Source organism: Protopterus annectens, chromosome 10.part0 (genome assembly GCF_019279795.1).
Source record: "Protopterus annectens isolate FY-2018-M chromosome 10.part0, PAN1.0, whole genome shotgun sequence".
NCBI lineage: Eukaryota > Metazoa > Chordata > Ceratodontiformes > Protopteridae > Protopterus > Protopterus annectens.
This window is the reverse complement of record NC_056744.1, coordinates 1,475,508,709-1,475,580,797: the sequence shown is the minus strand read 5'-3', so window position 1 is coordinate 1,475,580,797 and position 72,089 is coordinate 1,475,508,709. Positions and strand designations below refer to the sequence as shown.

At 38.7% G+C, this 72,089-nt stretch overlaps 1 protein-coding gene across 1 annotated transcript; it reads right to left on the bottom strand.

Annotated features, from left to right (window-relative positions):
• Positions 1-11,902: 11,902 nt before the first annotated feature.
• On the bottom strand, positions 11,903-65,075 carry LOC122814308 (eukaryotic translation initiation factor 3 subunit E-like). The gene is made up of 9 exons (XM_044086895.1): positions 64,986-65,075; positions 46,254-46,371; positions 34,288-34,405; positions 28,070-28,112; positions 26,319-26,423; positions 20,512-20,637; positions 19,877-20,001; positions 12,818-12,944; positions 11,903-11,935 (listed from the first exon to the last, which is right to left on the bottom strand). Exons 1-9 carry the CDS (start codon positions 65,073-65,075, stop codon positions 11,903-11,905), a joined length of 885 nt encoding a protein of 294 aa, XP_043942830.1.
• Between the last annotated feature and the right edge of the window lie 7,014 nt (positions 65,076-72,089).

The window sequence follows — 72,089 nt, the reverse complement described above, 5'->3', positions numbered from 1 at the left end:
CACACACACACACACACACACACACACGTTTGCCCCTTGCTTGCACTCACACACACACACACACACACACACACACACACACACACACACTTGCCCTTGCTTGCATTCACACACACACACACACACACACACACACACACACACACACACACTTGCTTGCATTCACACACACACACACACACACACACACACACACACTTGCCCCTTGCTTGCATTCACACACACACACACACACTTGCTCCTTGCTTGCATTCACACACACACACACACACACACACACACACACACACACACACACACACACACACACACACACACACACACACAATTGCTCCTTGCTTGCATTCACACACAAACACTTGCCCCTTGCTTGCATTCATATACACATACACAGACACACACACACACACACACACACACTTGCCCCTTGCTTGCATTCACACACACACACACACACACACACACACACACACACACACACACACACACACTTGCCCCTTGCTTACACTCACACACACACACACACACACACACACACACACACACACACACACACACACACACACGCACTTGCTTGCATTCATACACACACACACACACACACACACACACACACACTTGCCCCTTGCTTGCATTCACACACACACACACACACACACTTACCCCTTGCTTGCATTCACACACACACACACACACACACACACACACACACACACACACACACACACACACACACACACACACACACACACTTGCCCCTTGCTTGCATTCTCTCACACACACTTGCCCCTTGCTTGCATTCACACACACACACACACACACACACACACACACACACACACACACACACACACACTTGCCTTTTGCTTGCATTCACACACACACACACACTTGCCCTTGCTTGCATTCACACACACAGACACACACACTTGCCCCTTGCTTGCATTCACACACACACACACACACACACACACACACACACACACACACACACACACACACACACACACACCTGCCCTTGCTTGCATTCACACACACACACACACACACACACACACACACACACACACACACACACACACACACACACACACACACACACACACACTTGCCCCTTGCTTGCATTCACACATGGACACACACCACACACACACACACACACACACACACACACACACACACACACACACACTTGCCCCTTGCTTGCATTCTGAAACACACACACACACACACACACACACACACACACACACTTGCCCCTTGCTTGCATTCACACATGGACACACACACACACACACACACACACACACACACACACACACACACACACACACACACACACACACACACACACGCACATGCCCCTTGCTTGCATTCTGAAACACACACTCTCTCACACACACACACACACACTTGCCCCTTGCTTGCATTCACACACACACACACACACACACACACACACACACACACACACACACACACACACTTGCCCCTTGCTTGCATTCACATACACACACACGCACTTGTGGCTTTAAAACACAAGAACAAGTATGACGGTCATAGTCCATGATACCTCACTGGACTATATGAAGAGGGACATAGAGCTCTTTGAATACATGTGTCCCAGGTGGGTATGAATCTAGCCTTGAGTCGCATCCTGCCTTCAGCAATGATTATACGACAGGCCCAGCAAAAATTACCTACTTCAACAAATGGCTTAGTTTCTGGTGTCACAACAAGGGGATTCAATCTCTGACAGCTTGGGTAGACATAACCAACAAGTCACTATGCTTTTCAAGAGATGGTTTGCACTTATCACCACTTGGCTTCTGAATATTGACAAAAACTTTGTCAACATAGTGCCTTTTTTAGGATATGCCAAGTTAAGCCCACCAACATAATAAAAATCAGTCAGAAATACCTAAAGGTGCTGCTTCTCAATGCTAGTAGTTTAAATATAAAAAAAATATTACCTGGAAGCACTCCTTACCCTAGAAAATTCACACACATATATGCAGTCACAGAAACATAGTTCAGAACCATAGTAATCACTCTGGCTATTAAAGTCTACAGTGTCTTTTATACATTTTGATCCCCCTCAGCTCTGAATAAAACATATGGAGGAGATATTTCATTGTTTTTAAAGCACTAATACAATGCTATACTGGTCCAAAAACATGACTGAATTGAGCTGCTGCTTGCCCAACTAACCACAGGTGTGAACCCCCATCATATCCTTGCATAACAGTGGTACTAAAAATAGACACAGGAATGTTTAGAGGAGATGCATTAAACACGTTATAAAGCTAAACAAGGAGCAAGATTAAACCATATAGCCCTGAAATCAAGTTAGAATCTAATCATACTGCCTATGCTGATAAAGCAATTTCAATGTCCATAACTGAAAAATCTGGCACGGTACAATTAACACCACTAAAGCTACTGATGTGTTACAGTAAGACAATCTAGCAGACCTGAGCGAATGGTCAGTTCGTACAAGACCAGTGTTATTGCAAAATATCAATGCTAATAATACATATAAGTGGAAACAAATGCGTGCCGCTGATGAAATTATATAGTATTCTCCATTCATAAAGAATGCTCCTGCTACGCTGACTCAGCAGAAAGTACAGTTGTGTACCTACCATAAATGTAGATGTTAGAGTGTATTCACTGCAGCAGTCATTACTCTTGGGTTATCCTGTTGGCAGGCTACCCGCAGTCATCCTGAATTGCAAAGTCTTGGTCCAGCATCAGTTGCTGTCACCTCTTCCCTGACGTCAGTGCACCAGGGGTATAAAGGATGCAGCCAACGCCATTTTCTTCAGTTTTTCTTGCCCCAGATGTCAGGTGCCCCTTATGCCAATAAACATGCATGCACTAAGGTAATCATTTCCTTCATCTACAAGCAAATACACCACATAGGTTGTATAGAATAGAGAAGTACAGATAAGACCCAGCAAAACAAAGGGGGATGGTGGGAGGGAAACCTGGACTGCAACAGTGAATACACTCGAACATCTACATTTATGGTAGATACACAACTGTACGATGTTCATCGTGTTTCACTGTTGCAGTCATTACTCTTGGGTTGAATCCCAAAGCTGAGGATGAGTGGCTGGGGCTAAATAGGATTAGGAGAGGCTATGAGGCCCTGCAGAACTGCAGTGACAAAGCCTGCTCTGGATTTAGAGGAGAGAGGTAAGTGGTAGTGCTTTGTAAAAGTGTGCACCGAACTCCAAGTTGCAGCCTCTAAGATGTCTTTGGTTGGTACTCCTCTGAGGAAGGCTGCTGCTCTGGTTGAATGTGGCCTAATGTCCTTAGGCACTGATTTGCCATGTTGTGAATAGCAGAAATGAATGCAATGGCCTATCCATTTTGAAATGGTCTGTTTTGAGATAGCCTTTCCTTGTGATCCTGCAGCATATGCCACTAAAAGTTGCTCAGTCTTTCTGAAAGCTTTAGCTCTGTCCAAGTGGAAGCATAGCTGTCTGTGTATGTCCAAAGAATGCAGAAGTCTCTCCCCCTTGTTCTGTGGGTTTGGATAAAAGGTAGGCAAGTGAATGGTTTGGTTAAGGGCCACACTGGACACCACCTTAGGTATAAATCTCGGGTTTGTCCTCAGAGAAACCCTGTCTGGATGGAAAATAATAAGAGGTTCCACAGCCATAAGTGCCTGTAACTCCAAGACTCATCATGCAGAGGTTATTGCTAGGGGCAGAGCTGTTTTCCAGGATAAGAATTTTATATCAGCTGTTGAGGCTGGCTCAAAAGGAGGCAGTGTGAGTTTTTCCAAGACATAATTGAGGTCCCATGCAGGTATCGGTGCTCTCCTTGGAGGTCTTATGTTTTTGGCCCCTCTGAGGTACTGCCTTATTAAAGAATGAGAAAAGATAGGTGGTTATATATTGTAATGGGCTGAAATGGCAGAGGCATGGATCTTAATTGATGAAAAGGATAGGCCTCTGTCCAGCATCTCAGTTAAGTATTGTAAAATCTGAGGAATGTTTGGAACAAACGTGTCAATTCCTTGTGCCTGGTTCCAAGCACAGAATCTCTTCCATTTTTCTGCATAAGATTTTCTGGTACTGGGCCTCCTGGCCTCCAAAATAACATCCATCACAGCTTTGGAGAGAGGAGTGTTCTGAATGGCTACATTATCCGCCATGCTGCCAGATTTAAGGTCCTGAGTTGGCTGTGCAGGATCTGATTGTTTTGTTGGGTCAGTAAGTGAGAAATCTGAGGCAATGTCCAGGCTGGACCTTGAGACAAGTTCGTTAGGATGGGTACCAGTGCTGAAGTGGCCAGTCTGGGGCAATCAGTATAATTTTTGGCTTCTCTTGTCTGACCTCTAGGAGTACCTTGGGGAGGAGAGGCAGTGGAGGAAAGGCATATACGGTTAGGTTTTTCCAGCTGAAGGGTAAGGCATCCACTTTCCATGTTTGCTTGTGATAAGTCCTTGTGCAGAATCTCTGTAGTTGGCAGTTGTGAGGGGGGGCAAATAGATCTATGTCTGGGCATCCCCATTTCCTTGTTATCATGCTGAAGACTTGTGGATCCAGTTTCCACTCGTGGGGATCCATGAAGTTTCTGCTTAGTTCGTCTGCCAGAGTATTTATCTTTCCTGGCAAGAATTGTGCTTTCAGGTGAACTTGATAAGTCAATGCTGTGTCCCACAAAGTCATGGCTTGTCTGCAGAGGGGGTAGGAATGTGTGCCTCCCTGCTTTTATGTACCTCATGACTGTAGTATTGTCCATCTTTATCAGTAGTTGTCCTGGATGAAGTAGATCTTTGAAAGCTGTCGGGGCATTTTGAACAGCTAGCATCTGTTTTTGATTGATATGAAGATGCATCTGGCTTGCGGGCCATGTGCCCTGAATACATTTTTCTGCCATGTGGGGCCCCCAGGCATAATTTGATGCATCCGTTGTTAGTGTCTGCCTGGCTGTGGGTAAAGTGAATGGCTGTCCCTTGTTGTGGTGACAGGCCTGTGCCCACCATCAAAACTCCTGTTGCAGGCAGGGAATGAGGGTAATTAATGTTTCCAGGCTTTGGCAATGTTGAGTCCAAACACTTTTTAGATACCATTGTAGTTTCCTCATATGCAGTCTGGCATATGGAATTAGCAGAATGCAGGATGCCATGAAGCCCAAAGGCTGCAGAATTTTTCTTGCAGATAACTGGGTCTTTGTTGCCAACATTTTGAAGAAGTCAGTTGCCTTTGTTTGTCTGGCGTGAGATAAGCCATCTGGGCAGTTGTATTTAAGCTTGCACCCAGGAATATTATCTCTTGAGAGGGTACTAGTTTTGATTTCTTTTCGTTTACTGTGTACCCTAGGCAAATTAGTAATCTTTTTACAAATGCCAGATGCTTTAGTAGAATGTCCTTGTTCTCTGCTTGAATAAGGCAGTCATCCAAGTAAGGATATATTTGAATTCCTCTTTGTCTGCAAAATGCAATTAATGGTGCCAGGCATTTTGTGAAGACCCTGGGCACAGTAGATAAGCCAAAGGGCAGTGCAGAGAATTGGTAGTGCACTGAGCCAGCTATGAATCTGAGGTATCTTCTGCAAGATTGTCTGATTGGGACATGCAGGTATGCCTCTTTTAGGTCCAAAGTTACAAGCCAAGCCTTCTTGCCCAGCATGGGCAGAAGCTGCTGCAGAGTCAACATTTTGAATTTTGGAATGTCCAGAAATGTGTTTAGAATAGACAGGTCCAGTATTGGTCTTCAGGCTTTGTCCTTTCTGGGTACCAAGAGAAGTCTCGAATAAAATCCTTGTCCCTGCTCTTGCTGTGGTACTCGCTGAATGGTCCTCATGTCCATGAGGGATGAAACTTGCTTTTGTGCCTCTGCCCATTTGTGTGGCAGGTCTGGCATACCTTTTGCCCTTGGCAGGCTGTGAAAGTGGAACCTGTAGCCCTGAGACACTATATTCAAGACCCATTTGTCCTGGGTGATTATGTGCCAATTTTGTGAAAAAAGTGCTAGTTTTCCCCCCTAAGGGGGCTGCCAAAAGATAAGTGCTTGGTGCTGGCAGAGGAAAGTCATTGGGACTGTTTCCTGTATGGCTGTGATTAGTCTTCTCCGCTTTTGGAGGTAGAAGCACCCCATTGTTTAGGCCTGTATGAACCTTGAGGCTGGGGTCCGCCTCTGGGGCATCTGTATCTGCCTCTTTGTGGCCTGTCTGACACCGGAAAGGACCAGTTATTTGTGGGCCAGTTCCTGCTAAATCTAGGTGGCTGCACCTGTAAGAAATCCTTAACTGTCTGCATAGATTTTGCTTTGTCCTCCTTTTCTTCAACACCTCATCTGCTTTAACACCAAACAAAGTATCATGCTGTAATGGAGCATCTAATAATTTTGCTTTAACATGATCAGGCAGATTCTGTTCCTTTAACCAAGCATGCCTCCTAATGACAGAACCCGTAACAGCAGCCCTGCAAGAGGCCTCCAGAGAATCAAAACCACATTGCAAATTATGCCTTCCCACTTGTTCAGTAGCATGCAATCAATCCTGCATTTCCTTGTTTTCTGCACATTCAGAATTTGTTAATATTTTCTGTTTAAGCAGTGGCATTAAGTATTGCTGATATTTAAGCATATGAAATTGACAATTTAAAGCCTTCAAAGCCAAGGTAGCAGAAGTGTAAACCTTTTTCCCCCATCTGTCCAGTGCCCTTGAATCCCTATCAGAGGGGATAGGGTTTTTTGCAGTGGAAGCCTTGACCCCTTTGGGACCCTGAGAAATAGTTTCTGGGTCAGCAGCAGGGTTTTTATTTATGTGAATCTTGAACCCTGTAGTATCTGTCTGGCTTAACAGGTGCAGGGGGTAAAGAGTCAGGAGGGGTAAAGAGTCAGGAGACAGGCTGGACTCTGAAAATACATCATCTACAATGTCTAAAACAGGGGGGATAGCAAGAGGCCTGTGCTGAGGAAGTAAAAGAAAGTGTCTGAGCCTTTTCTTAGATTCTGAGTAGTCTTGGCTCTCCCAGTGGAAGTGCTCCCTCATGGTATGCAGGGTTTCCCCAAAAGAATAATCCTCAAGAGGAGAGGCTGAAGGGATAAATTCTTCAGCAGCAGAGTCCTCATAGGGAGGAAGAGAGTATTCCTGTTCAGAAGAGGGGTAAGAGGAAATGGAAACCTGATCTGAAGATTCATATTCTGTCTCTTGCCTAGGCCTCTTATCAGGAGGGGGATGGGAACCCCTGATCAAAGTAATTAGGTCTTCTGCCATTTTGAGCATCTGTTTTTTAGGCATGGAGGCCTGTCCATGGGCTTGCTGCACTTGTTTCTTTGTCTTTAGTGGTGCTTTAGTCTTTGCCTTTGAAGCTGTAGTCGGTTTTACATATAACTGTGTAGGCCTGAAAACACCCTCAGAAGCCGATGCCTGCTCAGCGGCTCCAGACCCATCTGAGGGAATATTTTCCAAGTGTCCAATACCTTGAGTTTCCAGCGGCCTAGTCTGCTCCATGTGGAAGTCGGAAGCGGCCTGCGGCTCTGAGGTAGCGTGTGTCAGGGGCTGCGAAAGCGCCTCACTGAGAACCGGTGACTGGCTTAGAAGAAGCCTTGTCGTCAGTTTTGGACCTCAGATGCCTGTCCTTTTCCTTGCTTTTCTTGTGAATTGTGGTAGTCTGATGGCTATCCGACGACATTGTGTAATTAAATCTTCGGCCAAAGTAATGAATTGCAAAATCGTACCGACACTTAATAGTGCGTTGGTTAAATCTAGCATAAAACCTGCAATTAGCAACGTCGTGATCAGGGCCTAGGCAAGGAATACAATAAGAATGAAAGTCCTTATGAGGTATTTGCTTCCCACAAGAAATACAATTATTAACTTTTTCTGACATCGGTCTGGAGCAAGAAAAAAGTTTCCCCAATGGGGTACTTAGCTTTAAATGAAGACTTCGGATCTGAAATTCGAACACGAAAATCTCAGGAGTCGGCCAACTGGCACTTGCAAACTGCTTCTGCTTCAGGCACTGCGCGGCAAGGAATAATGGAGAAAATGGCGTCAGCCGCATCTTTTATACCCCTGGCGCACTGACGTCAGGGAAGAGGCGATAGCAACCAACGCCGGACCAAGACTTTGGAATTCAGGCCGACTGCGGGTAGCCTGCCAGCAGGATAACCCAAGAGTAATGACTGCAACAGTGAAACACAATGAACATCCCCTTCCGGACCTCGGAGGTTTCAGTTAGAACAGTTTCAGACCTACACCATTTATTTATTTATTTATTTATTTATTTATTTATTTTATTTTACATTTGTTAACCGGGAGAGTCCGACTGGATACATGTCCATTTTCAGCGGAGGCCCGGGGAGAAAAGCTTCAAGTACATAACAGACATATGAACATTGTTAATGCAAAAAAAAGGAAGATAGTTGAGTAAAAAAAAAAAAAAAAACAACAGCAGCATATAAAAAAAAACATAGGTCAGTTACAAAGGCAAGGCGCCTTGTTAAAAAGCGGTTAAGGATAGTGAGGTAAGAGAAGGGTAAATGATCGTGGTTAATCAGGTTTGGAACAGGGACATTGCCAGAGAGTATTGAGATGGGGTTTAAGCTTTTTTTTGAATTGTAGGAGTGAGGGTTCTGAGGTGAGCATGGTCGGTAGGGAGTTCCACATTTTACCTACAAAGTTTGAGAATAGAGAATCCCCAGCAGAATTATTGGCTTTGGTAGTTTGAGCTAAGATCTTATTGGAGGAGCGTAAAGATTGCAGGTTAATATAGGGGTGAATGATGTTTTTCAGAGCTGGTGTTTTCTCTGGGTGATACAGTATCTGTTGAGCCATTTTGAGTTGGTTGAAATGGAGTTGGCTGGAAAACTCTAACCACCCTAGTTGCTTCAAGTTAGTGCAGTGGTGCGTTCTAAATGTGGAATTTGTGGCAAATCTAGCTATGTGATTGTAACAAGAAGCAAGTTTGTTAAGGGTTATCTTGTTTAGGTTTGTAAAGAGGGGGGAGGCATAGAAAAGAGTTGATAGTAGGTGTGTGCTGGCAATTGTAATTTTAGCATGAAGAGTGAGAAAGTGTTTTACTTTATAGAGAGAGCCAAGCTTTTTATTGACGGTTTTGATGGTAAGATTGAAATGGGTGTCAAATTTAAGGGAGTTATCAATGGTAACACCTAATAGCTTTGTGTAAGCTTCTGGTGATATAGTGATTCCATTGGAGGATGTAATAGAGAAGGTGGGGGGAAGAGTCTTGTTAGTGGGTGAGAAAGTAAGTAGTTTTGTTTTGTTGGGGTTGAGAACTAGTTGTCGACTTGAGAACCATTTTTCTATTAGGTTGAAGGTGTCTTGGGTTGAAGCAGTGAGGTCTGCCAGGTTGGAGGCAGTGCTGATGATAGTCGAATCATCTGCATATTGAATGCATGTGGCATGGGGGGTGATTGTGGGCAGGTCATTAACAAAGATGGTGAAGAGAAGAGGGCCAAGAATAGATCCTTGGGGAACTTCAAGTGTAACAGGTAGGCATGTAGATAATTTGTCCTGTCATAGAACAGCCTGTTGCCTATTGGACAGGTAGGATTGGAACCATTTCAGCGTGGAATTGCTGAGTGATAGTTTTTTTAATGTATGGAGGAGTTGAATGTGGTTCACCATATCAAAGGCCTTGGAGAGGTCTAAGAAAAGAGCAGATGATAGTTTATTATTGTTTCTGAAGTTATTGATGGTATTAGAAAAGGATAGTAGGGCTGATGTGGTACTGTGATTTGGCCTGAAGCCATGTTGGGAGTTAGCTAGAATTTTATTTTTGGTGAGGTGTTCCATCAGTTGTTTGTGGACACACTTTTCCATAATTTTGGTCAGGGGTGAGAGTATAGCTATAGGTCTGTAGTTGGTTAGCTCTAGTGAGCTACCACCTTTATGGAGAGGAATAATGTGGGACATTTTCCATATGGAGGGATGAAGGCTTCTGACAAGGTATGGTTTATGATTATGGAGACGGATAGGAAATGGCCTCAGCTGCTTTTTGCAGAAACTCAGCTGGGAGAAGGTCAGCTGCTAGCTTAGTGGGTTTTAGTTTTTAAGAAGAGATGTTATAAAGGATATGGGTACTGGATCGAAGGTAAATAGATGATCTGATGTAGTTGTAGTATTCTGCTGGCATGGGTAGTGGAGTGGGCTGGTTGTTTGTTTGAATTGTGTGGCCAGGGATTGTATAGTTTCTGTGAAGAAACTATTGAATGTGTTAGCAATGTTTACAGGGCACTGTTGTTTGCAAGTTGTTGGAGTGGGGGTGGTTGTCTGGCCTGGGTGCAGGAGCTTGTTTAAGCCTGCCCAGAATTTTTGTGGATTATTAAGGTGTTTGTGTTGGAGGTGGAGGAAGAAGTTTTTTTTATCATTTAAGATCATTCTTTTAGTTTCATTTCTAAGTTGCCGGAAGGTTGCCGGTACACCAACATTACACCTCATCGGATTTTTTAAATAGAAGTGTTATGTGTTACAATACCAAGAACAGCTCACAGAGCTAAAATATCTACAGCAGTACCTAACTTGGTTCAGAATATACCATGAAAGAGAAACTTTCTTTGGGGTGAGGGGTCTCTTCAAAAATGTAGAGGATATCGGCACAAACAAACATGGCCCACAGCATACACAGCAAAACAAGGGCATGTAAACATGATACTTGCCGACGAGAGAACGTCGCAATTGCAGTCCAACTCCCTCTAACCTTTAAAACGGCTGCATGAAACACTAACGTGCAGCAGAAAAATATATATATATAAACGAGCACGGCACACACAGATGCCGAAATGAGCATTAATAACATGCTAAAATTAGAAAAAACAAACGAGCAGCAGTAGTGATAAATATACAAGCTATCAATATAAACCAACACTTGCATAAAAAAAAAAGAAAAGACGGCTCATTCTGAGTATCAGTAACGAAGATAAATGCAGATAATACCAAGCCGAATTCAGCATGCAGCATGGGACCTGACTAAAACAGAAGGCAGCATTCACACATGGGAACACAATGACTAGACAATTAACCGAGAACCAGCAGTAACAAATAAAATGTATAACCATAATACAATAATAATATACAAAATACATATAATTATATATAAGCAGCAAGCAAATACAACAGAAGGGTAATCTAGATAGTTGGCAGCAGCATACACTACTGAACCATGTGGCAAACAGAAGCATAAACTATATCAGGCAGCACAAAATAGGGCTAGAAGTGCATTCAAACAGGGGCTGTGTGTAGAATTACATTTTGAATTCACTAGGAAGACTTATCTTACCAATGAAGACAATCCAAACTTTTCAGCAGTCCCTCAAACAAATGCAGTCGACAGGATACGCGTACAATGAAAAGGAGTTCCACACACCACATGGGTTTTATTAGGCTGAGTGGGCTGGGTAAGGCAGGTCTGACATCACAATGTGGGAGGAACACTGGCTCTTCTATACAGCATGCAAATCAGGCGGGGATTACATCACTTTGGGGGAGGAAACATCCCGATAGCTAGAGCAAGAGCAGATGGCAGATGTGACATCATAATTTCAGAGCCAGCTACAGGTTTTTCAAGTTGGTTTGCAAAGTGAAACAAAAACAGTATAGAAAGCTAGGAAGCAGAACAGGGAAAACAGTTGAGTGGGTTATTTTTTAAAGCTGCAAGGGTGATTTTTTTTAAGCTTTATCAAAGAACAGGGACTGGAAGAGTCATCAGGTTGGGGAATCTGCTTTAATATCCTGTTGTTTTCCTTTAAAGGTCTAACAACAAGTTTTGGAATTCACTGACTTTTGCTGGAGTCAAAGTTTAGCTTTGAAAGTGACTTTCAGAGTTGTCTGTGTCATTTTTGATAGAAAGACACCAAGATGCCAGCCTTCACCAATTACCCAATTATTAAATACCTGCAGAACAATACCTTTTCACTCAAAATATAAAGCTACTTTTAACATTTATTTCCTGAAAACAGAAGCATAACAATTTATAAAATTAAATTGCTTCAAGCAGCTCAGACACTTAGTTTCTTAAGTAAAACACTGATAAGCTGCAAAAATATTATAGGTACATATTACTAAACTACTAGAAAGGAAAGTAAATCAAAAAGGCAGAGACAGAAAACCATTACAGTCAATGAAAACAGGAGTTTGATTTTTATAATTAAGTATTGTTCCAAGCTGGGAGGCCTTCTGTGTGGCATATGCATGTCTGCCTTGTATCTGCATTGGGGATCACTGGATCTGCATTGGGGATCACTGGATCTTTTACTTCTTTCCAGTGTCAGATGCTACACAGGATCTCACCTTTCATCCCACATCCCACAGATATGTGAGTAGGGGAACTGGCAATGTTCCAAACTGCCCATATGTGCATTCCTGTCCTATAATAGATTGGCACCCCATCCAGCATTGTTTCCTGCTTAGCTGTGAATGAGTGACCCAGGGATATTAAAAATGAATGTAAGGATTTAATTAATATATAAGCAGGCCAATACAGGCATCATAGGATATAATGACACATGCATGTACAGTATCACTTAACCGTCTGTAACTATAATTACAAAATATATACGTATCCATCAACCAAAAAGGAACAACAACAATAATTAAAAAATGGTCCTACAAAATAAACCAACTTCATAACCTGCCAAAAGTAAGAAAAGTATAACATACCTCCAGTATATTTCATAGTGTATAATGAGGGCTATTTCAGTTGGAATGGTACAATGAGGTTACTTACACATATGTGCGCACACACACACACACACACACACACACACACACACACACACACACACACACACACACACACACACACACACGCACACACACACCTGTTTTTTACCTGTTTGATAACCTTGATTAAATCTTTAAGGACTCGTCCACATTTTCTTGCATCTTTGATGAAGATGACAGCTGCGGTCAGGTATCTAAGGATGTGTGGGCATGTAGTTTGGATAATATTAAGATACCTGTAGAAAATAATACATGAGCTGACCATTAATATATTGTACATATGTTCACCACAAGACTTCAGTGTGTACAAACGTGTTACCACTCCCACAAGAGGGGAAAACATACTGGACCTGATCATCACCAACATGGGGACTCTATGCTCCAGACCAGAAGTGTATCCCTCACTGGTAAGATCAGACCATAACCTAATCTCACTGGATATTCACATCCCGACTCCACCCCCTGCCCAGAAAACTACAGTGAAAAACTTCTCTAAAGCAAATTTCACACTCCTCAAAACCGAGGTGGAATCCTTCAAAGCCCCCGGGCCTGTGGAAAATACGGCCCAGACTGCAGAATCCTTTATAAACGCATTCTATGAACACCTTCAGGTATGCATGGATCATGCAATCCCAAATAAAACCAAGACCCAATACTCCAAAGGCAGATGTCCTGTCTGGTGGACCCCAGCCATAAACAAACTATACAACAGAAGGAGGAAGCTACTACATGATAGAGCAAAATCCCAAAAATGGAAGGCATCTCTGATCAGTGTTAGCAAAAAACTATGGGCACTCATAAAATCGTCTGAGGCCAGCTTTGAGAGAAAAATTGCACAGGACACTAAGGATAATCACAAGGCTTTCTTTAGTTATGTTAGGAACCTGGGTGGGAATTCCCAGATATGCTCAGAATTAGTCCAAAACGACAAAAAATACACCGAACCTACAGACATTGCCAACATCCTAGCTGTCAGGTTCAGCGCAAACTTCTCCCCCCCCCAAAAGGGCAAATATCTATTCCAGTAGAGTGCTGCCCCCTCCTGACATCTCAGATGCTCAGGTAAGAGCTAACCTCTCCAAAGAAAAAAACACAGCATCAATGGGACCAGACGGTGTCCTGGGCTGCATCCTACATGAACTCCAATAAGAGCTAAACCCAAACATAAAACTACTGTTCACTCTCAGCCTTACCACAGGATATGTACCCAAAGAGTGGCGCACAGCAACAGTGGTCACTCTCCACAAAGGTGGTGCCTCAATGCATCCTGGAAACTATCACCCCATAAGCCTGACTAGCTTGGTCTGCAAAGCTATGGAAAGGATCATCATGGACCTCATAAATAAAGATATTGGGGACCTACAGACACTGGATCCTACCCAGTTCAGCTTTGTTAAGGGCAGATCCTGCCTCTTAAACCTGGTTGATTTCTTTGAAACAGTCACCAAGGCCATTGACGAGGGGAAGGTGGTCCACACAGCCTACCTGGACCTCGCAAAAGCCTTTGATACAATACCCCACTCGGGCATTATAGATAAGCTCACCAGCTTAAATATAAACCCCTATGTCACTAGATGGGTTGCAAACTGGCTCAAGGACAGAACCCACATGGTTAGAATTGCTGGAGCCATGTCAGACTCCAAACCAGTTACAAGTGGCATCCCACAAGGCTCAGTCCTGGGACCTCTCTTGTTCGGTATATATTTCTCGGAGGTACAGGCCAACATGAAAGGACTGTGGCTGACCAAGTTCGTAGATGACTGCAAACTGGGCACCATAATCGACTCTCCAGCCAACACAATCATCCTTCAAAAGGGCCTCATAGAAACAGACAACTGGTGCCAGAGCCATGGCCTCAAGCTAAACGCCAAAAAGTGTATAGTCATCCACTTTGGCAAAAACAAAGTGCCCACAAATTACCACATAGGTGGTAATCCATTAAGTACGGAAGAAGTAATTAGGGACCTGGGGACCCAAGTTGATAGCAATCTCTCATTTGACAACCACGTGGCCAAAGTGGTTAGAAAAACATTTTATATAGCCCACCTAATCATGAAGGGATTCACATCAAGATCAGGGGAGGTCATCGTGCCTCTTTACTCATCCCTCATCAGGCCCATAATTGAGTACGATGCCCCTTTTGGGATGTACCTTACCAGACACCTGCAGCAACTGGAAAGACCCCAAAAGTACCTCACCAAGAGGATCAAAGGCTCAAACAGATGCCATATGCTGCTCGGTTAAAGAAACTCCAGCTCTACTCAGTGGCATACCGCCTGCTCAGAGGCAATCTGTGCCTGATGTATAAAGCCATGTCCAACCCGGAATTAATGGACATGCTGCACCTCAGAAAATCCAAATCCCATCGAGCTACGGGCTCAAGAGAATTGAACCTCAGCACTGAAATAAATAGGACATGCTGGAGGGACAGATTCATAACCCAGAGTCTCCCTTCACTCTGGAATAAAATCCCAGTCCAGGTTAGGCAGAGTCCCTCATTGACTCTCTTCAAGAGGAATCTTGATGAGTGGATGGAGGATCTTAGGTTTACCCCGGGTATCACTTCTGTGTCACTGTTAGACAGAGGCACAGTATACTAACCTCGAAAAAGGGCATAGCAAAATTAATTTAAAATGGGTGGCGAAAGCCAAACACACTCTGGCTAGACTTATAAATGCCCTAGGGCAGATAGCCTAGTATGAACCTATGAACCTATCAGTAATGAAAACAAAATACGAGCTTTGGAAAGCTAACATCAGTGTTACACAGTCTGAAGTTCTTAACCTGTTTAAATCTGAAAATAAAATTCCAGTTATTAACCAATCTATCCTGCTCTTTCCAAACTATGTTCCATTAGGGAAGTTTATAAAGGAATCTTTAAGTAGTCAGATTTCAAGACAGTCTATTACCCCTAATAAATTCAGGAGTAACACAGTCCTTCTGAAGACCCACTAGCTGCAACACATACAAGCTTCTTATCTGTTTCTTAAACTAATTTTCCTACGAATCCCTAAACAGCTTGCCTTCCCTCTCATACTAACTGGAACCAGTCCATTCATGTTTTGCTTCACTTTGATTCCCAATGTTAACATCTCAGCTATCATTAAAGTATTTGGTAAATGGCCCCAATCATATTCAATCACTGCATAATTCAAATCAAGAAATTATCCATCTACAGACTTGCTGCAGATTTAAAATATGTGGCTTCCCATTTACTGCATCCCATATCTTCTTTACCTAAGCTCAAAAAATCTCATTAGTTGACAAAATGGCTTCTTCCTTTTTATTCTCCCATTATTCCCTTGTTTCTATCTCCACGTAGGTCATTTACAAACCCAGTACACGTAAACCTTCTACTAATAAAAACACATACTTGTAATTGGTAACTTCTTAGCAAGAGGCACAGACTTTGCTCTCAGAAAGCTGGGCATAAATAGGATAATGGTGAGTTATCTTTCAAGTACAAAGGTCTGTGACATTGCAGGGGACCTCAACACCATTAAGATGAACAAGTATGGCTAAAACATGGTGGTGGTTTATGTAGGTGTAAATGACCTAGCATGCAAAATCCATGGGATATGTAGAAAGACACTACTGAGCACTCCATGCTTTTCCCAAATGCAGGGAAGACTCTGATAATGAGTAGAATCTTTTCTTCTCCAAGAATGATACCGAGCTACAAAGAAAAGATGACAGGTTTCAATAACTGGCTTAATAACTAGTGTCATTTGAGGGGGGACCAGTATGTTTCATTGTGGAATGAGCTGCTGTATAACCCTACTCGCTTTGAAAAGGATGGCTTGTGCATCTCATTCCATTGCTTCCTTATACTGGCTCAAACCTTTACTGCTCTCACAGTGCCTTTTAGGCAGAGTCCAGCTAATGGATCTCCCAGTCGAAAAAACAAATCAAATCAAGCATCAGACACTATCAAGGTGGCATTGCTCAATGCTAGGAGTCTAAATAACAAGTTGCATGATGACCTTGAAGCCCTCCTGCATTTGGAACACATCCATGGATGTATTATTATGGGTCCCATGCATAAGATTAACGTTTCAAAACATCGAGTGTCAAAAGATTGAGACCCTATAATTAACAGTCTGAAACATCAAATGCTTTAGATCACTGTACAGTGATTATGAGGGAATATGTCCTTTACCTCACTGAAGTGTGATCTTGGAGTTGGTATATATAATTAGCAGGGGGTCCAGGTAGGCTTGTCCCTCCTGGATAAACAAAGTGTTTTATGGATGTTTTATTTTTGACCATATGTTCTTGATCTTTTGACACTTGTCATTCTGAAACCTTGATGTTATGAACTAGATCAGCATTATATCTGGAACTTGATCTAAAATGTACAGAAAGCAGCCCCTTTATACCAGGATTTTCTCTTACCATGCTTTTAGAACCAATTAGAACTGTAATGGTATGTTCATATTTGTTAAAGACCACCTTACCTTGAGACAGATTCCTAGAGACCCACAAACCAAACTTAGTGAGATTAATCTCATTCTAAATAAAGCAAACTATCAAATCATAGCATGACTCCTGTAAAACACGTCCATTTCCTAAATATATTGGATGAACGTCAAATACACAAAACTCCATCATCCTGGATGACTTGACTTGTTGCTAAACTGTGAGAACTGTATCTCAATTGTAGGCTATGCCCAACAATTCCTTGATTTTATAAACAAGAATTTCCTGGATCTAACAGTCAAAGAGCCCAACAGAGAACAAAATATTCTTGACCTGGGCATTTAAATAATGTACAATGATTATAAGAATCAATCAGAAGAGGTTAGAAAAATGAGAAAAGAAAGGCAATATATAAAGAAACAATGGTAGCATATATGTATGGCCCGAAGTATGCAACTAAATCTAAAATGTTTAGGATATTTGCATGGAAGTGTTTACATTGAGATTTTTATACCCTAACTAGATTCCAGAGATTGTTTTCCACAGGCAAATTGCAATTGCTGAAGGCATACCTCTCAACATCTTAAAGCAAGAAATCTGGACAAAGCCATAAATAATGGGGGGGGGACAAAGGCCCCAATCCCAGTCAGCCTACAGTATGGAAAACACTCCGCTCCAGAATGAAGATATTGTTAGAGACTAGGACCATGAGTAGATAATTCCCTCTCCTTTGATCATCATGTCATAACAGTGGTTAGGAAATCCTTCTGTCTGGCACAGCTGATCACAAATGATATCATCTCTAGATCCAAAGAAGTTTTTACCCCTATATATTCTGCACTGATCAAGACCATCATCAAATTCAATGCCCCCTTTGGGATATATCTTACTAGACATATCAAGGAGTTAGACAGACCCTAAAGGTTCCTGACAAAAATAGACCTGAACTACCAAGAGAGACTGGAGGCTTTGTCTCTGTATTTGGTTTTGCATAGACTTCTTAGGGATGATCTGAGTCTTGCCTTCTGGGTCATTAGAGATTCTGCAGTCCAAGATGTCTTATATCTCCACAAATCAAACAGTCTAGCAAACACCAGGACAAGAGATCTGGACCTGCTTAATCAAATAATCAAATCATGGTGGAAGGACAGATTTGTCATGCAATGACTACTCTTTCTCTATAACAAACCTTAATTCCAGTTCAAGCAATTTGTTACACTATCTTACTTTAAAAGGATTTAGACAAATGGATAGATATTTTGGCAGATAGCATTGAGGATTAAGGTTTTGATCTGTTAATGAACTACTTTGTGAGGTACAGGGCTTGATTCTCTTGGCCTTCATTTGTCTACAGTGTGACCTTAAGCAAGTTGATGATTTTGAACAATTGGGAATTTGTGCTAGACTCTTTAGTGGTCTACTGGACTGCATGCCTAGAAACTGCCTATGAACCTATTAATAATTTCACCCTGGGAAGACTGACCTATAGCTCCTTGAAAAGGAGGCAAGTTCTAAGGGTGGGTACTAGCAAATGGCCGCATGGCTCAGTTGCATTGCATTTTCTAGGATTCTGTGATATCCCATTTTTACAAAATAGTTGATAGCCTTTCATTTCTTGTTCTTCTCCTCTGATCTAACCTTACCACTGCTATCCTACAACACATTACAACTGCATTGGTAAATAACAGTCCTGGAATTCTAGTAAGCTTAAACCTCATTTTCTGCTTAGTTCAGTCATTTCAGCGATATCTTAAATTACCTGTCTCATCATTACAGAACATAAATGTGTAAATATGTTCCTCGTACATCATTACAGCCTAACCCCCTGAGATCAGAATGCATTTTCTACATGATGTTCAACTTTTGAAAAACGTTATTATACACACATTATCTAAAATGGCGATGTCATCTTGCTTTTATGGAATCTTTAAGGGATGAAGTAAAGTTCCTACCATTGTTTTCCCTTTTAGTTCAAACTGTAAATGGAGTTACCTGGATAAGATTTATTTAAAGAGCTACTAACATTGCACAGCCAAAACTTTGATACATAACAATAGCTCAGATGATCTTTACATGAATTACAAATTCTAATCCCCAGTATATAATATTGCTCATATCTAAATAAATCCATGCATTTTCCAGAAGAATTCTCTCTGATTTCACATACATTTATGTTTTATTTCCTAAAGAAAGTTACCACTCCTGTCTTATGACATCTCACCCTGGTGGCCCAAAACAACTATATCTTAACAATGAATTATTTTTTATTTCTGGAAAATAAATTATATCTAAAATACAGGTGACCTTAATGTAATTCACTTCAGGTATAAATAATCAGAGCTGTAGTAAGTCATTAGCACCCCACCGGGGCAATCTTCAGAGTAACATCCCCCTCATCCTGAAGCTAAACACCAAAAAAATTGTCCTGTAAAGTAGAAGATGAGAACTAGAACAAAAAGCCACTTGAAGGCCAAAAGGTTCCATTTGCAAACACGCACTTACAACTAAACTGCTTAAATGACTACCATTACTGCAGTCATCCCCAGTCAACAGCTCATATGAGTTGTCGATCATGCCCCGTGGCAGTTTGTGCCTGTGGCATCTGTATCCTTTCCCTGTCTAGCTACAGTACTGCAAATAATGCACACACACTTCCTCTATGACTGTCACTGGATCCTTTGTACAACAAATAAACAATGAGTGACAATGTGAAAATATTGTTGAAACATGGAAACTTTAAATCACTTACTCTGGTTGGTAGAGAAAGGTATTGATGATGTTATCTCTGCCTTCTGGATGGTTAAAAAACACAAACAGAGACCAGTGAATCAGTCGTGCCTTCAGCCTAATAGAATGTTGTGTCATGTTGATGTACTGTGAGTAGAGCACAAGACATCCAGTTGTTAGAAATTATAAGCATTACACCAAAATAAATGAATGCAAATATGATAGCCTGAAAAATTACATCCATTCCTTGGGGGTTAGTTAAGATAAAACCCATATTTGGAGACTATAGGTAACATCCAGCAGTATGCTGTTTATTCTGGAGCTAGCCTTAGTTTGCTTAAGCAGAACAGAAAAAAATTCATAGCAAAGGATTGATTTAGCATTTACTGTCTAACTATGATCCATCATTTTTTTGTAAAGCGTCCTGGACCCAGTGTTAGTGAGACATAGCAGTAAAGTGGTGGTGGTGTAGATAAGCATTTATAGTATGTCATAGCAACTGCTACGTTGTGACAGGATCCAGAACTTGTTAGTTTCATCCTATGTGTCTCTATATAAACCTTTGAAATGCTGAATGAACCAAAACAAAAAGAAAAAAGGAAAAATGAAACACTCCTTTGCTCAGCAGTGGAGTAACATACTTTAACATTATCTTACTTTATTATCAATAGCCTTCTTCAGGCTTCTCAGATCTTCCATAGCAAATTCCCAATTCTTTGTTAGGATTTCTGCTGCAAGTTTTCCCCATAGAGAACTCAAATCATCCTTGCTAGTAAGTGGATTCTGTTTGGAAATAAAACAAAAATGCATTAAAGCACTTGAGCAGAAAACAAAACTGAATAAATGCAAAGAGGAGTCCTTCAAATCTCATGCTTAATTTGAATTTACAAATAAAAATAAGCTGAAACTTTACCCTACAAGAATTCATCTGGCTTCCTAGAACAAAACTTAGCAGTGACGAAGGTGAAATGATACAAGACACATTATTTATTTTGTGTTTGTTTACTGACATAGTCCAATTGGGTATTGCGGCTTTTCAGTGGAAGACCAGTGGTAGAGCTCCACAGCATAGACATTTCCCACATCAACACAAACAATCAGACAATCAAAGTGCACATAATGAACACAGCATGAGACAGATTAACACCACAGTATATAGCATGAAACATAATAGATTCCACAGTATATACATACCTCACATCATGCAAAAAACAGAGGAACTGTAAAAGCATGGCATACTCGTCAATAGTACAAGATGTACATATGTGCATATGACTGAGAAAAGCATGCGTGATATTTCTATAAAGAATATTTTCAGTAGACGAGAATGTGTTAGAGTATGGTAGCATTTATATAATATTGTAAAACAGAGCAAAGTAGTTTCTACAGATAAGGGATGCCGTGTTGGACTCTGTATATAAATAAGAGTGAGTTGTTTAGGGGGGATTCAATGCAAAAATATGTGGTGCAGTTAGCTAAGTCATGAACTGTCCTGTATTTGAACACTAGCAAATGTGAACTGCATTTGTACTGTAAATAAGGTCTGTTTTTTGATAAAGTACTTTACATAGAATTGGAAAACAATGTAGGAGCTGGAAGTTAAGTACTAAAATTGTAGAAATGAGGAATGAGGTATGGAAGGAAGTCTGAAAGGAAGTGGATAGAGATGTATGAGAAAAGGAAGACTTGAATGTGCAAGGAAGTCTCAAAGGAAATATGTTTACACAGAAGTGAAAGTGATCCAGGAGGGAAGTAAAGAAGTACTGAGTTTTAAAATGAATAATCAGGCATGGCAGGAAGTCGAAAGGAAATTTGGATGGAAAGTAGCTAGACAAGACTTTGCTAATTTTGTTTTAGTTGTAACATTTTGGTTAATTCTTGTCTGCTGTTACGTAGAATCAAAAGGAGCTTTAAGATGTTTAGAAAGGTATCATATGTTTGCATTGCTGGTTTAGTGGTAGAATTCTTGCTTCCCATGTGGGAGTCTTGGGTTCAGTTCCTAGCCAATGTATTGTGTCCTTTTGCAGGACAACGCAGTGGTGCAGCAGATTGCATTGTTGCCTCACAGCAAGAGGTTCTCTGGTTCGATTCTAAGCTAGGGTGCCTTCTGTGTGGAGTCTGCATTTCCTCCCTGTGTTTGTGTGGGTCTCCTCCCACATTACAAAGACATGCATCTGGAGTGTTTCTTCCTGGGCCTCTGCTAAAAATTAACTCATTTCAAGTCAGACTTTTCCGGTAAACACATGTTAAATAAAGAGGGTCTGTTTTACTTATCTATTTGGTTATTCAGCACAGATGATTCCAAATGATACCTGTGTAATTCTTTAGATCTAGGAGAAGTTTAAGGTTAAACGCATCCTTGACTTTATGGTGACACATTGTTTTTGGCTTATGCAGGGTGTTGTGAGCTACTATACTATGGTGTTGTGATGCTCTTCTCCAGTTTGTTGGGCCCTAAACAGTGCCTAACAGTGAAATACGTGCAAAGAGGACTAGTTTAGTTGAGCCACTTTTGCATGGTAGTAGAGAATGTTTGTGTCACAGTCTGCAGTTGTAATATTGAAGGTTCAGTGCATATTAATGTAGAAATATCTGCATATTGGACTACATGTAACATAATCGTGACTATATGCATTGATTTATGAATACATTGAATAAAAAGGGGCCTAGTATGGATCTGTGAAGCCATCCTCCAGTAATGAATTGGTAAGAAGAACATGTGTCTTGCCAATGGATCATACCTCTCAACCTCTTACTGCAAAAAATCTAGACAAAGCCCAACAAAATGGGGGAACAAAGGCCCAAAAATAGGGACATAGTTTATCTATTGCTCTTATAAACTTAGAAAGTTGCTAGAGTAACAGGGTGTGTGTTAACATGCATTTTCTGAAAGATTGCAAGTCTGAAGCTCATATGTATGTCATTATGTAGTAACTACAGTCCTCAGATCATCCCAGTGATTTGCCAGAAAACCACAACTTTTATGAGGAACAGACCAAAAATCTGGACATTCTGCAAAAATCTGGACAGTTGAGAGGTATGAGGAATGGATGCTTTGGGTTCTTTGATTAAGGGAACTGTTGAACCAGTTTACTGGGTAATAGTGTAAGCCTAGATCAGCGAGTCTATCTAGGAGTAATTGGTGTGATACAGTTATGAATGTTTTAGAACCAGTTTGTTGTGTTACACTGTAAGCCTAGGTCAAAGAGTCTATCTGGGAGTAATTGGTGTGCTACAGTAGTAAATGCTTTGAAACCAGTTCATTGTGTTACATGTAAGCCTAGGTCAGAGAGTCTATCTAAGAGTAATTGGTCTGATATGGTACTGAATGTTTTGGACAAGTCCAAGTGTACTGATGCTCCAGTTTCTCCCTTATTATGTTTGGTATTAGTTATACTTAAGAATGATAACAAGGCTGACTGTGCTGTAGCCAGACTAAAATCTCTACTGAATTTTGGAGAGCAAATTCTTATTAGAGTTTTGGATAGAAGTTGTTTATAGATGCCCTTTTATAGGTGATGTACAAAAATATCTGCAAAGAAAACAAAGACCCCCAGACCACAATTATCTGAACCTTAGTTGCACTCTAGCTTTAAAAAAATCCCACCCGTAGTCCTTCTGCTCACCCAGTTACAGTATTGCTCAGTGTGTGTTCAAGATGAAAAGAAAAAACTAACTTTTCTTATCAGTGTCATGTGACTTATTCTAAACAAGCCCAGTTTGTCCTGATGATATCACTTGTCAAAGCAGCCAGTTCCTGTGGTGAAGTATGACATCAGAGTTTCTTCTAAGCTACAGATGTTCCTGTGTTTACTCTGTGGTTACACAGTTGTACTGCTCAACTTATTACTTTGTAGTTCGTTCAGAATACATGTGATAAAACCTGGATTGGCAGATTTATTTTATTATCTTCTACATATCATTTAGATGTTTCTGGGGGAATGTAAATGTGCCACAAGCCATTCTACATTGGACTTTATCAATCTAATTTTTTTTCCAAAGGATGAGTTATCCAGGGAGAAGATGAAGACAATGAAGGACTCAATGTGCTCATTTTTCCAAGAAATAAGTCTGTTTGTCCTCCAAGTCATTTTTCCAGAAAACAGAGGGTGCTAGATGCCCTTCCTTACTTTTAACTCTGAGCTGCAAGGGCTTTTTTTGTTGAACATGTTCACAACTGAAGGAGTAATAGAGGGCATGTGATGGGATACTGGCATCTAAACAATGCACCCACTGAAGGCAGCATGCTGAACGGAAATGCCTGCATGGAGCCTGGTAAAATAAGCAGCCTAAGCTAAGGATGTGCTTCTGCACCAGCAGCGACAAGTCCCACCAGAACAATATTTGGACATTTAATTCTTATCATGTATGGTAAATCATGTTTGCACAGGAGGCCCTGGTGGATCCTTTTCAGTCTCAGCCATTTAAATTTGCTGCATCTAGGGGAGACCTGGGAGAGAAGTGATATCTGTCATCAGTGTTAAAATTAAACACACCATTGAGAACTGTAAGGACCACTTCCTAGTTGCAGGCTGGTCATAACTGTACTCAGATCAGTCAATTAAATAAATAATGTTGATACCCCAAGATACGTCTTCTAGATAATAACCAGGATGCACCTTTTTATGGACTTCTTGTCATTAACCAAAGCAATAAATGGACAAAAGCCCGACTCTTGCTATCTGAAGGATGAGATAGTAAAATGTGCGGCCATCAGTGGGACAAACAAAGACTGGGAGATGTAATTAATGTCTGCTGTCTTTGTGGTTTACCTTGTTATGGTGCAACAGGTGATAGCCTGGAACCCTGTGAAGGACCCACCTACCAAACTCTTCCCAGGGTACTCACAACAGTCACCATCTGCTGAGGTACAACTTAGGCCAGAATCTGCTCCTTTCTGCATCTTTGCATGCCTATATTAAAAGGCTGTCATTTATAGCAGAGCCTGAAATGGTGATTCCCCCCTCCCCAACAGCATAAACAGTGCAGGTCTTGGCTTCTGAAACTGTGGCCACACATACTTAGATGGCCTCTGTTTTCCAGGCATTGAATGTCAGAACTTTTGTAAGAAGAAACTCAAGACTGACTTAACTATGTGAGTGAGATAAGATATTTGGCAGGCACAGGGGCCAGGCTTACTCTCCTAGTTTGGTGTGCAATTGTGGTGTTATTAGTAGATGATGTGGGTGTGCTTGAGCCTGGAAAATGAACAGCAGAAAAATAACTTGAAGATTTCAGGAGAGTAAATCTCAGCAGTTAGTGCACTGTAGAGGACTCTGTTTATATGAGGGCTATTTTGTTATTTTCCATGTTTTCAAAACATGAAACAATTATGCCGCATAGGTTTAACTGAGGTGTTCATTTTCTATAGGGGAACCAGGGAATACAAAAGAGTTAAGTGCCTTACACTGCATTTGAAGTATGAGTGGACAGTATTCAAACCTAGGTCTCTGACTATGAAGCAAAACATCTTCAGTGCTATGCTGCCGTGGTTCTACTTTCATTGTGCTGCACACCTCTACCTCCTTTGATTGGCCAACACTTGCTCAAACTACAGACAGAGTGTGTCTGGAAGCTTTGAATATACACAGGTACCCAAATGTTGGGCTGTTCACCCTGCATGTTACGAAAACCTGTGGGGAAACAAATGTTCAGAGGCCTGGAATAAGACTGCCAGAGAGAAGGGAAAGAAGCCCCAGAATTACCAAGACAGCACCTTCAACAAACCTGCAGAAAACAGGGCCAGGGTCACCTCAAAGGACCACAGATGTTTGATAAAGAAAACTGAGATTTATACTAGTAGAGGTAAACAAAGGCTATATATAAATGGCCAAGGCATGAAATAGTTACTCGTTATCAAATACAATGCCCTATACTTGATATTCCCCTTTTATCAGGCATTGACTGTATGGTATTATAAACACTTTGCACATACTATGCGTGTGCTATGTATAAGCAGCCTATAGCTGGTACAGACATGCTGTGCACAGTGAAATGAAAGCTCATCTAGCTGTCCAGCTTCTCTAGATAGTTTCTATTCCCAAAAATAAAAAAAACCCAGAAAATTAATTAAATTTTAATTCCATATCAGGGCTTGTGAAATAAAATATGTCTGCTATATGTAAACCGACATATTCAATCAATATTTTCTTTACTTGTTTCTACAAATTTAATTTACTAACTTTGAAAACTTACTAGGAAAAGTTGCATATTTTAAGCAGCTTTTTCATAACCTCACAGAAAGTGAATGGGGACTGAGGAAATCAAACACATGATTACAGGCTAAAGTTCGTTAACAATGATCTCATCAACAACTGAACACCTAAATCCTCTCCACTGATCTGACAGAACGATCATATACATGAATCTATAATGAAGGTTACATGATTCATTCCTGCTGTGACAAAAACTTGTAGTATACTGATAATTCCTGCTGTAAAATGATGTAAGTACGGACTACTTACCAGGGTTAGAAAAACGTTGAGCCATTCTGCAGCATCATCATATAAGCCACATTCGTACAGGTGTTTTGCATACATGTACAACTTATCCAAGTGTTCCTGTCGAAACTAAACACAATACATTGTTCCATTAATATAAAGCAAAATGCTTTTCAGTACTATTTTATCAACCTATATAAATCTTTACCTCTGAGCAACAACTGGACTTGTGAGACTTGCACTTTCTAGTCTTTTTGAATGACTGTGTAGAGAAACCGGCCAGTAATGGTAACCCTGGTGACCCAGGAAGATGACACTGAGAAACAGATACTAGCACTCCCAAGAACCAAAGGTTTGGAAGGGCACTTCTCCAGAAACAGACATGCATGCTGAGAGACTATATGAAGCACTGTATTCCCTCTGGTTTGGCATTTGGCACATGTGACATGGCAACACACAGCAGTCATATCCCAGGGTGGGGAGTGATATCCTTGCAACTAAATATCGGCATGTCCACATGTCAAAGTGCAAGTTATGGCACCCCAAAAATGAGAATCAATAGGCTATTAGTATGGAGGAATACAGTCTGCATGCCTACATCAAGGTCAGCAGTTACACAGGTCAGTAGGGTCATAAAAGACACCAAGAATGCCAGACATTTTCCACATGAATACTGTCTGTATTCAGCGTACTGTCACATTTTAAATGAGGTAGTCTGGTTATATTTTGCAATCGTGAGCTTCCAAATATTGGCCTAAAAACAGTGACAGCTTTCAAAGCAATTCTGGAGCATAGTTTGACCATGAAGTTAACAGACAGATGGCAAAACAAGCCATCCAACACAACAGTTTTTATAGATAAATGTTTTTATACATAGATATATGTGTATGTGTGTCTGTCTGTCTGTCTCTCTGTATATATTTATATATCAGGTCCGTCTCAACTAAATGACAAGCAATATACTGAAAGTCATAATACTGAAAGTACAATGTTGAAGTGTCAAAATGCTGAAAAGTTAAAATTCCTACTCCCCTTCATGTGCAAAGATATGGATTTAGGCCCCACCTTGCAGGACCCGTATTAGCACACATTTCTGAATTTCACTAATAGGGCAGTGATATTGTTTGTTCACTGGCTGTGTAGTGGTACAGTGTAGATTTGTAGTACATGTATGCTATTAGTAGGTAAGTTCAATTCAACATTGTAAAGTTTCAGCATTTTAATATTGCAGGATATTTTGCATTGAGTATCATAACTTTCAATATACCACATATAATTATATATATATATATATATATATATATATATATATATATATATATATATATATATATATATATATATATTTGTTTGTGTGTGTGTGTGTGTGTGTATTTAGAGAGATACATATATACATACTTGCAAATATGCATATATAAACGTATGTATACATAATCACACACATGTAAACACATAATGACATAATATACACAAATACTAAGTGAACCAGAATATAGTGTATACTCACTGTTATAATTACACATAAACATAATCATATGCATTTGAGCAAAAATTCATAAAACACTTGAACACGCCACCATAATCATTCAGACAAGTAGAGTACAGGGATTGTCTCTTTGTCGAAGGTAAGTATGCAAGGTTGTCAGCTATAAACACACCCTACTATTATCTTGTTGTCAATTGCTTTAGAAACATTCAGTAGTAAAACTATCAATTCATTATGAAGATGGTCTAGTAAATATGCAGTGATGTGGTAAAACAGAAATAGCACTTACGCCATGTTTGTCAGCTAAATATTCAGACAACATTCGCCCATCCCTGAAATTAGAAACAGAATGTTAAAGTTATAATGATGCATTTTAAATAGTCATGGCTATTGTATATAGTATATATTCATACTGGTGGAATGATCCAGATAGACCCTTATTAGCTATGACCCAGGTGAAAGGCAAGATAGAGAAGTAAAAGTGAAACATGCACACAGGTAATACATTACATGTCAAATGCTTCAGTGTATATATAGAGAGAGAGAGAGAGAGAGAGAGAGAGAGAACTCTACAATAAATAAATGATAATGATTAAAAAATGTGAGTCCATTCCCATATAGTGCCAACATCATTTCGGCAGCACCCATTGTTGGAATGTCATTTACAGTGTTAGAATAAGCATTACCGTACTGTGTATTTCAAGTTACATGCATCTACTGGAGGAGGAGTTAGCATTCACAGATGTACGTGTGGGTGTGGGTAAGAGGTCTTAACAATATATTGTGCATTACTGTCTGGAGCAGGGAACATAGCCAAATATTGCCAGGGATGCAGCCTAAAGTCAGATGCTTTAAAGATGACTGTTTTTTTTCCTCACACTGTCCATTTGAAATCATACATATCTCTCAGCCGCTCAGTGCAAGAATTCTGGACAAACCAAAAATAACGGCAGGACAAATTCCTAATACTGTGAACAGATTTTAAATATTGCTCTTATAAAGTTATAACGTTGCTGGAATAGAAGGTTTTGCATTAGCATGCATTTCTTGAAAGACATGACATCTGAAACTCAAATGTCTGTCATAATTTATATAATTCAGTCTTCAATGGTTTGTCAAAAAACAAAACTTTTATGAGGAACAAATCAAACGTATGTGGCAACATTCTGTACAATCTGTGATAATATGGAGACTTGTGAGGTATGCATTGGGACATGAATTATTAAGTCACAAACTTAAAGACAGCCTAAAAAGCACTCTCAGGGTCAGAAAGGAAGCACAAGTTCATGCAGGCTCAGTTCTGAATGAGTCACTCTTAAGTTCAGTTTAACTGCACAGTTTTCTCTTCTGACTATTTCTATGGCAGGTGACCTGTGAATAGGAGGAAACCAGAGCAGCACCCTTTTTGTAGAAGTAAACCTTGACCTTGGACATTTCTCAGTTATCCCTTGCCGTCCTTATTCTGTCAGTACTAACTACTGCCTCAGTGCTACAATGTCAAATACACACATGCACACACACACACACACACACACACACACACACACACACACACACACACACACACACACACACACACACACACACACACACACACACACAGATATATATATATATATATATATATATATATATATATATATATATATATATATATATATATATATATACGGGTACAGTTGATAAGAGTGAAAGCTTTTTGTGAGAGTTAACTCATTACTCACAGTAAAAAGCAGAATCCGGTACAATAAAAGGCTGATGAAGTCTCCGGTCTGGGAGACGAAAGCGCTCAACAACGATATATGGAAGTACTTTTTTCCTATTTATATGTGACACAGTCGTATTGGATTGTCTTTTAACTTTGGGTCATTAAAAACTTTAAACTTTTACATTGATCGTATTGCCTGAATTCACAGCTTTTTATTTTGGATGTACTGCCTGAAATTTGGACAGCCAGTTAACTCATTCCTACCAATGAAGTTCTGGAAGTCTGCTCTGTGCTTAAGCTTTTTGATATAATCAAATGATGTCCTCACATTTCAAACAAATGTTCATTTCTCTGGAACCATAGAGGTTACTAAAGAAGTGTAAATGACAAATTCTTCAAAACAAGGCTATTTTTATAGTGGTAGTACTCCATAGGTTGTAGGTCTTAACTGGATCTTATAAGTTACAGTACCTGCAGTGACTGTTAAGTCTGTAATATTTTGTAAACAACTAAAAATACTCAGAACCACTCAAGTTATACATATACTGTCAGCAGCATTTTGTTTATCCAGCTGTGAGTTTTCATGGAAGGCTAAGCAGGTCTGTCTGTCCTACTTGGTTGTCAAGATATTTAGAAAATCATGAAATTTATGACAATATAAGCAAATATTGTACAAACAGCAATTAATAGCTCTTTACCTGCACTAGAAAGATATCAAATATCAATGCAGTTGTGTTTCCCATTGTGTAAGCTTTAAGTTGAAATATTTTAATACTTTGTAGATGACTTTGAAATGATTAATACAAATATGGACAAGTAATACTTGACACCTACAGACATCAGTAAGATGTAATTGCAGAAACACCTAGAGGGATCACTCTGCTGTATTGAGTTAAGAGCAAATGCTAAAAAAAGGGACACTCTTTTTCCTCATTTTTCAGCCTGACAGCTTCTTTCTGTGCGAGATCACTTTGCAGCAGTGTCAGGGAGCTTGCTATGCAATCTCAGAGGTGGTATATTTGAGTAACAGGGGGGTGTGGGTGCTGCGGGCCTACCCCTGCAAAAATTATTATTTTTGTTTTTGTACTTTTTGATCATTTTCAATATGCTCGAGAACGATTGCTCTTTTTTCTTCAATTTTTGAAGCATTCCATATTTGATTATGCAATTATATTTATATCAATCTATATATATATATATATATATATATATATATATATATATATATATATATATATATATATATGTGTGTGTGTGTGTGTGTGTGTGTGTGTGTGTGTGTGTGTGTATGCATGCATACTCTGGCTTTAAATGCACTACTTTTGTCAAAGAATGTTCCTTAGTAGATTGTGACACTATTACAATTACATCTAAATCATTAGGCAGTGCTTTCCCCTCAAATTCTTCTTAAGAAAACAAAAAAAAAAATAGGATTTTCTAGTATGATTGTCATTCAAGAGTATCACATCTGATACCCTCATGTTACAAAATTCTTCACTGCAAACTAAAGATATTTCTAAAAAACTGCTCTGTAAGCAGCTACTTACCCATATGAATAGCTTTAGCATCCTATGTGATGCAGAGCATGGATTCCCTAATGGCTTTTGTACATTTACTGCCCTTATAATGGACACTGATACCATTTACTATAAACTAAATTAAAGTCTAATCACTGCAAGCCTCTTTGTAGCTATGACTAGGGCATTCGAAACAGTTAAACATAAACTCAAGAGTGATCAACTTTAGTGAGAGTACAATTCACTGATTTCAGAGCTATTTGAATAATAGACCCTTTCAAGTGTAGAGTAATGACTCTTTTTTCCAGTATTGACACATTTAATCCAGGAGTATCCCAGGGATCTCTGCTAGGCCCAGTTCTACTTTCCCTGATTCTCAGTGATTTCCCACTTGATGTTTTAAAAGTTAACTTAATCGTGTACACTAATGATATTCTACTATTATAATCTAGTTCAAACCACTCTGACCTACAAAAGTTACAAAGCAGTTTTGCTCAGCTATGTAACTGTGCTTCTTCAAACAAACTACTGCTTAAGCACAAGAAAACTAAGGCAATGATCTTATCCACAGCTAGGAAGGTGGCTACCATTCCTCCAGTATTGCTACTGGATCACAAAGGGAATACCATTCCCAGTGTCACAGAACAAATGGATCTTGGCCTTCCTTTTGACCGTTCTCTTTCTTTTCCAATCATACTGACAACATAATCAATAAAGTCCTGTCCCAGTTAAAACCACAATACAAAATCCCTGATCTGTGCTCTCCAGTCATTCATCTAACAATTGCCAAAGTCATTCTAATGCCCAAACTGTAATATGGCCTCCCATGTCTTCTTCTACACTCAGTCCACAATATACAAAGAAGGCAGGTGGCAGAGAGCAGAATCTGTAGAGTTATCCTTTTAACCGACCCTATGAAACACAATTGCAAGTTGTTTGAAAATGCTTAGTTGTCTTTTCCTAACTGGGCATTACATGTGCTAAGGTCTCTTAAAATATTATACATATTAGCTGGACAAGTCCTTTAGGCAAAAGTGACCCTTTTCAAGGAACAATCCTTCAAGTGTGACCCAGGAGCATTATTTGGTTAAGACACTTGCTCAGAGTTACACAGTAGGCAAATGGGGAGGGAAGGAATCAAACTCTGTATTCTAATCTACAGGAAACAGCTCGATAACATGTGAGAGCCTTAGTCCTCTGTGCTAGCTGCCAGACCAGATTCAGACCTGTCTTTTGGAAATATGTTTAAACAGATCACAAGGAAGCGTACTGTACTTTGCACTGTTTTCAGGCTTTACTTCAAGGTGAAATCATGTGGGAAAATGAACACTGTTTAAAATCTGATCCAATTTTTTCTCTACATTAGGGATGTTATTGCTACTCATCTTCTGAAGCTGACTCACTTGTTTTTTTCCCTGACCCACATTTACCATAAAGCCATGCCCTCCTATCTGCTCTATTGCCCCATTCATTCACCTGGGGCAAAAGCCGAGTTAGCAGGGAATGGAAGCCATCAACCTTGTGCTATGGATCAAGATTGCAAACCCCAAGTCCTTCCCTTTAGGTGGTTTGCTATATTTCTAACTGTTTCCTGAGGGTACATATATGAACTATACATGCCAACTCTTTACCAAAGTAGCACAGTGCTGTGCAATATGTCTATCTTGCTTACAGTGTTCCCTAATTCATTACTTAATGTTCCTGGTTTTAACGTCTCTGAAAGAACTATACTTCTTTTATCCAACAGATTTAATGCTGCACAAAATGGTAGATAATAGATATTGTCTGGCAGAGCAAGTAACCTAAAAGATCTGGCAGAGACTAAAAATTCTTGGGGATCATTATACATAGTAGGGATAATGCTGGTAGGCTAACATACCAAACATGGGTGGTAGGATACGAATCACCGGAAATTCTATTTTATGCCACTTTATCATAGATTTAACTGAAGTATGTTTTGAACTTGTACCTGATGACCATGCAAAGGTCTAGTTATGGTACCTCTAGGACCCCCAACCACCTAAAGGCTACTGTGAAACCAAGGCTCAGCACTATACATTCCTGGATCATTTCTGACTTTTAGAAACTACTGTTGACAAGCTTCTTTTAAAATAAGGCAGATCTTTTTCCAGTGACCAACATGGTGATCTAATTCTTCTGTGATCTATACATGAAGTACTTATTTAAAGTAAATGTTTTTTATTTGAACACATAAGGAAGTTTTATGTATGTAACTATTGATTTTTATAACATTTATAGAACTTTGTTATAAGAGAAAGGAGGGGTGGGGTTTTATTTGTTAAACGCCATGTGGATAACCATTGATGTTGTTGATTGCAGTCATGTGACAAGAAAGAGGGGAATTTAAACCCCCGTTTTTTTTAAAAATGGCTTTAATCTGAAGAAGTTGTTTTTTTAAAACCAACTAAAAGTGTTTCTAGAGCTTAATAAAATTTTTTCTTTGAACCCGTTTGGATATTTCTCCTGTTTTGGGTGACTGTTTTGAACCACTTCAGTATTTGTGGTTTTCTGTGATCTACATAAAGTATGATCAGAGTAGATGCTCCTGCCAAGTTCTAGACTGCCAGCAAATGTCTTCTCTGTTGTCTGTTACATGAGCAACTTAACTCATCTTGAAAGAGACTCTCCTTCTGTGTTACCAGCTGGGCCAGTGTTGCTACAGAAGATTGTAGTCATGGGGACAAAGTCTACATAGTTCTAACTTGTAGTGGTCAGTGTTAGTTATGTGCTCTTGGACACATTAAAAAATAAAATAAAAGGCTAACATCACTAAAGCTACCTCCTCTGATTACTTGAGCCCTTATCTTTTCTGGCATAGGATTCAAGCTCCTACTATCACAGCAGGCCAAATGAATGCATATAAAATGATGTAATGAGATTCCTACCTATGACTCAGTAGCTAAAGCTCTCTTATACAAACATATAGTCAATGAATTTCTCAGATTTTTGTTTTAACATTTCTCAAGCATCTATCTAAAATTTTTCAAGTTCGTATTCTTTCAGTGTATCCTTTTATTCTTTGCTTACAAACTAAAATAAATACCAATGCTTTACTCATCAGACAAGTAGCCTATCCTGCTCTTTTCAACAGTAACAATTTGTACCATCACAACAGGCATTATGTTTTCAAGGAACAAAGGTAAACTTAAGACAATGATCAAGAAAAAATAAAATGTAAAATTTTTGAGCAAATTGACAGTTTTTACATAAAGGCTGTATTTTCTCATACATATTTTACAAATGTTAAATTACAGAACTTACTTAGTTGTCTGTATTAGTCTTGTTGTTTCAGGGTCTTCAAACAGCTTTCCAATTAATGTTGCTTCAGCCTGAGCTTGTTGTAACTTATTAATAACATCAGCTCTCCAGTCTCTCAGGTCTGTAAATATAATCATATTTCATAAGTGAAATATTTTACATTGCACAAATGTGCAGTTGCATCTAGTATTTATGTCAACAATATACAGTGTTCCAGAGTAAAGAAATCCATTCACAGCACCAAACAAAATCACACCTCATTTCTAGACTAGTAATAACTTGTCCAGAAGACAATGTCTTGGATACATAACAAGGGTAAGAACTGCAAGGGCACATTAACAACTTCAGGTCACACACATGCACGCACAAACACACAGACACACACACACACACACACACACACACACACACACACACACACACACACACACACACACATGCAAGCAGATAAATTCCTACTTGTCAACTGATCTGTGAAGATGACCCTTACTTATGGGTCCTTAGTTCACCCGTTCTCCCCATCATGATACACCATGAAAATTCTTTAGACTTCCTTACCTGCAGATATATGTATGCTCATTCTGGACATCAAATGCTAGCTACATCAATGTGCCCATTCAGTGTGCCAACTAGTTCGCACTTAGTCAGTAGGAAGTGCATTTCTGAAAATCAAGACTACCAGCTACAGTGCTAACAAGTAATATGCAGGTATATAGTTGCCCAGCACAAGGGGGGACACCAACAGTGATAACCGAAAGTGCACTATACACTGGAAGGGATGGCAGAAGGGTCAACATGCCCATCAAGGACTGTCCTCTTGACAGATCGAGTGATATGTTAAGAACATGTATGCTATGCCTAACATTGAGGAACCCTTCTCAATGGATCCTTGGTTGGACTGAACCCCAAAAGCAAACTAAATGGGAGAAGAAACTAAAGGATCACACATGGTGGTGCTCAGTAGGCCAACTCCTGCAGTGTTGCCTTCCCAAAGGAGATCTTTCTTCCAGTGAGGCTGTTGAGGTAGGAATGTTTGGTGACAGTGTGAGTAGATGACTATGTGGCTGCACATAAATGTCTTCACTGGAGACATTGTGAACATGCACTAATGACAGACACTCCTGTAGGGGAGTAGGCTTTCACTGCCCATTTGTTTTCTGGACTATCCACAAATGTACAAGCTGATCTGGTAGTCCAGAGATCAGTTTATAAGCTTCAGTTTTCAATCTACCACAAGAAAAAGAATACAAGAGAAAGTAAGGTTGCCACCCTCAGATGGCAGGTTTTTCAACATGTACCACTTTACTGCAATGCAAGTACATCCGAGGAAGTACTTAACAAAAAAAAGAAGGGGGATATTCCAGCTCTAGTGGTTTAGAGTTGCCATGCCCATTCATGTTATAAAATGTATGTGTGGAGGGGTGTGGGGTGGTGTGGGGAAGGCAGGGCAAGCAGTGGACAATGGAGGTAAAAGGGCAGGGTACCTGCTGGGTGTTTACAAACTTGTTGGAATAATATAGTGCACTTGGTAATACCCCTGGGGAAGTGTCTTCTATACAAATGCAAGCCTTTCCCACCCTAAAGTGAATAAATAACAGGGCCATATTTCTGAACTATTGTATCCATTTCAGGCAACACCTGAGCTAATGGTAAGTATCTCTGGTGCAAAGGGGCATTTCTCTCTCTGGTTTCCACTCCTGTAAGTAAAACCAGGAGAAGAAAAGACTGGTTTAGAGATAACTCAGAATTCATCTTATGAAAGATTATGCATTTATCTTAAAGGACATGCAAATCTTGTAAAAGGCCAGACATGGTTCCCTAAGCTTGAAGGCATGAAAACTCATGATCCTATACAAAGAGATAATGGTCTTTAGGAAGAGCATCTTCCAAGAAACTGACTTTAACACCAACTTAGCTGGCTCAAATGACTGATCAGCAAGCCTGTCAATCATGAAGTTCTGGTGCCACAGAAGACAGGAGTTCTTCAAAGGACAAAGATACAACATTCATTTAAGTAACTGATTGACCAGCTGGTGCAGGCTCACCATCCTAAGGTCATGATGTGCAGAAATAACTGTCATATATATCCTGACCTTGGAATCACTGAGGCCCAGATCATGCATGTGCAGAAATAGCTGTCATATATAGCCTGACTTTGGAATCACTGAGGCCCAGATCATGCATGTGCCGGAGCTATTAAGTTAAATAACTGGGGTGGTACAGAGTACTTCAACACCCAAACTGAAAAGTGTGTCCACTTAGAGACAAAGGCCTATTTATCATAGAGCCTTTTGGCAGCAAGAGAGGTTAAGGTTAGAAAATCCAGCACTAGAGACAGAAACTTAGGGAGGGCTGGAGAGTTAGCATTGGCATTACAGAGAATCTACTCATAATCACAGAAAAAGGAAATGAACCACACTGACTGGAAACAGGGTGACCATTTAGAATGTCAGGGCTCAGATTGCTGAGTGCCAAAAAGTGGTGACTGAATGACCAAAAATCTGGGCTTACATATATTAACTTTGAGATGGGCATTTCTCAGAATATTCCCTTTTCTCTTAGATATGATGATTTTGGAGTTAGTATATATAAATTTGGAGTGTGGAGGTGCTTTTCCCCTCCATATTGAGGGGTGCAAGAGGGCTTGTTCTCCCCAGAAAAAAATAAATTTAAAGGAGAAGAGCAATGCTTGAGAATCACTCTTCTTTCATATTTTTACATTTTTTTTGAACTGTCAAGATACAACAATCCCAGTTTTGATGTTTCAATAGGGAGCCAGGAAAAAGTGAAGGTATGGTCACAGTGATGACAGTGCCAGGACTATCCCTGTACAGGCTAATGGATCAAGTAGGAAACATATCAGTGAAGGGTAGGACAAGGACCCCTGTCATGGTCTGCAATGGGGACAATAAGCTAATGGCATGGACACTGAGTACGTAGCCAGAAGTGCTAAGGGGGTGACCAAGATATGCCATGAGCTTGAAAGGATAGTGAAAGGTCCTACTAATGCCTGCAGCCAGCACACCAAGGAAGCTAAGAATCAGGAAGTACAATGTGTGATTGCCATAGTTAGCAGGAGAGAGAATGATACAGGTATATGACAACAGTGAGGATTCACAGGTTAGGGAGGAGCTTATGGTGAGGATAGGGATCAACTCAGAAAGAGGAGGAGCAATGCAGCTGAAAGACAGGATTTATGAAGCTGTAATCACTACTATTCATTTAACCTGAGAAAAAGGGAATAAAGAAGATGGAAGTGAACAAGAAAGTATCTGAAGAAGTGGGAAGGTGGATCAGAATGGGGGGATGAGAAAAAGGAATTAAACATGAAAAATGCCCAGTAATGTAGGAAGGAATAGTTGGAGAAGAAAGATCAAAATCTGTTGGAAAATGAAAAGGTGTTGTGGAATAAAAGGATCCTTAGGAAAAGATGGGGAAATATAGGCTACACTAGAATCTGACAAGGTAGACATTACCAGAATCACAGACACCCAGGCGACAGAAAAAGAAGGTCTAGGATATTGGAGCTCCAGACTGTTTTATTTTCATGAGTGACAAAAAGGGAAGGGGGTAAACTGCAGTTACTGTAAAAGATGGAGTAGCTTGCAGAGCACTGGAGGAAGGAGAGGGATTGTGGAACAGGGCAGGATGTTAGTAGTGAGAAAGGTAAGTGCAGCAGTAATCCAACTGCAGAGTGTGTGGGGGGGGGTTGATAGTTGGGCACCAGGGCAAAATGTTAGCAGTGAGAAAGGTAAGTGCAGCAGTAATCCAACTGCAGAGTGTGTTTGTTGGGGGGATTGATAGTTAGGCACCAACTTCTACCTCCTGTCACATGAAAGAGTTCATGGCTGAAAAAGAGGGCCATGGTAGTGGGAGATCTCAGTCTTCCAGATGCAGAATGGTAAGTTCCTACATCCAGAGATGAAAGAGAAAGGATCTTGATAGAAACTTCATCAGAAAGAAAATTTGTTTATTTGGTGCAAGAAGGAACCAGGAAAAAAAATTACTAAACATTAGAAACATAATCCTCCACATCAAGCAAAGTTCACAGTGTGGAAGTGAGATTCCTACTGCCCAACAACAAGCACTATAAAGTATGGTTCATTTCACTTTATGCAGAGCATTGGAGATCTAAAGGAAAAAAGACTGCAGTGTGAGACTACAGAAAGTTGGACTACACACAGCTAAGAAACAGTGAGAAGTGGAGTGCAAACAACCCACAGATATGATTCACAGATAGCATTCTGAGAGGTGTGCATGGGAACTTGTCCAAAAGAAAGAAGGTAGCACTCACAACAAGGCTAAAATGGCTGATATGGGTCGTCAAGGTCATAATCTTGAACAAGGGGAAAGCATTTATTTGGTAGAAAGAAATAGGGAGAGGGTAAAAAGAATCGGTCATATATCAACCCCACCCCCAAAAAAAGGCAGTTAAATAGGTAAGGAAAGTCAAGGCTGGGTTCAGAAAAGAAACTAACCTATGGTGTAAAATGTGGATGAAAATAATTTTTCATCTACATTTCAGAGAAGAGGAAGGGGGACATGAATGCAAACAGGATGATCAGGGATGGAAGAGAGGTTAAGGGCAGCAGGGACATTGCTATACTACTGAAACAATCCTTAATATCATAACTTACAAAAAGAGAGGGAGAGAGAGAGCAGGGTACCATGCTAGAATGGGAAGGAGACAGAAGGTGGTGAGGTCAATGGATGGGCCAAAGTGGAGGGAGAGGCTAGAAACATTGATTAACTGATTAGCTTATAGGAAGACACAAACTACAATAGTGCAAGACTGTTAGTAATAGTAGTCAAAACCTAGCCAGTGTCCAAGTAGACTCCAAAGAATTTTTCCTCATGTGGATAACAAATGTTGGCGGTATGACAGGCAATAACGTGAAAGCTGGGAATAAAATTTTTGGAAGGGGGATGAGCTGGCACACTTTTCGTATTTCCTTCAGACCTCTCTGTCGTAGATGCTGGGTGAGCAGATTGGACTGACTGGGGAGATGATTTTTTTGAGTTATTCTACAGAATCGGAATTGCCTAGACATAGTAAAGCTTTGCTGAGTCTAATTATGGTGGCTGCCAAAAAAACAATTACTAGAAAATGGAAATCAAAGTCTAGACCAACTTTACTAGAAGTAGTGAATATAGTGACAAGAGATAAAACAACTGGAATTGGGATCTTTAGAAAAGGGAAGGAGCAAACTACATAGGAAAAAATGGGATTTGTGGGAACAATATATGCAGAGCAGGCACAAGGTTTAGGAGGCAGCATTTGAACGAGCTATATAATGCTTAACAGACAATGACTAGAAGGTTTATAAGTGATTTATAACGTTTACGACTGCAGTTGTTTCAAAGGTGTCTGTGATGTAAACTGTTTGCAACTAAAGTGATATCATTCTGTATGTTTTTCATTTATATAAATGTAAGACTGCCTTTGTCATATGTGTAAATTTAATACAGTTGTTTGGAAAAATAAACCTAGCCAGTGTCCTGGCAGTACCATTTACAGCAATCAGTAATGAGTTCCTGACCATTAGGGGAACTGGAAAGCAGTTTAAGTTGTATCATTGTTCAAGGCAGGCAGCTGGATTAGGTCAGGGAAGTACAGACCACTTAGCCTGATGCTAGTGTCTGGGAGGAAGATCCTGAGAGAAAGACCCGAGACTCTTCTAAAGTGTAATCAGCTTTGGTTCCAAACCAGCACAGTTTTACTTGCCAAGAGCAGCAATATCTCATTTGTAGTTTATAAGACAGAGTAAGAATAGAGCTGAAGGAGGGAATGCCAGTAGTTTTGGGTCCCCTGGACTTCAGTAAGGATTTGTTTCCACATGTAAAAGTAAATCCTGGTAAACTGAAAGGGCTAGCAGCAGTATAAAAAAGTATGCATTGTGAGGGGCAATAGATATAAGGAGAAACTCATATATGTCTATGGGGCAGCTGTGAGGGACAAGGTAAGTGGTCGGTTTGTTACCCCAAGGGTCAGTGCTTTGGTTCTCACTATTCAAAGCTATTCAACTCTGTTATGTCATAGATGTGAATAAGAGACTGAACCGATTCTCATCTGACCCAGAAATCAGAATTACTGCCTAGGACCGGGAAACTCTAAAAAAGGACCAGGGCGTCCCTGGCAAGTAGGCAAATATCTAGAATTAAAATGCACCAAGTTGGCCTCAAAAACCTATAAGGCAGATACTGCAACCTAGCAACCCAAAAAACATTTAAGAATTTGGTGACCCCACTGTATATCAAACAGACACACGCACCTCACTGGACTTTACAAAGAGCTTGTGACAATGTCAAGCCTGATTAAGGTCAAAATTATGAGCCTTTCAACTAGAATAAAAATATTAAGTTTAAATATAACATGGTTGTTATTGGTGAGAATTTTTGAAGTTATGTGAAAACGGATTCACTTTGAATCATCAAATGTTCAGAACATCGACGTTCTGATCATCGAGACCAGAACATCGATGTTCAGAACATCGAAAGTTCAAAATGAACCATAAAAACAAGAAAAAAATCAAAAGCACTATGTTATGCAGGGGGGCTTTGCCCCCCCCATGTGGGGGGGCTGTGCCCCCTCACTTTAATATTCCAACTCCGAGATCACACTACAGTGGGGTAAGGGAAATCTTCCATTTACTGCTATATGCGGTAGCGCTAAACGGGAGATTTCCCGTACCCTACCTGCAATGCCAACACCCAGGTGGCACACACACAACATGCAGGGCACCTTGCTGCCCTGCATACACACCCAACCTTCCACAATCTCACTTACCTGGCACTTCCACTTTAAACCTTCGATGTTCTGAACATCGATGTTCTGGTCTCGATGATCAGAATGTTGATGTTCTGAACATTCGATTATTTAAAGTGAACCCGTGAAAACACATCTACTTAGCAGTTTCTTCCGACCACCTCATATTACACCTAAATATCATGGTCATATTTTGGCATTTAGTCAGTGACTAAGAACATGGCATCACAGAGATGATTCACTGTCTGTCAGTCTGGAGTGAGACATGCATTCAGCCAAACTGGTTTACCTTTGATGGGCTTGTGGTGTCTCAATCTTAACTAAATCTCACCTAAAAGCCAAAAGCCAAGTAATCAACTCAGAACTAGAACTTGCTCATATAGTGATTAATGCAACTGGTATTGAATATAATATGGAAGATTATGCTGATACTAACTGCATTATTATGTGTTTGAGACATGGATGCCCAGTAACTTATTTCAAGAGAAAAGCTTGAGAGGTGAATCTTGATATCCATGATGAGAACACATGCTATTAGGTTAGACTTGGCTGACCACTCATATTTCTTTGTAGTGCATGGAGCTTTATCTGTTCCATGTACTACAAGTTACAGCAAAAACAAAATAAAAAAAGTGTTTTACCAGCTTTCAAAGCCATAAACACTTAGTCAGCACTTTCAGAAAGTTAGTGTAACATTGTCCCTTGTGTTTACACTTACCTCCCATGCCTCTCAGCTGTCCAGATTTTCACAGAATGCCAATATTTTTGTCTCATATGTTGGGTATGATCCTCATGAAGTCCATGGTTTTAGGATAAATTACTGAGGACTGAAGATACTAAATAATGGCATACATTTAGGTTTCAGACTTCATATCCTTCAGTAAATCAGGCAAACACACACATCCAGTTAGTCTAAGAACTTTCTAGGTTTAGAACAGGATGTCAGGTACATGTTATTTATGGACAGCAGGCAGAAACAAATATTTCATTTTTGCCACTGTCTTTTATACTTGCAGATTTTACTGTCTAGCGCGAGACCTGACCTTAACAACTTAAGCAAGGTGTAAGGTCAGGTCTTGCGCCACTCTTGTGTTTAACTGATTCGTCTTTTTCTGAATATCAGAGTGTAATCAGTGCACTCCCTGCACTACATTGTAATAATCTATAATAATCTATGATAAACCAACTCCATCCCATACAGAGTACGAAGACTTCCTGACACAACTCCATGCTATAAACATCAATGAAAGTAAAGTCCTTGTGGTCGATTTCAACTACCCAAATGTTGACTGAATAAACTAGCCAATATCAACTAAATGTCACCAAATATTAACTAACTATGCTAGTCAAAACATCTTGGAGCAAATACTCTGAAAACTAGCTAGGAATGGCACTATCTTAGATATCATGCTAAGGAGTGTAGGATCTTTCTGCACCTCACCTGTGGTTACACCCTCTGTAATTGATACAGATCATGATGCCATTACCTTTAGCTTAATTGTAAAATGGAACTGATTTATAAGTATATCATGGTTCATAGAATTTACTAGTGGAAACTATGATTGAAAAAAGACAATCATAAGAAAACAGACTTGTGTACCATCCTCAAAAACATGACTAAATCTGCTCAGAATGCTGGCAATTAGTTATTTGAAATTATTAATTTCTGCATTAATTAACACATAACTGGGGTAAAACACTTAATATAGAGATAAATTACAAAAAAAGCTGATAGAATAACAAAACTAATAAAGATATACAACCAACAAGGGATACTAATTAGCTTTTAAAACTTACCGTAATCACAAAAGCATCAAGACTTAATAACATGTAGAACCTGCACACTATTTTTATCAAGTCATAAATTATTAACTTGGCTTGGTCTCAAAGACTAAAAAGAGTAATAAAGTATTCTTTGATTACATCAGAAAATTGAATGGGAAAGATTGTGAATAGCATCTTGGTGATATATAATTAGAGTTTACATAAAAAGGGCAGAACAAATGTGCTTATACTAGAAATCAGGGTATGGGTTAGTTATCCTATACCTTAAAGCAGGAAATGGGTTAATTATGTTATACCATAAATCAGGGTATGGGTTAATTATCTTATACCATAAATCAGGGTTTGGGCTATTATCTTATAGCATAGATCAGAGTCTTCTTCTTCTTCTCCTTTCGGCTTTTCCCAGTTAGGGGTTACCACAGCGGATCACCTGTCTGCTCATGATTGGCAGTGGGGTTTTACAGTGTCGAGTTGCCAGCCCAGCGCCCAACCTTCCACGGAAGGCACACACACTCACACACTCACGTCTAGGGCCAGTTTAGACTATCCACTCCACCTACAGCATGTCTTTGGGATGTGGGACGAAACCGGAGCACCTGGAGGAAACCCACGTGACCATAGGGAGGACATGCAGACTCCACACAGAAGGCACCCCAGCTAAGGATCGAACAGGAGAACCTTTTGCTGTGAAGTGGCAATGCTAACCGCTGCACCACTGCAGCTGCCCTATAGCATAGATCAGAGTATGGGTTAATTATCTTGTTCCATAAATCAGGATATGGGTTAGTTATCTTATAATTTAAAGCAGGAAATTGGTTAATTATGTTATACCATAAATCAGGGTATAGGTTAATTATCTTATACTGTAAAACAGGATATGGGGGTAATTATCTTATATCCTAAATCAGGGTATGGGTATTTTATCTTATAGCTTAAATCAGGGAATGGGTTAATTATTGTATATCATAAATCATGGTATGGGTTAATTATCTTATACCATAAATCAGGGTTTGGGCTATTATCTTATAGCATAGATCAGAGTATGGGTTAATTATCTTGTACCATAAATCAGGATATGGGTTAATTATCTTATACCATAAATCAGAATATGGGTTAATTATCTTATATCCTAAATCAGAGTATGGTTATTTTATCTTCCAGCTTAAATCAGGATATGGGTTAATTATTTTATATCCTAAGTTAGAGTAAGATTTAATTATCTTATGCCATAAATCAGCGTTTGGGTTAATTATTAATAAGTCCAGGTATGGATTAATTATCTTATACCATAAATCAGGGTATGCGTTAATTATCTTACACCATAAATCTGGGTTTGGGTTATAATCTTATACCATAAATCAGGGTATAGGCTAATTATCTTATACCATAATCAGGATATGGATTAGTTATCTCTCTCAGAGGTTACCAGTACTTCCTCACATGGTTTTGTACTGCAGCCATTTATTTTGTTTTTGTTTGTTTTTTTGGAATATTTTTATCAAATATTAAATTAGGAACTGAGTTGTGGATAACCTGATGTGTTGATTATTAATTGCAACCTGTGTAATATAATTTCTTCAGTAAAAGCTGTCAAAGGTCGTCAAGATGGTTTACGAAAAAAAGTTTGATAGCAATGATCTTCCCTTTAGTATTAGTGAATGTAAATCATAACAGCTCACTAAAAGGGCATAAACACTGGTTACAAATTAAATGGTCCAGTCATAAAAAGAGACAGCATAATTAAAGATGAGGGATAATGATCGTTAACCATTTAAATGTGACTAGTGTGTATCTACCAAAGCCAGAAAAGCATATTCTGTAGCCCATCTAATTCTAAAGAGTATATCTCATGACTCTAAGGAGGTCATTCTATCACTCTATACTTCACTGAACTGATCCATTTCTGAATACAGTGCTGGTTTATTTAGCCTTCAAACAAGCCACCTAGAAGTATTTAAAGAAATATATTTTCTTTACTGGAAAAAAATCACAGGATCGAAAAAAACTTGCATTTCTCAGAAAGTTTTCAAAGACTGTCATTCCGTTCTTTAATTGTGGATTCTGCAAGACAAAATCTGATTCTGTCTGAAAGTCATGCCTGGAATGCACTACTTGGGGAGCAAGCCCTAGATCAGGGAACAACAGAAACAAAGTGGTAGATACATAATTCAGAGTCTGCCAAAATTACAGAATAGGCTTCTCCTTACAATCAGTCAGTAATCAGTTTCTTTAAATATTATTTTGATATGTAAATGGGAAATAGGAGATAACATTTAATCATTTATTTATTTATTTGTGCATGTTTTTGTTGACTAGTTAATCTCTCTAGTTCTATGAACTCTTTTCAAGGGAGATACAAAGTGATAGTTATATTGACTAGCAGGAAATTGGACAGGACACTGATGAAATTCCCTTACTATTTTTCATAAGTGTTATGGGAGATTTTACATTCACCTGAGCCACTACCAACTCAATCAGATGGGGATTTGGTTTAATGTCTCTTCTGAAGGATGGCACATTGAGAAATGCAGCACTATCTTTTATGTAGCATTAGCATTGGAAAAATGACTCCAAGCACCTCACGGGGGAATAGAACTCATGCTCTTTGATTGTCTGGTATCAAAGTTGAGAGGAGTACCTGTATAACTAATGACATTATTTGAAGTGGGACATATGAGGTGATGTCTATCAAACTGCTTGAAGGTCAGCAGGATATAAGTTTAACAGCCAAATCTATGAATCTAAATAAGAAGCAATGGTAAAAGAAAATAAAAAGTCACAAGCGCATCATATCTAGGGCATGCATGCAGTTTGGGGCCCTTCTGGGTCCTTGTAATTTTAGTTACATAAAACAGAACAGAAGCAGCATCACTAAGAACAACCATAATGTTGCAGGGTCTTCAATTAAAAACAATGAATGTGCACAGTGTTTAGGAAGGGGAGCAGCAAGGATATGAATGAAAGGCTATTAACTACCTTAGGGATCTACCCCATCCAGGTAGATAGGATGTTTTTAGCAAGAGACATACAAGGCAGTCACTGTTTCAGGTACACTGGAAAGGGTGAGATAAAAGAAGCATTATTTCATAAGAAGGGTGATGGAACACTAGTTGCCTTACTGGTTACATAAGAAAGACAAAAACAATGAAAAATTATACAATGCATGGTACAGATATAAGGCTACCCTTGCAAACAATAGGCCCAGATGGATAAGCTGTTAAACTAAGTAGGGCCTCCAGCCAATCCAACCAATAAATGACAGATTGCATAGGCCATGAGGTCAGTTCTTATCTGCTGCCAAAATCTTGTTCTCAGCATAAACATAAACAGCTCCTGCTCAGCAAGACAAGCAAGTTCTAAGAGAGGCCCAGATGTACAAGATCTGTTGATGTGTCTGCATTTTATCTCTACAACTTACCCTGAGGTATGTCTTCATCAGGATACAACTTTTTGTGTACATCCATGGCCATGTCAACCATAAAGGTATGGCTAAGTAAGTCCAATTTTCTCTGAAAAAGTTGTTTTTCACTGTATAACTGCAACAGAAAAATAAAAAAAGCATTGTATTTCATTTGACAAAGGCAAATTATAAATAAAGCAAGCATCAAGGCTAGAAATCTGTCAGATTTTTCTTAAGACTAACATTATAGTCTTAATTTAAGACTAATGTAGGACCTGACAGCAAATGACATTTATACTGCAAAATGTTAAATGCTCTTCATTAACTATCTGCTTAGGGTCATGCATTAAAGTAGGACCTGACAGCACATGGCATTTATACTGCCAAATGTTAAATGCTCTTCATTAACTATCTGCTTAGGGTCAAATGCATTAAAGTTGCCATGCAGTAACTTTTTCAAATTCAGAGACAGCTCCACCACAGTACTTTAGCACGAAGACTTGCAGCATCATGGTGTGCTGTCTCTTTGGACATGCTAAATGCTAATGAGGCAGACTGAGGAACAGACATGCTAATTAGCCACATGGTCTCCCCACAGAACTACCTGTGGTAAGCCATTTACATAATGAGTCTGCAGAGATTAGCACGGCTGCTTGTGATGATGAACATGGCCAAAGGGTCATGTTTATCCATTAAGGTAGAGGTAAGACCTGGAGAGTTTAGTGGTAAGTTATTTGGGACCGTGTGTATGAATGTATGTGAGGGGCTGCATGTGTCAGTATATGTGTGAGTGTATGTCTCAGGGTGAGTTAGTTAGGGGTTAAGTAATGTAGGTGTGTGTGTGTGTGTGTGTGTGTGTGTGTGTGTGTGTGTGTGTGTGTGTGTGTGTGTGTGTGTGTGTGTGTGTGTGTGTCTGTGTGTTGGAGGGTGGGTTGGGATAGCACTCCTAGACAAATGAGCAAATTCAGCAGCAATGGATCAGGACGACCATTACCCACCAGGGAGAGCTACAACTACTTGGTTCAGGGGGACAACCAGCTACCAGGGAGAACTATAACTATGTAGGTCAGGGAGATCACTAGCCACCAGGTAGAAATGCAAATACATGGCTCAGGGGGAAAAATTAGCAACCAGGGAGAACTCTTCATTTTATGTCTTAACAACACTTACATATAATGTGGGATGGGATGCTCTAGTCACCAGGGATATTGTATATAGTGTGCCTTAAAGGGACTTAATGAAAAAATAAATAAAACAGGATGTGAGGAACTTCTTCACACCAGGGATAGTGTTGTCTCCTTAACATTAGGCCACTATCTTCCTTCATAGAGCAGAATCCACAGTCACTACATCTGACCTTGATATTGCAGCAGGTCTACTACAAGGCCATACACCTACAAGTTTACTGATAATTTTGCATTGTTTAATAGCCTGCAGTCACTACATTTGACCTCAATATTGCAGGAGCTCTGCCACATGACCCTACACATACAAGTTTACTGAGAATGTTCTCATTGTTTAATAGCCTATGATCACTACATCTGACCTCGATATTGTAGGTGCTCTACAACAAGGCCCTACACCTACAAGTTTACTAAAAATGTTGTCATTGTTTATTGCAAACATATTTATCATGAAGAACCTTACTGTGTATTAACTTTAACCAGTTACATACATGCCTGCTCTGCTATTGATAGTTTCTGTGAAATAGTCAGTGAAGTCTAAGGACCTCTTACTAAGTTGATCACTGTCCCCTTTAGCTAGACCAGTAGACTATACTGCATATGCCAGTTTAGTCTGAGGAAATGACAGACATGTTTTACTTGCATCTCTTTGCTAATTGTTTTGTTCTGGCTATACATTGATTGCTCATGGTTATAAATTGACCTGAGAGTGGGATTGTCACTGTAGTAGAATGTATTGCTAAATATTCCCTGCAGAACTACATGCTTGGATTACCCAACAGAAGCCTGATGTTCTCTCTGTAACTGAAACTTGGCTTAAACACAGCATAAACACCCCAAAGTTATGCCTTCTGGCTATAATATTATCTGTAATGACTGTATAAACAGGAAAGGTGGTGGTATTGCTTGAATATTTCCCAATATCTGCCACATTTCCACTTACAGCAAACCAACACCAAAATTCATTTCAGTAGAGCTTTTTACTGATTTCCTCAAAATAAACAATTATAAACAAATACGCATTCCTGTCCTTTATATGCCTACTGGTGGCAATACAGTCATACTGGAAGATATCCTACATTGGATATCTATAACACTTCTACAAGAAAAAAATATTACTAGGTTTTGTGAATGTCAATTGGTTTCACATAAACTCTGACTCCCCTACATCTAACACAAACTTATATGGTTTCATACAACTAATTAATAGCACCACACATTATAGCAAGACATCAAATTCTCTATTAGACTGGATCCTAGTATCAGACCCTAGCAAATACTCCACCACAGGTGCAATGTCAGATTCTGTTAGTGATCATCTCCCAACCTATATGACTAGACATTTCACACATCCAGTTAAACAGCGTATTTCTACAACACATAACCTTTCGAGGTTTAACCCAGAAATGTTCATTACTATACTATCATCTATTAACTGGAACTTCCTAAAAATCCTCCCCTTAGATGATGCTATAATTGAATTCAGTACAACCTTTCTAAACATCATAAATAGCCTTGCACCTCCTAGAAAGAAGAGTCTGAAAACAAATAATGCAATCTGGCTATCCTAAAAGAGTAAAATGCTAATGCAGGATAGAGAAAAAACATGCAAAGAATGACAAGAATATAAAACACCTTAATATCTTGAAAACTTCAGAATGCTTCAAAATCATACTAAAAATCAAATAAATAAAGACACAAAATATACTATAATAACTTTCAGAATAATACTAAACATAACCCGAAAAATGTTTGGACATCCATTAAAGAAATATTACATCCTGGCCAAAAATGTAACCCAACCCCTCTCTCCTGATAACTCACCACTTGAAACTGCAATACAGTTCAACACTTATTTTATAGATAGTATAGTATCTCTAAACAAGGATTCCTCAACATCTATTCCCAATCCTGCCTGTTTCTGGTGTCATTCTAAGGGGATCCAGTATCTGTCTGCCTGGGATGACATGACTGACAGACCTTGATACTTTGCCAGAGATGGCCTGCATCTGTCACCCCTGGGCTTCTAGATACTGGCCAAGGCTCTTGCCACCCTTATAGTGCCTTTTTAGGCAGTGTTCCAAAGACCAAATTACCACCATAACAGCTACAAACAAATGCAATCTGAGGGTCATGCTGCCCAACACTAGAAGTCCAAATCTCAAAATGCACTCGCTCGAAGCACTCCTTAAAATGGAGAACATCGACATTTGTGCTGTAACAGAGACCCAGTTCAAGGCAGCAGAAAGTACGACATACACTACCAGGCTATATCTCTTTCCACACCTATCGGCTCCAAAGGCGGTAATGTTTCCATATTCAAAAAGGATGTGCACACCTCCAGAGTGCTAGCCCATCATAACGCATCAGAGATACGTCCACATATCACCACATCCACATTCACCTACAAACCTGGCCCACATCCTATATAAAACTACTCTTAAACAAACATAAATTGTGCTCTTCTTTGGCTGATGACCTTCTAAGGAAGTACCTAAAAATAACAGTCAATAACATTGCCTATCCTGTCTCAATCCTTATAAATAGGTCAATCCAGGAATTCCACATTCCCTCTCTCTAGAAAAAGTTACACGTTATCCCTCTGCACAAAGGAGGAAATTCAACAGATATTAATAACTTTATAGACTTATAACAATCGTATCTCCCCTCACCAAAATACTTGAAAAATGTATTCAAAAGCAACTACTAGACATCTCTTGCAGGAAGAACTCCTATCCCATACACAACATAGCTTCTGACTTTCCCATAATACTAGCACTGCCCTTCTAACCTAGTTTTGATTAGTTTTTCTTATGCGATTTTGTAAAGGCAGGTCAAATTTTAGATTATCATCTACTATTATCCCTAATAATTTGCTATGAAAAGTGACTTTAGTTCAATGGTTGTATTATGAAGAGAGAAGATTTTAAATTTTGCTTTTTTATGGGAAAGGGATTTTGGGAAAAAGTAGCTGCTTCTTTTTTTATTTTTAGTTTCTTCGAGTTGAGCATGAGTTATGAGTAACAAAGCCATGTTTCAGTTGCTGTTAAAGCTTCCTGAGTAATTTTTTGGAGGTGTGCATCTTGTCAGATGTGCAAATGAGTGTGGAGTCATCTGAGTACTGTATTAGGGAGGCCTGTTGTATGGATGTGTGCAGGGTGTTGGTGAGAATTTTAAAGAGGAGGGGACCAAGGATAGAGCCTTGTGGTACAATGGTGGTGACTGGGAGTTATGGAGAGAGAGGGGGGTGTCATTTTATTGACTGATACCTATCGGATAGGTAGCTTTTGAACCATAGAATGGTGGGCTGAGAGAGACCTAATGAAGATGTTTGAAGTAGATGTTTGCTGTGACAAACTGGGTTGAAGTCTAGAAATAAGGATACTAGTTTGTCATTATTGTAGCTTTATTGACAGTATCTATATAGGTTAGAAGTGCAGTGCTAGGACAGAAGCCATGTTGCATGAGAATAGGAGTTCTTCCTGCAGAAGACAGTTTAGCAGTTTTACTGAGCTCCCTCTGACTGCAGCAGTTAAAACACTAGCTGATGGAGGGCTGTCTTCGTATTATAGCTCAACAATTTAAACTTAATGGGATGCTACATTTGCTCTGTAGGTAACTAGAAAGACAAAATATGGAAGCAGAAGCTGCAGAAACTAACTATAATACTGGATCTGTGAGATGAGATCCAACTGCAGGAACTATCAGGATTTATAACACAGGCGTTAGGACTATTCAGCATAACTCTTGATCTCGTAGTGCAAGAGATTTGGGCAAACCCGACAAATGGGAGGACAGGGCCCAAAAACAGGGAAGTATTTTAAATATTGCTCTTATAAACTCATAAAGTTGCTAGAGTAACATGGTTTGTTTTAACGTACATTTTCTGAAGGATTTGAAGTCTAAAACTTAAATGTATGTCATTATTTAGTGACTTCAGTCATCAGGTCATCCCAGTGAGTTGCCAGAAAACCACACATTTTATGAGGAATAAACTAAAATATGAGCCATAAACGTGGACATTCTGTGAAAATCTGGACAGTTGAAAGGTATGTTAATCAGTGTATAAAGTTTTTGCGGGCTGCTAACCCTTACATCTTCTATCACATAATGCCTTGTTCCTCCTACCTCTCTAGTTTTGGATCTAACAAAACAAGATACCTACCATAGTAAGAAAAAAACAGGTCACAGGAAGAAGAGGTGACAGTTGTTAACAGAAGTTGGTGCCTTACTTAAAGATCCAGAGCTGGGGAACACAAATATCTTTCAAAAAACATTGCAGAAGAAGGTAGTGAATATCAAGACAACCAAGACAGAACATGCTTAAAGAAAAGCTTAAAGGTCTTCCTATGTTGCCATAGCAACATACAATGCAATAAAAATGCTATTCAGAAGGGCATTACATGGGAAGCTTTAGTCCTCACATCATTTTGGAAAGGAAATAAACAAACAACTGGTCATCCTTGTTTAAAGTATTTGCTGTATCTGTACTCTATCTGAGCTATTTCTGTACATACCTCTCAATGTCTTTGTTCAAGAATTCTGGTCAAACCCAAAAATAATGAGGGGGACAGAGGTCCAAAATCAAGGAAAAGTGTCAGATATTATTCTATTCTACTTGAAAAGGTAATAAAACAATGTGTTTTGCATCAACATGTATTGCAGTATGAAACTCTAATGGCTGGCATTACTGACTGTCTGTAATATTCAGTCATTTACCAGAAAATCAAAAATTGTATGAGCAACAAATCAAAAGCATGAAGCAAAATCAGAGACATCCTGCATGATAACATCCATACAATGAAGGAGACACTTCCTTCATTAGAACTTTGTTAAAAGCAGACTAGAACGCGCACTGCCTGGTTCTAATTTGTCTCTGTAGCCACTGTACACATGAAAGAAGGGGAGGATACACAAACAAACCTTCTCCTTTTGAAAGACAGAATAAGGAGGCCTGTTTAAAATAGTTTGTGACTGAGAAATGTTCCTAGTAGAAGTGCTGACCACCCAAAATAAAATGTTTCCATGATAAAAAGATGATAAAAAGCTTCCAATCTGCCAAGCAGCTGGTTCAGGTGGACTGAATGAGCTACTAGTCAATAATATGAATGTCTCAAGTTGGAAGTAAGCCTCTGATCAGAGTCCTAAGAAGCACGGTACCACTAAGGAAATATTAAAGGCCTTAAGAGAAAAATAAAAGGATTTAGGGTCTTGGTTCACATGGGAATTTAAAACAGCTACCAGTGGACCTTGACAGAGTAAAACTGTGGCTAAAATCAAAGCTTTCCTAAAGATAATTACATACAGCAGCAACCAGCACTGAAAAAAAGCCTAATCTGAGGGCAGTAGCCCAAGCAGAAAGTTGTTTCCATTTGTGCCTATAAATATTTTGCAAAGAGAGAAGCTGAGTGAACATGAGATAAAACAGTGATCACTTAAATAAAATTCCACAGTATGCAAGTTAGCAGCTGAGATAGACTGAAAGCAGACATTGCAAAGTTCACAGTGATGACCAAGGAATGAAAGATGTGAGGCAGATACTACCTTCATCAGACGAGTCTATTCTTGTTAGCCACTAGGAGGCAATCATCTACACAGGGAACATTTGGGTGCCCCTGCACCTTTAAGTGAGCAGCTGTGACTCACAGGTACTTTGCAAACACCTTTGAGGAAGCAGCAAAGCTGAAAAGAAGGAAGCACTACTCACAGTGCCTGGCTCCTATCTAGAAGATTAGAAACCTTTATGACTACTTTGCTGTCTTGATGTGCAGAAAAGTATCTTTAACATCCAAATGAATTACTTAATGCACATGCATTTTGAAATAATTTCTGGAAAAAGTGCAGAATGTTGTGGAAGGTGCAAGCATTCATTGTTTCCATGATAGGCTCTCTGGTCACCCCATGGACTGGGAGACTTCTAACACTTGTGATGGAGCTGCCATAGTGGCAGGATATGGTGGGAATGACATCTCTGCCCAATCTCCTTTGCTGAGGACATGAGGCATTCTTCACTAATTCCCTGTTCAGATTATCTTTGTTGCTTGGCCCAGAAAATTATATATTTTTAAACATAAAGGAGATGAGTCAAACCCTTTCAGATGTAAGTGTAGGTTTTCATCCCCTACAGCATGTCTACAGCAGGATAAAGAAGAATAAATGAAGATCTTGATCTTTCTAAAACCAGCAACAGGACTAATCTGGGTGCCAGCAACGATCACCAGCTTGTGTCTGGTATTGAGACTGGATTGGATGTTATGGTCCTCATTGACTTTGGTGCAGTTGTAGACAAACCCAGGATAATCTGAAGCAATCCTGAGTCCCAACTCAACTAGCCTAGATATAGGTTGTTGGTGGGCTATGTACTCTTCATGTCATAGAGTGGTTCACTATAACCACAGATGAGTGAACAAGGAAAATCATAATTCACAGCTATCAATTACAGTTTTCTTTCCATAGCCCACAGCTAACAATTAAAGTTCTCTTCCTCTTACTTGCCCATTTGTTGTCCTTGACAGATACTCTGAGAACTAAAAATCTAATGCACTGTTTAGGTCTGGATAGTGACTGTATAACCATCTTGTAAATATCTTCTGCTGATGCCTATATGAAGAATGTCACTAAGGCCACAGCAGTCCTAACGGAATGATTCTTTCTGTGGCACCTTAAATGCTTCTTTACATAACTTTAAGAAAATGTATTACTACAGCAAGCTACATGGAACAGTCTTTCTTTCATATTGGAAAACATAATCCTTTAGAATGAAGTTAAACAAACAACTGATATGATTTTAATACAGTTTTTATCCCTTTCAAGGTAAAGTTTAACTGTCTGAAAGAATCCACGTCACCAATATATTGGGGTAAATCACAAAAAGAAGGAAACTGTATTTTTTTGTACAGAAAAACAGACATATCAGGCATTAAAAAGACTGATAGCCAGTGCTACCCTATCTTTGTGGAACTACATAAGGAATGTGCAAATGAAAATTTGAGTGACTGGAGAATAGGCCTGATTACACAGCTGGATGACCATCAGCAATCTCAAATCACACATGCTTGACCACCAAGTAGAAATACTGCGAGTGGAGAGATGATAAAATTCACAAGCAAATGAGAGTAATCTTGCTGAAATTGAATTCATCCTTAAGTCTTCGAGAGTACCTTCACTAGGTAGACCCTGTTTTTTACAAAATCTCACCAAAACGACAGTGATATATAGACTGTATTTTAAATAGCATACATCATGGACAGAAGTAGGTTAAATAATAAAAAGACAGCTGGGTGCACAGGTCCCAGGATAAAATGTGCCCAATCCTGGTAGGCACACTGGTGACAAGACTGGAAAAAATGACAGTGTTGAATCCTCAAGGCATGGAAGCATTCCTATAAGGGGGTTAGGCTAGGCTCAGGGAAGGAAGTCTGCCCCCCCCCCCCGTAGAAGGAAGTAGTAGTCCACAAAACCACAAAAACTAATAGGACAAAAAGAGCCATAAAGATGATAGACTATTCAGGATAAGAAAGAAATTATGTACTGTTACTATTATGCGAGAAGCCCAGAACTTCTGGACAGAAGATATACAAAAAGATTAAGAGAGAACTTAGAGGAAAGAAAAAAATACTTGCACAAGAAAAACTGTCAAAAGTTTCAAATGCAAATTTGTATTCATTAATACAACAGATACATGAAAAACATTTTGTAGACCAATAAACCTTGGGCTGTTTGGAAAAAGAAATGCCCGAGGAAATGCAAAAATATAAAGAACAAAATCTAGAGATTTGTGAAGGGTATGTAAAAAAAGAAATATGAACATGTGAAAGAAAGAGAGATATGATATGGTACAATATTTACGCAAAGGAGAAACCCAAATTAATACAAAAAAGCAGCACCAAATATATCTGAAGAGAAATTCAGGCAAAGGCAATGAGATATGGAAAATTTCACAATACAAAAACTAAGATCACAAAAAGGGAACATAGAACAGAAGATTAGTAAAGTAGAAGTTAAACAAAATAGAAGCTGAAGTTATGGAATACCTGCAAAGTGAAGAATTTAGTGTAGAAAGTCTAACACAGGTTATATCACGGTATAATGGAACAATGAGTCCCCCAAGTAAGGAGAAACAGGAGACGCAGGAGACATCTGAAGAAGAAATATGGACATGGGAAAGGAAAGGAGATTTAATATGTTGCAATATTTATGCAAAGGAGAAAGCAAAACAAAAACCGTAGTACCAAATGTATTTGAAGAGAAATACAGGCAAAGGCATCCAGGTATATAACATTTTATAATACAAAAAATAAGAAACAAATAGGGAATGTAGAAAGGATGATTAGTAATGGAGAAGTTAAAGAAATAGAAACTGAGGTTATGGATTACCTGTCAACTGAAGGATTTAATGTAGAAAATCTAACTCTGATAACACCACAACAGGGTAGAATAATGAATCCCCAAATTAAAGAGAAACCAGTGGAGTAGGAAACATCTGATCAGTTGCCAAATGAAGATACTTGGAGCCTTCAGTAGAAAACCAGTATAAAAGTTCAGTTGGAGCACAGCAAGGAAAGGAACAGCAAACTGTGGCAAATCTGACACAGTCAATGTTGTGTAGTGATAGGCCAGTGAGTTCCCATATGAAAGAATAACAGATGACACAGAATGAAACTTGAAGAGAATATGGCACAGGATGATGCTCTGGAACTTTCTGTAGAATGCTCACAGGAAATGGAGAACAAAGAATGTGCCCTCAGTTTAGAAGAAAATGGTCTAATGGAGGAGTTGCTTGATTTACTAGAGATGGATAGACATATTAAGATCAATGAAAGAAATGAACTACAGAAAGTCAAAAAGACCCAAAATGTTAGAAGTTTGATCATATAAATGAACACAGCAATCAGAATGACTTATAGAAATTCATGCAATATAACAGAAGTAAATAGGATATATTACAGTGCAGCTAAATTAATAACAGATAAAGTCTTACCACAAAAACACAGGGCAGTAAGGGAAAGTAAGGGGACAAATCAAATGGCATCATGGAAGTTGTAACATCCCTCCTCTGGGCCAGTAATTAAGGAGCCTCAGTCCTCACAACTAACACCAGTGAGTGACGTTCACTTAGAACAAAACTAGATGCACACGGTATTTCCAGATGCAGCTCTCTTCACCAAGCACAATTTCCCTTAAGACCACACACAGGGTGCACATTCCCTCCTGGGACTGGGTTTCTCTCTCCAGGCCCCAAATAGGACTCCCTGCTGACACAGCTATAAAGTTGAGTCCTCAGCCGAGAGTTCCAAGCCAAGTCCTCCACCTCCCTCTCTATAAAACCAGTGCTGTGTGTCCCTGCTCCAACTAGCTGACACACACACTCTTTGAGATGTGAATTTCACACACACACACACACACACACACACACACACACACACACACACACACACACACACACACACACACACACACACACACACACAGCTGGGAAAGGCTGGCACAGATTTACCAGCTATGCCCCCCTCTGCCCAGACTATAAGATAGATACTGCCACCAGATCAATCCAAAGCCAGCTACTCTAAGGCTCTTACAAGGGTGCCCAATTATACTGAGTAAAATTAATACTAACACAAATGTAGTGCTTGACCAATGCAGCAAGGCTTTCAGGAGCAGCCACAGTGTCACCAAATAAATAAAAATACTCAAAGGTTAAAATATTCTCTAAAAGGCCAGCCACAATGAAATGTTTAAAAATATTTAATAATAAATAATAAAATAACATGAAAATACTAAATATCTATTTACAACAAACACCAGAGTTTCAATCACAGAAATATTAAAAATAACACAGAAGGAAAGGTTCACACATATACAGAAAAACAGTGCTTAACTAATCTCACTATATTTTCCTGATGGATTAAAAAAAATACTGTTCCTTAGTTCACTTACTTGAGCAAGGTAAAATGAAGTAGTCAAGTGATCTTTTCTTTGTCAGATTTCACAAACAGACTGCCCTGAGACTTCTGTCTCATCTAGTATTAAAACATCATTTCAGTGCTGGATTACAGAATGACCACACACATCTGGTCACCTGAGTTCTGGTTCCCACATTACTCCCTTTATTATAAACTAAACCACAATCTAGCACACATGTCATAATACACATACACACAGCTATGTTAAGATATATTATAGCATCTGGAAGCATAAAACCATTTTAAAAACATCCACCCTTCCAGGGGTAGCAATTAGTTCAGAACTAAGGACAATACAGTAGGATTCCTAGTCTTGGTTTTCACATACATTTGTTCTCTGGCTGCAATGAGACCAGTGAGATACAATCTTTATGGCCTAAATCAGGTAATTTAATTTCAGACTGGTTTTCAAAGTAAGCTGGACTGAGATTAACCTCTTCTCTTCCAGTATCCTCTGTTACAATATATTCATTTCAATAGTTACAATACAGTCTGACATACAGGTGTATTTCTTTTCTGTCCATCAATGTTGGTCATTGTGTATATTGAACCTAGTCAGCCACTGTAGCTAGACAGTGCATGCATATAAGTTACTGAGCAAGCGTGAGAGCAGTGCCATTTTGTGTAGTCAGTCAGTGTGAATATTAGCTTGAATGGAGATGTACATACACGTATATTAGAATTAACAAGTCAGTCAGTAAGTATATGAAGTACGAAGTATACGTACAAGTAACAGCTCCTGATGTGTGTATGTATAATAAATGACTTGAACACATACCCAGCCTCAGTGTCTCATTTGAATACACGAGACATGTGGCATGGTGTCAGAATGAGATCCAAAGTTGAAGTAGCTCGCAAACCAGGATGCATGCAGTAGAAGTGGAGTAATATGCAAACAGGTCAGTGGTTAGTCAATGTTAATTAAATTCATTTCAAATGATTTTCAGTCGCCAAACATGTGGCGTAGCATTGAAAGTGTTCAAAACAATTTCTGAGCTATTCAAAATGTCCAAGATAGTGACATAATATTTAAAGTGTTTGAAATGATCTCTTAAGTGTTTAAAATGTTTTAAAAGGCTAAAATGTCAGAATTTTTGCCCTGTCCAACTTTTTTACAATAACTAAGACTTTTCAAAGTGTCCGAAGTATCCAGAGTGTTCGTGGTATTTGCAGTGTCAAAGTAAAGCATTTTTGGACAGGTTGTTGTGCACTTGAGAAAAATTACAAGTACCAGGTCTATATTTAAGTTTAAAAGAATTTTGTTATTATGGCAGAGGGATTTTGCAGACCTGAACTGCTGGTGTTTGATAATAATATTTCTGAAAATTGGTGAGTGTTTGAGCAAGAATATGATACTTTCATACAAGCTGCATTTTCTGATAAAGATGCATGTATAAGAGCATTTATACTTCTCAATTTAGCTGGTTTAGAGGCCATTGAGCAGGAACGTTCATTTGTGTATGCACCTGCCGTATATGCAGAGATATTGGAGAACCGCCATATTGTGATACAGGCTGAAACGTGGGAAGACCCTGAGTGCTTAAAACATAAATTTAGAGAAAAGTGTAACCCTCAAATGAATATTACAAAGGAAAGGCACAAATTTTACACATGAAATTAAAAGCCTGGTGAAACTATTGCAACATATATTACCGACTTAAGAAATAAAGCAAAAGCATACAGATTTGGTGATCTATGAGATGAGTTGATAAAAGAACATCTTGTATGTGGTGTTAATAATGATGCAGTGAGAAAGATTTTGCTTCAAGACAGTGACTTAACATTGAGCAAAGCCACTGAGATTTGTCAAATACATGAGATTACAGAAAAGCATACAGATATGCTTATGAATGAGAAAAGCATGTTTGCAGTATCTGCTAGTATGATTGCTGATAGTGTGCAGCAGAAAGTCAAGATGAAAAAGAAATATAAACCAAGAGGCAGTGCCACATCCAACCTCAGTGTTAACTGTCACAATTGTGGAGGCAGTCATGAACCTAAGCGGGAAAGTGTTTAGCTCACAAATGTAAAAAGTAGAATAATTTCTAAAGGCTTTGCAAGTCTAAAGTGTTGCAAACTTTTATTAAAAGAAAGTATTTGAAGAAGCAAGTAGATCAGATAGAGACTGTAGCAAACTCCAAGAGCTGTGAGCAAACTTTCTTTGTTGAAGGTATCTCTATGATCAATGAAACAGTTAATTCAGTAGATTATCAGTTGTCAGCAAAGAGTGAAATATTTTGTACTATACAAATTAATTGGAAACCTGTCGAGCTTAAAGTAGACAATGGATCTAAGTGCAATGTTATATCATCACAAATGTTTGCTAAAGTAAAAGCTGGTGGGAAACTTGATTCAGCAAAGTGTGCAAAACTAGTTGTTTATGGTGGTAAAGAGATTCAGACTGATGGCACAGTAGTTTTTTTATGCCATTCTGTTGGAAACGGCTATGACTTGCAGTTTTACGTAGTCAAAAGACATGTGCAGTCACTGTTAGGCCTCAAAGATAGTCTGCGAATGGGACTGATTTAATTTAAGAAAGAGGTAAACCATATAAGTCTGAGTAACAATGATACTTTTGCACAGAATATTTTTAGTGAATATGCTGATATTTTCAAAGGCGAGCTTGATAAACTTCCAGCCACATATTCTATGAAATTAAACCATGAAGTAAGTCTAGTTGTCAGACCAGCACAGAAAATTCCAGTAGCAATGGAGAGTAAAGTGAAAGCAGAACTAGACAAAATCGTGAATTTAGGTGTCCTTACTCCAATAGAAAAACCCATCTGAATGGGTATCCTCCATAGTCATAGCTATAAGAAAATCTCAGATGATATTCAAATGTGTATTGATCCATGAGACTTAAACAAAGCACTTAAGCATCCTCATCATCCAAAGCATACAGTAGAAGAGGTAACCAATCTCATGCCAAATCCCACTGTTTTTTCAGTCTTAGATACAAAAAGCTCTTTTTCGCAAGTCTTCATTGTTAACCACATTCAGTACACCATTTGGTAGATACAGATTTTTAAGAATGCCATTTGGAATTAATTCTGCTAGTGAAGTCTTTCAATGTCCCATGGAACACATTTTTCTGGTTATCCATGTGCTATTATACTAGACGACATTATTGTTGGAGGCAATGGTGAAGACAAACACAATAGAAATCTCAGCAAAGTTGTAGACTATGCATGTGAAGTAAATCTCAAACTGAATCCTCAGAAATGTAAAGTCAAACTGAAAGAAGTTACTAATGTGGGACATTTGTTTACAAGTTCTGGCTTACAACCAGATCCATCTAAGCAAACAGCAATTGTTGAAATGTCTGTTCCAGAGAATGTCACATCTTTATGTTTTCTAGGTATGGTCAACTATTTAGGAAAGTACATCCCAGACTTAATTGAGCTTTCTGCACCATTACGTGAGTTGCATGCAAAAATGTAAACTGGTCCTTGTTGGAACAACACAAAAGAGCATTTGATATTCTGAAGAAGATAATTGCCAGTCCACCCACATTGAGATATTATGATGTTCACAAATCTATAACTCTTTCTTGCCATGCTTCAAGGTACGGCCTTGGTGCAGCATGTCTTCAAGAACACATACCCATTGCTTATGCATCAAGAACTTTAATTCAGAGATGCATTGTGCACAAATAGAAAAAGAAATTTTAACAGTAGTGTTCGTATGTTTGAAGTTCAATGATTATATTTTTGGCAAACCTATCCAAGTAGAGACTGATCATCAACCCCTAGTGACAATTTTGAAAATGCCAATATATGCAGCACCAGCTCGATTGCAATGCATGATGTTAACATTGCAAAAGTACAATTTCAATATTGTTTACAATAAGGGCAAAACACTTGTACTTTGCTGATGCTTTGTCACGAGCACCCAGACAAATGATAGAACAGCACAAAAATGAAACAGCAGACTCTGAAGTCATGGAAGGCAGAAATGTTTCATCATCACAGCTTGATGAACTAAGAAATCACACAGCTTCAGAGCCAGTTCTCCAGAAGATGAAAAACTCTATAAGTCAAGGATGGCCCACATGAAAAACCCATTTACCACTTGACATTCAGCAGTATTTTCCTTACAGAGATGAGCTCATGATGGAAGATGGAATCATCATGAAAGGTTCAAAATTGGTAGTTCCTAAAGCATTACAACAGGAATATATCAACATTTTGCATCATGGTCACCCAGGTACTGATTCAACCAAAAGAAGGGCAAGAGGCATTGTATTTTGGCCTTCTATGTCTAAAGTTATAGAGAAGGAAACTATCTGGTTCAATCTGCAACAGCACCAAACTGCATCAACAAAAAGAACCACTTCAGCTACACCAAATTCCTGAATTACCATAGTCGACAGTTGCTGTAGATATTTTTGAATGGAATGGTCAATATTACTTGATGTTAGTAGACTCTTACTCAAATTGGTTTGAAACTGACCTACTTACTAACTTGAAGTCCAGCACAGTCATTACAAATTTGAAGACACATTTTTCTGTCCAAGGTAGTCTGCACAAAGTCATGTCTGAAATGGTGCACAGTTTACTAGTCAGCAGTTCAAGAAATTTGCTGAGACTTGGGAGTTTGTTCATATTGCCAGTAGTCCTGAATATCCACAAGCCAATGGTTTAGCTGATCGTGCAGATCAGAGTGCAAAGTATTTGTTGGAGAAATCCAAAAGAGATGGTACTGATGTTTTCTTTAACTTACTCAATTTTAGAAACATTCCTCGAGACAACTTGCTTGGTTTACCTGCTCAAAGCTTGATGTCCACACAAATACAAACTCTTCCAATCAAACAATTCTTAATACCAAATGCAAAGAATAATAGAATGGTGAATGCTCAACTTTCGAGAAAAATTCAGTCACAAAAATTGTACTATGATAACACCAGTAAATCCCTTTGACCATTGTTACAAAGAGAAGTTATGAGAATGCAAAGATCCAAAGGTTGTGTCGTGTAGGAATTGTGAAGGACATTTGAGAGGAACCAAGATCTTACATCATACAACTGAAGGAATGGATTGCAGAAAGAATCGTAGACATGTGTTACCTGTCTCAGAACCAGTGCCACAGCAGATTGCCTGTGCCAGTGACTCTAATTTCAGAGTGGACTCATCAGCTGTTCAAATTCAAAAGGACAGTGTGCTTTCTTCAAACAACTCTGATGTAAAACCAGATGTTCCAGTATTGAATGAATCCCCAGAGACTGTCCCTGTTGCTAAACACAGTCAGAATTTCTATGTAACTAAAGCATGTAGAATTTGCAAACCCAATCCTAAATACACAGCGACTTGGACGTAAAATCTGTTGTTTTTGTTGAAATGTTGAAATACTGTCTAGCTGTCAATATGCCTTTGTACTTGCATTTTGCAATGCTGAACAAAATTAAAGAGGGAGTATGTAGATCAGTGTGTATATTGAACCTAGTCAGCCACTGTAGGTAGACAGCACATGCATATAGGTTACTGAACACGTGCGAGATCAGTGCCATTTTGTGTAGTTAGTCAGTGTAAATGTAAGCTTGAATGGAGATGCACGTGTGTGTGTGTTAAAAGTAACATGTCAGTCAGCATATGAAGTATGAAGTACATGTACAAGTTACAACTCCTGATGTGTGTATGTGTAATAAACGACATGAACACATACCCAACCTCAGTGTCTCATTTGAATATACAAGACATACGACAAGCAGGACCCACTGTTCGTACATTTTTAACACAAGCAGCTTTACAAATACATTTTCAAACCAAGCACTTGTACAAATCAGTTTGATATACAAATGACATATAATTCTTTACAAAACTCCAGCTAGCTATGCTGGCATGTGTTACACATCCACTGCTCTCCTTCTCGTGGCATAGCTGACAATATCTCACATCATCACAGAAGTGCTGAATAGAGAAAACTATAAAGCAGTTAAGACAAGAAGTGTCACTGTTAGATGAGTTCAGAAGAGGGAGCAGATTAACAAAAATACTCAAAGATAGACATGATAAAAGCAACACACAAATTTAGCATGTATATGGGAAGTACAAAATATCAGTGTGAGGTTATGACAAACGTCTTGAATGCCAGTGAGTTGTGAACTTGACCTTTGAACCTATGTATCTTTGTACCTGTTTAACAGATAGCTGAAAAGTCTGCTACAAACAATTTTTAGAGCCAGATAAGTTACCACTTAGTAGCCTAATATCTAAACAACTTTTGGATCTAGTATGTATTAGGGTAGGCAGCCTTCTAGCGTAAAACAGCTCCTGACACTCCATAAACTGCTAAATATATTCCATATCAAAAATAAATAAGGTTGGCCACCTACAGATGCCTATAACAACCTCTGCAGTGGTTATATAGGAATAAAAATGCTTAAGTTTAATAGCGCACACATTTAACCGGTCACATCCTGGAGGTACACAGTGATGTTTCCTCTTCAGTCACTTAAAGCTCTGACAGACCAAAGTCCTTCAGCCATCAGCTGTCAGTAAGGATACAAGTTGTGGGACAAGGCCTGACTGCAGGGCCAGGAGACAGGGAATACAGTCAATGAGACAGACAGTGAGACTAGAATGTAAGTTACACTACAACCACTTTGATAATCATAAAAATGCACCCCCTCTAGAAGAAAATGTCATAATACATGCATTCCTAGACAATGACTAGGTATATTATCCCCAGATTATTTGTGGCTTAGAGGAAAATCATACACCTGCCTTTTGTAACAGATGTACATAGGTACTCTAACCTTACCTTCATCTAAGCCACTAAAGACAAGCTGACCTTTCATAGTTACAATCAGAATGTAAATAGACAAATGGAATTTTTAACTACTTAACACATACATATTGGAAATAATATTAAACGCATAGGCCCTTTTACTCATCAAACACGGTCTTTAACCAAATATGTTAAAAGTTGCTAAAATTCACAAAGCTGTCATCATTGGTCCAATCCTTCAAAATAGTGTGCTGCTCTGATCCTTTGTGAAAAAGCTAGAATTAAAAGGGAACAGAAAATTCTGTCTACACAGTTTCTAGAATAACAACCAAGTTCCCATATTTCATTCTAGCAGTATTTGAACTGAAATATTTAAATAAGCAACATTAGTTTTCGGAACCTTAAACCATAAGTTGAATGTTTCTATCTCAAAAAGATCATCTGTTTCTGCTATATCTACTTTATTATGTCTAAAAATATATCTGTCTTATCTAGTCATGTTTTGGTAAGGCTTTTTGTTTCATATTTGTTCACATCAGAGTTCCTACACTTTTTAGATTTCATCTACAAAGCTGACTATCCTTAGGTAGGTCAAAGTTTCTTGTTTGTTTTAATTATACGATTTCTGGTAGTCCTATATTCCTCACAGCACAAGCTAATTAAACATATTAGTGCCAGCTAAACAGCTGGTAGACATTTTAATCTTGTCCATATTTATAAAAGATTTAGACTCTATCTCCATGCTATAAACAACAGAAAAAAAAACAGGCAAACTTTCAGGTATCCACTGACACATATAGTTAACAATTAAATCACGCTGTGGTCTCTGACTTCTCCTAGAATAATTTTCCAGAAAAATCTTTACTCTTCTACTTTACCTGTTTGTCTGATAAAAACTCCAGCAGTGTAAAAATCATATGCCGGTTAAGAAAGGGTGAAACCTTTGTTGTAAGATCATATTCCGCCATTGCTTTTCTTAAAATCCAAGTCTTTGGTCACTAGAAACAAAATTAAGCTGGCAAGCCAAGAACCTACTAAGATGCTGCTGATTTCAGTCACTGGAAAACAGAACTGAGCTGGCAAACAAACCTACTACTAAAGTAAAGAATGCAGCAAAAGGCGTCAGATGATTATGATGTCACTAAAACAGAATGTGTTAGGTGATTGTGATGTCACTGGACTGAAAAAAAATGTCTTTGGACTTTAGGTTTCAAAGTACTGTTCTTAACTCTTATATTGTAATGTTTGGCTGTTACAGTGTTGAGAATGTCTTGCAGGATTGGTTAGGAGGAATTGTATTTTTATACATATTTGTATTCTAAGCAAAATACAGTATTTCACAAAAGTACTAATTATGCATGGCAGGTTCCAAGCTGGCAGACAGTACAATTCTTGAAAGTAGTGTTAGTACAGAAGAATGACTGTGTCATGTAACTGCTTAACTGAGTTCTTTGTTTTACAAAATCAGGCCCAAAGAGGTTTAGAGTATTCTCAAACATATGAATGAATCATGATAGATGAGTTTACTTTGAGACTGTGTCAAGTATACTGAGCATTGCATTACAAGTGCATTGGGCTCCAAGTCTCCATCATTTCAGTATGCAACCTCCAACAATCAGTAAATGATTTGACTTTAATGTACATTTTCCCCAGGGGTATGGAACTATTAAACTAGTATTCTGCAAACTTTGTACCTTTCTAAAGTTATTAAATCTCCCCTCGTCATACTGTATAGACAGCTTACTACTCCAAAACAAATATACAGTCAGGGAGACAGGGAGCTAGGTGCTTTGGCTTATAACTCTCTCCCTCTCCCTTTTGACCAACATGTGGCAAGGTTGTCAGGAAATCTTTTATTTAACCCAGCTAATTGCAAAAGGAATATCATCAAGAACAAAGAGGTAATCATTCCCAAATCCTCAGAACTGATCATAAATACATGCATACATACATAGTTACATACAAATAGTTCAGGTACGGACAATAATGTCCTTCTAGCCTGCCAATGCACCAGAATGACTATTCCCATAATAAGTCTCCAGCTTGTTCTTAAAAATGTCTAAACTAGTGCTTGTTTTGAGTCTATATTAAATCATCGAACGCTTAGAAAAGTGAACGATGATTTATCGACCCCATGTAAGTGAAAGCTTACAAACATGAAAACTTAGAACAGCAATTTTTTCCCCAAGGGAAAAAAATCGCTGTTCCAAAAAAAAAAAATACACTTAAAACATAACATAAAGTGGGGGACTTTGCCCACCACACCCCCTGACGTGGGGGGCTTTGCCCACCATACCCCCCAATTAAATATACCAACTCCGAGATTGCACTACAGTGACAAAAATGGCAAAGTAACGGACACGGCCAAGCAATTTCTTTCCCAGGGAACAAATCCACTTATATGCTGCTTCATCATTTTGCCTTTTCGTCTTTTCAAGTTTGACCAAGACGCATTCGAAAGAATGCGTCTTCGGTCATCTAATAGGAACCCATTGTTTTAATGTAATTTAGGTATCGTATGCCATGCATCAGCTACTCACTCAGAAAACCAATTACAACAGTCGTCTTTCTTGTATAATCTTTTGAAAATGTTTTCTGATGATTCTCTTTTAGTTACTTTTTTGATAACCCCAAACATTCCCAGAGGTTGTTGTTTCTAAATGGCCTATGCACTTCTGGTTTAATTTCTTCAGGTCTTTATGGTTTCTAATACCATGTTGAGAATGGACCCTGTTCCTAAGTCAAAGTATGATTAAAGTTCATGAAATTATTATTGTTTCAATCTTTGATGTTAGCTAAAAGTGCTCTTTGCAGCTCCCACAATGTGCCCAAAATTGACTCCTTTTGCAATTTATACAGTTACATGTATCGGTTGAATATCTAAATAAGACTGCAGATTCGGTTTTGAGACCCGTTGTTCTTACTACTATTCGAACTGTCTGGGTATCCTTCTTCCACATTGCCCTCATTTCTACCTGCAGATGCTGGTATTTTTTGACTGCATCTCTCTGTACGTAAGACACTATAATCAGTGGGTGTAGCAATTTCAATTATCAATCCCATTTTTGTCTTCTTTTCATGGACTATTATATCTGGTTTTCTTGAATCTATTTTTGGAACTGTTGTTAATGGGTGATCTCATGTTTCCAATGCCTCTCAGCTACTTCAGTATTTGAATGTTTGCACAATCCCCAGTGCAACAGGCTTACCACATCATTATGCCTTTTAGTATACAGGCCATCGGCCGTTAATATATCACACTCAGGAACAGGCCGTGCAACTGTTTCCAGTTCTGTTTTACAGAACCTGCATTTGTTTATTTCTCCCACATGTTTATTGGGCTTTGTAAACCAACATCTATGTAGTCCACTGTGCTGGGCTGCAAATACTAACCTTTCATCTTTTAGTTTAACTTCACTGGTCCTTAACCATTCCTGCATCAGGTCCTGATCGACATGAGGTTGTTCCAGGAGTTTTCTGTACTTCCAACTGTATTTATGCCTTTTCCACATTTGTTGTCTTTTCATCTGTTCCTTCTCCTTATATTTCTGCTGTTGTTTTTTGGCACATTCAGCTGTTGCCTGATTTTTGTCTACTTCTGGTTTGATTTCCATTCCTGATTGACACTGATACCTTTCTGGTAAACTAAGCAGGGAATTCATCTTAGCCTTTTTTCTTCATGTTTTAAAACTTTAACTATGTTCAGATCTGGTGATGTCAACAGATGTATGCAGTCCTACATCTGCAGAAGATCTATACACATAATCAATTTCAAGAAGGCCCATACCTCCATCAGAATGAGGAATATATAATCTTGGCATGAACTGATTTTTATATATCATTTGAAAGCATGAAGCATTTTTCTTGTTTCTTGTTTTCCTGTCCAACTGATCCAATACCTTTTGTGGCCGGTCAGTCGCCCCAAAACTAAGAACATGAAGAGCAAATCGGTTTATAGTTTGGCCTTTGTTACTAGATGTCAGGGCTGTTTCTGTATTAATTTTAGTCTTCTAAAATATTCCTGAGTTTTGTTCACATTTGTTCATGATTTACTGTTGACCCTTCATCAATTCCCAAATATTTATGCTCTCCCTTCTGCTCAAGTTCCTTTCTATCACACTCCTTTCTCAGACTGATATTTTCTTGGTGCTGCAGCTTTCCTGCTTTAAATGTTACTTTTGCACATTTATCAAGACCGAATGACATTCTTATATCATCTGAGAAAGTTTTGACCACTTGCAGCTGTACTTTCAGCTCTTCATCTGATGAACTATTCAGTTTTAAATCACCCACAGAAAGAAGATAAGTCTTGGCAGTTTTTTGTTTTCGGACAGCCAGAGTGTAACCATGACCTAATCTGGTAAGTAGACAGCTTAATGGGTTAAGGTCACGACAAAAGAATAGTGATGGCAAAGAGTCACTCTGGAACATTCCCCTTAGAACTTTTATCCCTGGAATAATCATTTATCATGGCTTAGTTGCAAAGTGATTTGCCACACTGTTTCATGGTCACTGTAACGTAATTGATCAATGTATGGTATATCTTATACGTCTGTAACCAATGCTTTATCCATGGATGTGGGATTTATTTTTTGTAATCTATCCATGCCATACTTAGATTATTCTCCTTTTTATAATTCTTCATTATGATTTTATTTAACAACAGATGATCCTTTGTTCCATATGACTTTTTTTTGTTACCCTTTTCTTCTATTGCCATGATTGAGTTTTCTTCTAAATGACTATAAATTCTGTTGGTATCAATTCTAGTATATACTTTATACATCATCGGAAGGCAGGTTTCCTGTTGTTAACCAGGTTGGTGTCTGCTTGGAATGCGCACATAAGTAGTGCTTAATCAGGGCTAGATCTTTGCATAAAGATGTTAATATACTTTTAGCCAGAAGTTAAGTACTGCATCTATGCCTGGGGTTTAACAAATAGGATACTTTTTTTTTTTTTTTCAATTTCTCTGGCAGTTAATTTATCCTGTTTCATATCCTGCACAATTGAAATTCTTAGTGTTTCTTTTACTTCTTCTATCCATTCAGCATGTTTGTTATGTTCCACAGAATCTTCAAAAATATTTCTTCAAAATGTGTCTATTTCTTCTTTTTTTTGCTGGCATTTGTATTCTTTTTGCTTTATTTCCCAATTCTCTATAAAACCTTTTTGTATCGTAAATGAATATCTCATTTTGTACTTTTCCCTTATATTTATCTGCATATCTTCCATGATTTTTCTGCCTGTGCTGATATCTTTACTTTATTTGCAATAGTGCATGATAGATTCTTGTTTGTTTTTATACTGCATGTTGCTTTTATCATGTCAGTCTAAGTAGTTTTATTGATCTGTTCCCTCTTTTTTACTCTTCTAACAGTGACACTTCTTGTTTTAATTATAGTTTTCTCTATTTGAATCTTCCATGATGGCATTTGATATTTTTCTGTTATTGCCCTGTGTTTTTGTACTAACAGCACAGGAATATATCCTATTTACTTCTGTTATATCACTTGATTTTCTGTCAATAGTCTTGATTACTGTTTTCATTTGTTTTATCAGACTTCTAACATTTCGGGTCTTATTGACTTTGTGTAATCTATTTCTATCATCAATTTTAATATGTCTATCAATCTATATCAAGTCAAGCATCTCTTCCCTTAGATCATTTTCTTCTAAGCTGGGAGTATGTTCTTTATCCACTGTTTCCTGAGGCCATTCTACAGAAAGTTCCAGAACATCTTGCTGTAACATATTCTCCTCAGTTGCATCCTGCGTCATCGATTGCCGTATCGTATGGAAACTCACTTCACAATATTGACTGTGTTAGAGTTGCTAGCATTTCCTGTTCCTTCCCTTGCTGTGCAACTCCAACTGAACTTTTGTGTTAGTTTCTAACTGAAAGCTCCAGAGTATCTTTATGTGGCAAGTGATCAGATGCTTCCCGTTCCACCTGCTGATCCTTAATTTGTGGACTCATTGTTCCATCATATATATATATATATATATATATATATATATATATATATGGATCTACTAATATTCACTGAAAGCACATTTCACTGAAACACATTTGACTGTACACAATTCACTGAAAGCTCAATTCACTGAAAACACTATTCACTGAAACACATTTCACTGAAAGTTATATATGGCCTTTTCCCCACTGTAGTGCGACCCCGGAGTTAGTATATATAGTAAGGGGGGTGTGGGGGGCATTGGGGGGTGTGGGGGCATATGCCCCCACATATTTTAAGTATACATTATGTTCAGAGAACAGTAATATATTGGAATTGCAAGTATTCATGTATATAGTTCAAAATATTTAAAATATGTGGGGGGCTACCCCCCACACCCCTCAATGTGGGGGGCAGTATCCCCCACACCCCCCTTACTATACATACTAACTCCAGGGTCATACTACAGTGGGGAAAAGGCCATATATAACTTTCAGTGAAATGTGTTTCAGTGAATTGTGTTTTCATTGAATTGAGCTTTCAGTGAAATGTGCACACTAATTTGATTTTCAGTGAAATGTGCTTTCAGTGAATAGTAGTAGACCCATATATAATATATATATATATATATATATATATATATATATATATATATATATATATATATATATATATAAATGGTGTCTTCTCTTAAATATCTATATGAGATACTGTACAAGTTCAGATATTTGATTCTTTCATAATAACTTAAATTGTCACATCCATGGATGACCTTGGTATATTTCCTCTGTTCTCATTCCAATTTACTCTTACTTGTTTTTTTATAAGGTTTCCATATTGCTATTCCATACTTTAGTTTGGGTCTAATGTAACTTACAAATAATGATTTCATCATTTCTGATTTCCTAGATTTATTTATTTATTTGTTTATTTATTTACATTTATAAACTGGGTAGTGTCCGACTGGGCCACTAGCCTGTTTTAAGTGGACACCCGGGGAGAAAAGCTCCAGTAACAGTAAACAATTAGTTACAACTAGTTAAGAAAAAAGTAGACATGAAAAACATACGTTAACAAAAAGCAACTACAAATTTTTTTAATAAACGAACATAGAACATAGAATAATACAGAGATATTGATAACTGAATAATCAAAAATCTGTCAGAAAGCAAACCAATCAGTTCAAAACATGGGAGATATGTATTAGCTGTTTAAAAGTGTTGAAGAGAGTTGTGAAGTACTAGGAGAGATGAATTATCCAGAAGTTCAGGGGCATTTTATACATCTTTTTTATACATCCTGTAGTTCTGTCAGTATCATTAGCCAATTATCTGATAATAAATAGAAAAACTCAAAGCTAGATTTACCTATATAAATGAATCTACAGTTGCAATCTCTGCATGCTGTATTAAATATTCGCCTTTCAAACTATGTCTCCCAAATCTCATATGCTTAATTGTTGACATATTTATCGATGTATAATTCTCCTGTGCCCAAATGGTCAGGTTTATCAAGTTATTTTGCAGACATGCCCTATCTGTAACACGTGTAATCAGATTACTTATTTTCAAGTCATCTACATACAAATGGTAGAACACCTCAGATTAAAAAACACAGATCTGAAAGATACAACTTAAACAAGTATGGGCCTAGGACAGACCCTGTGGGACAACTTGACTCTAACCTAGAATTTCAGCTGTCCAATTGCTTTTGACATTTTTCCACTGAGCACATCACTCCAATTAGTTTTACATAGTGACTGTTTTGCTTCCATAAGGTTTGTTATTACTCTTTTGTGCATTTGTTTAGATTTCAGTTTGGCAGAATTATCTAGCAACAATTTAACCTTCATAACCTCATGATCACTGTACATCAATGCTGGTAAAACTTGACATGAAGTAAGTCATTTCATTAGTAAGAAACAATGTTCAGTATGTTCCATTTCATGACATGCTTTTTTACAATCTACTGTGTTAAAGGTCTGTCTTTGAGAAATGGTTTAAGGGAAATCCTATCATTAAATCC

Bases quoted from the DNA above. Each gene is read 5' to 3' on its own strand.
- LOC122814308 (XM_044086895.1), bottom strand. From the start codon at position 65,075: ATGGCGGAATATGATCTTACAACAAAGGTTTCACCCTTTCTTAACCGG. The intron at 46,372-64,985 runs GTAAAGTAGAAG...TTTCTGTTGCAG, and splicing joins AGTTTTTATCAGACAAACAG to TTATACAGTGAAAAACAACT. The intron at 11,936-12,817 runs GTAAAAAACAGG...TTCTGTTTTCAG, and splicing joins TAATCAAGGTTATCAAACAG to GAAATAAATGTTAAAAGTAG.